The 70,356-nt window shown below is 46.6% G+C and overlaps 3 protein-coding genes across 4 annotated transcripts; 2 read left to right on the plus strand and 1 right to left on the minus strand.

Annotated features, from left to right (window-relative positions):
• Window positions 1–24,035: 24,035 nt before the first annotated feature.
• CYTH4 (cytohesin 4) lies at window positions 24,036–42,496 on the minus strand. Of its 2 annotated transcripts, XM_065743020.1 has the most exons (13): window positions 42,328–42,496; window positions 37,238–37,320; window positions 34,974–35,074; window positions 34,659–34,725; window positions 30,884–31,002; window positions 30,429–30,509; window positions 29,628–29,740; window positions 28,910–29,058; window positions 26,818–26,929; window positions 26,272–26,348; window positions 25,855–25,926; window positions 24,875–25,029; window positions 24,036–24,571 (listed from the first exon to the last, which is right to left on the minus strand). In XM_065743020.1, the coding sequence occupies exons 1-13, from the start codon at window positions 42,494–42,496 to the stop codon at window positions 24,499–24,501; spliced, it is 1,371 nt and encodes a 456-aa protein (XP_065599092.1). In that variant the 3' UTR covers window positions 24,036–24,498. The 2 variants fall into 2 exon arrangements, with proteins under 2 accessions (XP_065599092.1, XP_065599093.1); XM_065743021.1 differs by lacking the exon at window positions 42,328–42,496 and having other exon boundaries at window positions 34,961–35,074; window positions 37,238–37,317.
• A 10,459-nt stretch (window positions 42,497–52,955) lies between these two features.
• Window positions 52,956–62,100, plus strand: RAC2 (Rac family small GTPase 2). The gene is made up of 7 exons (XM_065743023.1): window positions 52,956–53,160; window positions 55,661–55,732; window positions 57,293–57,410; window positions 58,779–58,841; window positions 59,584–59,743; window positions 60,919–61,053; window positions 61,847–62,100. Exons 1-6 carry the CDS (start codon window positions 53,126–53,128, stop codon window positions 61,047–61,049), a joined length of 579 nt encoding a protein of 192 aa, XP_065599095.1. The 5' UTR covers window positions 52,956–53,125; the 3' UTR covers window positions 61,050–61,053; window positions 61,847–62,100.
• A 5,998-nt stretch (window positions 62,101–68,098) lies between these two features.
• Window positions 68,099–69,482, plus strand: SSTR3 (somatostatin receptor 3). Its single transcript, XM_065741308.1, has one exon. It carries the CDS (start codon window positions 68,141–68,143, stop codon window positions 69,344–69,346), a length of 1,206 nt encoding a protein of 401 aa, XP_065597380.1. The 5' UTR covers window positions 68,099–68,140; the 3' UTR covers window positions 69,347–69,482.
• The last annotated feature ends 874 nt before the right edge of the window (window positions 69,483–70,356 follow it).

A 70,356-nucleotide genomic window follows, 5' to 3' on the forward strand; every position in this document is an offset into this window, starting at 1 on the left:
ATAGCGTGAGGCTCATCAGTGCTGTCAGGAGCCCGGTGGGAAGCAGGGACCAAGCAGCTATTTGTGATAGCTGGCACACTGCCCAGATCAAGGTCTCCCAGAGAGGCTGGGACAGGGATGCTGAACAAAGTGAGGCAACAGCAGGGGAATCACTGCAGTCCTCTCTTAGAGATCTCTGCCAAATGGTAGCCAGAGGACCAGTCTGAGCCACACTGGAGGCTCTATCTGTGACAGTATGCTGGCTGAGTGCTCAGTGAAGCCATGGTACGTGGAAAAAGGCAAGATGGATGTGGTGGAGGCGGGGAGGAAGAAAAGAAACAGTAGAAGATGGAAGGGAAAAGGATCTTGGGAAAAGAAGCAAACATGAGAGAAAAGCAGTGTCTGTCAGTAGCTCATGCACTAGAAAATGTGCACTTCTTGAGTGCTTTGCTTTCCTGATGCTCTTCTGCTTAACACACTCTGTGCTTGTCCCATTAGATCCCTCTTCTGTTGGATTTAGCAGTGTCCCTCTTAGCCTCATGCTAGGTAACCAGTTTGCGGTGAAAATAAGAAGAAAGAAGCCCTGAGCTTCCTCTGGCAGAGCAGCTGTCACAGTGCATTGGCTTCCAGCCCCTTGCCAGCTGCCCCCAGCACCGGCTGTCTGTGCAAGTTAAGAGCCTCCTCCTGAGCTGCTGAGAACTGCCACAGCTCGCCTGTATCATTCACAGCATCCATGAGCACAGAGCTGCTGTCCGGACATCATATGCCCTGCAGTTCCACGGGCACTCAGCTGGTACAGAAGAAAAGCAGCATATATTTGCACACACACACATGTAGCTGCACAAGTGTGCAATGGCAACCTGGCAGGCACAAATCCAGTCTGCCACTTAGACTTCAACAGACTTACACTGAGCAACTGGGTACACAGGGTGGGTAAACACACACACATGCATGCAGCCTGAACACGTGGACAACGCAATCTGTATGTTCTGATTTGGTCTTCTGACATGAAAACTTCCCATGAGCTGAGTATGCCCACTCTCATGGCTCCATCTGCATTTTGTGATCCTCTATCCCTGTTCTCTTGTCAGCCAGGTGTTAAATCCATGAGTTCCAAGACCTGCAGTGGGATTGTTTGATGTGTGTCAAATAAAAGCCCGTGTGCTCCTTCTACTCCTTTTCCAATGACCCTATATCTCTCTATGGCCCTCATGAGGCCTGGCTGCCTCTCTTTGCTTTGAAGACACCATTAACATTACAAGAAAGGCTGTCTTTCACACCATACAGGAAAGAAACGTCTTCTTCCTGGAAGAGATGTTAAGGCTCATGTGAGATGAGGAAGTGGTCCAAGATTCACCAAGGGCTGATCGTGTCTGACCAATCTAGTGTCCTTCTCTGATGGAGTGATGGCATTGGTGGACCAAGGAAGGGCAACTGATGTCATCTACTTGGACATCTTCAAGGCCTGTGACATGTTCCCACACCACATCCTTATGTCTAAATTGGAGAAATAAGGATTTGAAGGCTGAACTATTTGGTGGATAAAGAATTGGTTGGGTGGTCACACAGAGAATTGTGGTCAATAATTTTATGCAGGTGGAATCCAGTGGGGTTGGAACTAGATGAACTTTAAGGTCCCTTCCAGCCTAAGCCATTATATGATTCTGTGAAAAAAAAAGTCACTGTTATTAGGGATTTAGAAAAAGCTGAGAAGCTGCAGCCCCCCTATGGTGATGGAGATGCCCTTACCTCCTTGCCTATTTTCTCCTGCCTTTTCCTCTTCTTCCACTTGTCTCTCTACATTCTCTTCTTCTTCCCAAACTGTTTGCCTTTCTGCTGATGTCCTGCCATGGCACTACCTGCCAACTCTTGACTTTCTTTTCTAAAGAATCCAGCCTTCTTCCCTCGCACTTTTTTTCCCAGGCCATTGTAATCTTCCACAATGACACAGAAGAGATGTGACTATGCTCTGCTGAAAGGTGAGAGCACTCCCAGTGTAAGCAGGAGGCAGAGGAAATTCTCATTGTTTCTAGATGAGAGATGCATATGGCAAGCTTCATACAGGATGAGACAAAAAAGGATCAGGAGCCTTTTCTGGCATCTCAGACACCCATAAACTTAGTGATATTCTACTCCTCTCTGGTCTTTCAGCCTGACAGCTGGTGGAGATAGTCAGCAGCAGGTTGACACTGTGGTTAGTGTCTGGGGGCTGCAGATGCAAATGATGCAAGGCCAATACCGTTTACTGGGAGAGGATTATCCAATATGGAGAAACAGCATTATTGGTACCGGAGAGAAAGAAGATGAGAAAAAGAGGAAACAATCTCCTCCTGAAAATAATTAGAACAGAACAGAACAGAACAGAACAGAATAGAATAGAATAGAATAGAATAGTTCAGCTGGAAGGGACCTACAAAGATCTTCAGGTCCTACTGCCTGACCACTTCAGGATCAGTTAAAGCGTATTAAGGGCGTTATCCAAATGCATCTTGAATACTGACCTGGCGAGTCAATCTCCTCACTAGGAAGCCTGCTCCAGTGTTTAACCATCCTCAAAGTAAAGGACTTTTTCTTAATGTCTAATTTGAATCTCCCATGCAGCAGCTTCATGCCTGTCCCACATCCTCTGCCATAGTCCTCCAGATTTTAGGACTGGGCAGCCCAAAATGCTAGCGTCATAGGATCACTGAATCATAGCATCATAAAATCACAGAATCATAGAATGGCTCGGATTGGAAGGGACCACAAAGATCATTTAGTTGCAACCCTCTGCAGTGGGCAGGGCTGCCACCCATTAAATCAGGTACTGGATGCAGAAAAAAAAGTGTTAAATGCCTTCACCTTTTCTTCACCTTCATTAAGTGACTGCTTCAAGTATCATTCCAGTGTTTTCCTTAAACCTCCTCCTGGTGCTGACATAGTTAAAAAGCCTTTTTTTGTTGTTATCTGACACCTCAGAGGCCACTGTTATCTCAAGTTGGGCTTTGGCTTTTCTTGTTGTCTACCTGCAGATGTGAACTGCTGCTTTGTACTCTCCCTGTGAAGCCAGATCTTGCTTGCAGAGATTGTATATTTTCTTTTTCTGCCCTAGTTTCAGTGTAGTGCATCATCTTCACCTTGACTGTCTTGTCTGTCCCTCCTGAACAGCTCATAACCCTCTGTCCCAATACTCCATTCACAGGACTTATTGCAAGTACCACTTACATCAATGATATCATAGTTCTTGGAAAGGAACAGTTTCCAGTTTTTCCTTTGTCCCTCATAGTGTGTCCCTTGGATTACAAGCATTTCAGAAGTGCTCCTAAGCCCACAGTTCTCCACAGTGTAGAACAGATGCCAGGGGTGCTTTATACTGCTCTGTATAATCCCTTAGCATAACTTCAGTATTCCTAATTGTATCCCCTGCAACCATGCATCCCAATTTAAAGCTCCCTCGGCCTATCTTTCCATGTTACCGACAAAGACATGATCTCTCCATCAAGTTAGTAGATCTCTCGTCTCAAATCTTCCATGATTATAAACCTCAAAATTCTTGCAGAGGCACCAACCTCACCACTGATAAGCCAGTTTCTCTTGTTTCCTTCTTTGCCTCTCCCCTTTACTACAAAGACTGAGAAAAATGCTGCTTGTGTTCCTGAATCCTTCAGTCATTTTTCCGTGGTCCTGAAGTCTCTTTTGATAAACTTCAGACTCCCTGTTGTAATATTGTTGGTACCCACATTAAAGAGAAGGATTGGGTAATAGCCTGAAGACTGTACTAAACTTGAAAGCTTTCTAGCAATGTCCCTTGTCATAGCTTTGGAGAGGCAGAAAACTTCTCTGTAAAGAAGGTCTGGTCTGCAGATGGGAGCCTCTGTTCCCTTGTTGAGGGAGTCACCTATGACTATAACTCAGCCTTGTTTCTTCACAGTGCCAGTCTAGATCATAGAATCATACAGTCATTGAGGTTGTAAAAGACCTATAAGGTAATCCAGTCCACCCATTAACTCATCACCACCATGCCCATCAAACCATGTCACTTGATGTTACATCTATTCTTTTCTTGAATACCTCCAGGGAATGCTGCACTTGCTACAAGGAGTTGGTTGCCCTAACTTTGTAAGAAGAACTTGCAGTGATGCCTTTTCTTCCTTCTTTTCAGATCCCTCAACATCCACACCTCAAGCTTCATATCTATTTAGCAGAGGAAGCTGAGTGGGCAGACAGGGTCTTCTCTTATGAATCTGTGCAGTAGATGTGGTTTTCTGTTGGGTGGTCCCAGGCCTGCCCATCAATCCCTTCAAGCCCCCCATCAGAGCTGGAAGTGACTCGTGGAGGGCTCCCTGGGCTGTAGTCTTCCCTCCCTGCCCTGCCTTCAGCTGCAGACCTCCAAAAGCTGCTGCAACCTAAAGAGAGGACAGGCAGAACTATCACAGTGTTCGGGTGCTGGCTGCTTGCTCTGCTCACAGGAGAGGTAGTCTGTAAGGAAAGCTTTCAGCTCTCCTTCTCCTGTCACTTCTCTTTGCCTGCCCTGTTTCGACGCGGATACATTACAGTATAACGAATCTGTGACCCTTCTGGGATTTCACAGTTGTTGCAGTTCTGCGTAGCACAACTGCTCACACAATTTCACGGTGGTGACAAGGCTGGCACTCATGTCCTCTTCCCTTGGAAAGGCCTCTGGGGATATAGGAAAAGATCTTTTAGGCTGAATTTGAGCGTTAGCACTCCAGAGCACTTCTCATCTGTGGACACTGTTCTGCAATGCAGTCTCATCCTCTGCTAAGCCAACGTGTGCTGAGACCACATCATTTGATGTGACGGGACAGGGATGCACAAACCCGCAGGGATGCACAAACATGCAGAACATGTTTGCAGGCAGAAAGGGTCCGCTTACTGCCTTCATACTAAAATCTTGTGTCCTGTAAGTTGGATACATCACAGATGACTTCATGTAGTGCAAATGGGGCTTTAAGTAAAATTCCCTAAGTCCAACAAAGATGGCTTATTTGGAGCTGGGCATGTCCTAGCAAAATTATGTGGGAGCAGAACTTTTCTTTAGAGTTAATAGATGTGCCTTTGTGTCCTTCACACTGTTTAGCCCCTGTTCATTTACCCAGAAGGGACCGCTTTTCTTTTCAAACTTTCCATCACTTCCTTGCCCAGCTCCCTGTCTCTTTCAACTCTTCCTACTCAGACCACGTTTCTGACATGGAACAAGCTGTGTTCTGGCACCCTGCCCTCCCTGCTGCCCTGGCTTGGACCATTCATTACTGGCTGAGGATACGAGTCTCCAGAGCATGGGAGTGCTTCCTCCTTGTGAAATATTGACACAACCCTTTGCCATTCCATCCCCATCCACCCCATCCCTCTCCCTCCCCTCCTCATGCTGGCTGTGTTTATCAATCACCTCTTCATCTTTTCAGAAATTCTTTTTCATCTCTCAGAGGCTTTTTATTTTTTCTTAACTTCCCGGCGAGGAGAGTACAGAGGGGTGGTATGCAGGGAGGGCACTACCCCAGCTGCTGCTAGGCAGACAAAGGCAGCCTGTGCACTGATCAGCTCTTAATTGTCTGCATTCTGGCATTTCAGCCCATCCTTACTGATGAAACAGAAATGCGCAGTTTCATCACAGCAGAAAATATTACAAGAGATTTCTGCTGAAGGGAGGAGGCTAGGTGGGAGACAACTTGCCAGGAGTGACCCCAGCTAAACCTATTCCCCCCTCCTGCTGCACAAGAGCCAGCTGTTAGCCTTTCTTGTGCTTTTCTCCTCCCACCCTGTGCATTCTGTGAGTTCTCCCATGAGGCATCATCATTAAATGCCAGTGTGGGAATGAAGACAGAGCTGTTAATTGGCTTGCTTGTATAAACAGCTCCATTTGAGCTGGCAAGGCAGTTTGGATGGTGCATCTTTAGTTACCTAGCACTGGTTCTGGGGAAGATGTGGGAGGCAGTGGGCCTGTGAATCCCCATTCCAGATGCATCACTAGAGGGAGGCAAAAACCTGCCTTCTGCGGCAGCTCAGCATGTCCCAGAAGCCTCCGCTTTTTCATAGAATCAGAGTATTATTTGAATTGGGCCTTTAAGGGCCTTCTAGACCAGCTCCCCTGCAATGAACAGGGACACTTACAACTAAATCAGGTGCTCAGAGCCCCTCCAGCCTGACCTTGGATGTCACCAGTGATGGGGCATCCACCACCTCTCTGGGCAACCTGTGCCAGGATGAGCAGTGATGGACAGGACCCCTCAATCGCAGGCATGGCAAGCATATGGAACTCCTGTCTCAGCTCTGAGCAGAGAGCTGTGGTGCTAAAGCTCCCCTGCCCTTGCCATAGGTCCTGGAGAAAGGAAGCCCTGATAATTAACCCGTGTGCTGGGGAGCAGATACAACTCCCACCTGTCTGTGAGGCAGGCATCAAAAGATGATGACAGCTTCCTTTCCACTTGTAAGAGCCAGTTACCCCTAACTCATATGGCTCCCACTTTGCTATCCCAAATTCCAGTCAGGAGATCATTGTATGGGATAATACAGTAGCAATATCTAAATTTCAGTGTCTAAAGGGGGGCTGTAAGAAAGAAGGGGACAGACTTTATCGGGATCTGTTGGGAGAGGACAAGGGGAAATGGCTTCAAAATAAAAGAGGGGAGATCTAGATTTGGTATGAAGGAGAAGACTTTTACAACAAGGGCAGTAAGGCACTGTAACAGGTTGCCCTGAGATGTGGTAGATGCTCCACCCCTGGAGACACCCAAGGTCAGGCTGGAGGGGTTCTGAGCACCTGATCGAGCTGTAGGCATCCCTGTTCATTGCAAAGGATTTGGACCAGATGGCCTTTAAGGGTCCCTTCTGACTCAAATAATTCTACCATTCTATGGTAAGAAGCTGCAACTTATCCTCAGTTCCCCAGCCCTTTAACAGCACATGACACATGATGGGTACTGTGTCCATGGCTGCAGATCTGGCAGTTGCTGCCAGATGCACCACGGAGCTTCCTCGGATCTTTAGCAAATGCTTTCCAGGCAGGTATCTACAACATCAAAGAGGAGACAGTGTGCTCCTATGGGTCAGATACAGACCTGAAGTCACCACTGCAAAGTGTAGAGAATGTTTGCCCTCCGGGGAAAAGAAAGAGGCAAGGTGTGGGGTATAGTCTCCCAGAGACCATAGAGTTAATATGTACTCCAAAGGAGAGGGATTTATGGGGGCAGAAGGGGATGCCTCATGAAGAATTATTTGGGATTTTTGAAAAAAAAAGGGTGCAAGAAGCAGGTGGGACTTCACACCTCATAGGATCGAGGCTGGGCTGTTGATATCAGCTCGCCTTGCCTGGATTTTATTCTGGCAATAAACGTGTTCTGAAAACAAACAGAACATCGAGAAGGAAACTTGTGGAGCGAGTGACTGTTTTTTTGGTTGCTAAGCCATCTGTTCTGCTCCAGCAGCTCACGGAGGGCTCTGCCATCACTCTGTGTCTGCCTGCCTGTGTTTGTGTGTGGGTGGCTGGCGCTAGCTGGCGTGGCAAGAGAGAGTCTTGGGGCGGAGGGGAGGATGTATATGTGTCGGGGAAGTCAGTTGTTTTCAGCAAATTTGCTCGGGAGGGGAGGAGGAAAGTTGGCTATGGCAGTGTATGCAAACAGAAGTGCCAGAGGGCAAGTCGGGGAGGGTGCATCTGGGGGGGCTGTGCTTTTCTGTGTGGCTGGAAAGGGTGGTGTGTGCATCCTGGGAGCTAGGATTGCAGGCACAAGGTTATATAAATACAAAGGGCCACATCTCTGCAGCTGCAGGGCTGGTCAGTGCATCGCAAAGCTGCCTGCAGGTGGGGGCAGAGGTGGATGTTTGTTCATGTCAAGGAGTGGCACTGTTGAAACACTGGTGGAGAAAGTATGTGGGTGGATATCACACACATTCCACCCTCTGGGCTGCGAGGGGCAAGGTGGAGTTGTGAGCTTGTGGGAGGGGGTGATGCATGGCACATGCTGTGAGTGATGTGAACAAAGCAGTCTCATCCTCTTCATATTCAGTTGAGCAGCCTCTACAGCCTTAACTGTGCTGTAATGATGAAGGATGGTGAAAGTTAATCATCTCTGCATATTTATTTTCAGGTTAAATATTAGGAAAATCTTCTCTGAAAGCATAGTGCTGCAGTGGCACAGGCTGGCCAGGAAGGTGGTGGAGTCACTGTCCCTGGAGGAGTTCTAGAACAATGAGGATGTGGCACTGAGGACGTGGTCAGTGGGCACAGTGGGGTTGGGCTGGTGGTTGGATCAGGTGATCTTAGCGGATTTTTCCTGCCTTAACTATTCCGTGATTCTATGATTTCCCCAAACCAGTTTGTGATCTGTTTCCATACCTTTCCTGTCCTGATTTCGTCCTTCCTTGTTCCTTGCGAGGCAAGACAGCTAAAGCAGCTGTCAGCTTACCCTGGCCTACCTCTCAGAGCTCAGAGCACTGAGGTACTGCACTGAGGGAGAACTGCTGGTGTATTGGGTATGCATAGTGCTCCTTACCCACACCCGGCATCTCAGCACTGCTCAGCTGCTGGATCACATTCAGTGGTGCCTCTTGAAAGCTGAGCAGTGCTATGTCAGAGTTAAATAATGGAAAGGACTGAGATTTGGGAAGGGGACCCTAGACCACTCCTAGCTAGCATGATAGCCCTGTGGGATTTGGGAGATCTTTGCTCTGCCGTAGACTTGTGGAGCATATTGCACCACTCTCCTTTATCTTTAGAATAAAAGCAGCAATGCTGCCTCTCCATCCACCACTCTCAGAAGCCTAAGTTCATAGATGGAGTATGACTACCTGCACTCAGTTTCTCCCTGTTTAATTTCAGTAGGGTTCCTTTAGTGCTGCTGGAGAAAAATAAAAACAAATGAATACGTGTAATGTCTAGTGATATAACACTGCTCAAGTCTGGGCAATCATTTGTCTCAGTGATCCTCAGTGACCAGAGACCCAAGAAGGTGAGTGAAAACTTTCAAGCCAAGGTGTTTGGCCAAGGGGACAAAATGCAATTGTTGGCCATGCAGGACAACATGCACTTGGACATCATCAAAAGCAGCCAGGCTAACAGCTGCAGCAGGAAATCCTACCACTCCTTTTTACAGTTGTCCTAGTAGTAAATACTCCCCTAGCTATGAATGACCACGTGAGTTCAGCTTTCAGTGTGGGGATATCTTTGGACAGTTTTATCACAAACACAGAATCACAGGATACCCTGAGTTGGAAGGGAGCCATAAGGACCATTGAGTCCAGCTCCTGGCTCCACAAAGGACAACCCAAAAATCAGACCATATGTCTGAGAAAGTTGTCTAGATGCCCCTTAAACTCCAGAAGGCCCAGTGCTGTGAGCACTGCCTTGAGGAGCCTATTCCATGCCCAACCACCCTCTGGTGAAGAACCTTTTCTTGATACCCAACCAGACCTCACCCTGGACAGCCTGTGTTGCAAACAGAGCACATGATAGGACGCTCTCACTAGAAGGTTAGCAGAATTTCCTCCTTTACATGTGTCAGGACCACAGAAGGAGGCCCTGGAGAGGGCATTTGCGGTAGATGTGAGCTGTGTCACTCTTGGGAATGTAGGCAGAATAATAGGAGTCTGCACAAATCAATACTGTTAAGGGGGAGTCGTATTGACTTCACCACCTGAGGTGGCCACATAGAAATAGATCTCGGAGAAAGCAGTGGGGGAAGAAAATAAGTGGGTTCTGCTGAGAAAGAGAGAGGAAGGAGAAGTAAAAGAGGAAGAATCCAGAAGAAGGAAAGTCATGTGAAACGGAGGGAGGTAAGGCAGCGTGTGTGATATGTACTTGGTTTAAATGGAAGGTGTGTAATCTCCCCATGTCTAGGAGGTGTTTGAGAGAAACTGTGAGGGATTTATTAGAAAATAAAAATGCTCTAATTGAAAGCGAGTAGAGACAATTTGTATTAATAACAGGAGAAATCATCAAATAATAGAATTGTTTAAAATCTATTAGTTTGCTCCACACAGTGAAAAGAAAGTGTTGATTATCTTGATATAGAACGTATTAAAATGAGAGCCCAGGCTGCTGGTCCCCTATGCAGATTAAAGACATAATTTATTGAAGCAATTTATTTTCTGGTGGGTAGAAGAGGGGAAAAATGGAAAAAAGTGTGATAAGAACTGCAATCAAGTCTTGGATTCTTAATCTGAAGACCTGCCTCTTATCTGCTGTCTTTCAGTCATTAGAAAATAATATTCATCCCTTCAATGGGTTTAAAGAAGCAGGAATAGACAGGATGGCTTGGTAAAGAAAAGATACTGTAAGGAGGCCTGCCATTCACCTTTTAAGGTTTAAGTTCTGACAACGTTTGCTTCAAATCCAAGGCAAATCAACCATGGGTTGCCAGGACTTGCAGTATCTGGAGTTCGCTGGTCAGCGTAGAGGTGACCTAGGTGTCTAATCTTCCCTGATGATTAAAGGGATATGTTACTAAACTGGTGCTGAATAATTCAGTCATGCATTCCTTGTCTCTGTGTTAATAAAACACGGAGGGGGGGAGGGGGAGGGGGAAGGTCCTGCAGGCTGGTGTGTATTGTTGTTCTGCATTTTTCTTGGATAAAGGCCTAGATCCCACCTTGCATATTTTCTCCTGACTTCACTGTGAACCACCTAAACTCATCCAGTATAATCACACTTCCCGCCTACTCCATCCTTGTGTCATCTGCTTACGCTCTCCACATTTTTGTAACCAGACATCTCTCACCCCACAGACAAAACTTCAATCTCAAAACTGAATTAGAAATAGAGTTAAGGTTTCAGAAAAGACACAGGCAAGAGGTGTTGTTGCAGGGCTGACACTGAGTGTCCAAAGCGAAGCGAGGGCAGCCAAGAGATCTGTGCTAAGAGCACTTCTGTGGTCTTGCTCACAGTAGGTGTTCTTTTTCTCAGCCCATTTTCTGAAGTCACTTTATTTTTGATCGCAGGAGAGAAGCTGGATGTGCCATTGAATTGGTTTTGTAATGGGCCTATCAAAGCGCTGTGTGTGCGCAATTGGGATGTCTTTGTGAGATAATGACTTTTCTTACACTTCCTTTGGATATGTACTTACACAGTAACACCTTCTTAAAGGACTTTTTCTGTTTATGTACTATTATGAATCCTGATGTTTATAATTCAAGCTTTCAGTCAATTCTTCCCTTTTCCACAGCAGTGCTGTTTCACTGCTCTTGGCATACTTTTTTCATTAACACTTGTTGATTTCTGTTCTTCCTTTCAGCTTCTTTCTCCTACCTTTGCTCAGCATAGGGAGAGTGTGATAATATCACTTTGCAGGGAGGAAACTTACTTTTCCCTTTATGCCACTTCAAGTAACGCTTTCCTTACTGTATCCTATTGCTATTGGACCCAGCAGGGAGTGTCTCCCCACCTTCTAAATAACCCAAGCAGTTTTTTCCCCCAATTTCTAGCATAGCTCCAGACTCTTGAACAATCTCCGAAGCATGTTTCAGACAGGGGTCATTCAAGCATACCCGTGTGGATCCTAGAACTGATTCACCACTTTTATTTAACTGAGATTGTTAATGGGTCTTACTGCCGTCACGAGCACAGCTCGTGTAATACTGTATTGCACCTCAGACTGTGAGGTTGCTGCTCTGCCCATGCTTGAGTCATCTTCAGCTCCTGAATCATCTTTTCTTTTTTTTTTTTTTTTCATGGAGCAAAAAGCTCCCTGAGAATTAGCATGCACCTCTTTCCAGCCACAGTAAATATATATTTGCCACTCTTACCTGTCCAGTGAGAATAATATCATCTGAAAATGAGACTGTAAATAAGGAGATAAATCTGTCAGTATTTCTGGGGGATCAGAAACGTGTCTATACTTGGTTTACTGCAAACAGGTGGGTATTTATATTTGAGAAACACAGGCATATATAAATACACAATATTGTACTCCCACCTAATCCTCCTTCTGTTATCAAACCCTGTGGGAATAAACACTCCCTCATTCTCAAATGCCCTCACCAATTAGTGTGACTGACCAGACTTGGGTTGCATCACTGCCTCCCTTTCTTATTATCCCCTATTGCCTCAGAAAAAGGTCCTGGAGCAGATACCATTAAGGGAGCAGATACTCTCCTTCTACATACCCAAACATTTTTCTTTTCTCTGAAGCTCTGCAGGTGATAGGGGAAAAGAATATGGATTCTGATACAAAAACTGGGAGACAGATAAAAAGAAAAATAAAAAATAAAAAAAAATGCTGGGAGCAAAGGCACACCAGTCTGCAGCATTTCAACTCCCAGCCTTCGCAATTTCTTATGTGTGCATGTACATAGGTACTCATAGCCACCAAGACGAAATCCAGACATAATTTTCCTTCTGTCACTGATATTTGGCATCATCACCCCAGACAAAACATGCACTGTTCCCCAGATCACTCCCTTGAGTGACATAAAATCATCTCCCCAGTGATATTTTTTGCTTGTTTGGGGAGTTTGGGAGGGATATCTCTTCCCTTCCCTTTTCCCCCAAACTCTGCAATTCCAAGAAGATCCTGAAAGCCCATGGACAGAGCCATACATCTGTAACTGAGCATACCTGGGACACTCTGAGCATCATTCTCAGACTTTCTGCACCACAACTATTAGCCCATTCTCACTCGTGGCTGTGGACTGTGCAAATCAACAATCTTCTGGATGACGTTCATGCCTGGTTTGAGGCATGAATGCCAAGGATCATTTATAAGGCCCATCTGTTCTAGTAGATGGGAGGAGAATTTAACCATCTGAGCATAAGCTCTTTCAGGCCACTTGGGTTCGGTAACGAGCACAGTGAGTCCATGACAGCTTGACCAACATCTATTTTCTGACATCATCACAGACTTCCAGAGCAAACCCTACCTGCACTTCTCACCTCTGTTCACCCCTTGAAGAGAAGAAGCAACCATCTTGTTTTTGGATTGCTCAGTAGCCCAAGCTGGAGGAGGGATGGCAGGAATGGCTTTGATAAGAAATTTGCACTGTGTCACAAAATCAGATCTTGGCAGCAGACTCCACTGACCCCTTGCATCCAAGAGAGAATACCAGAATCTGTGTTTCTAACTTTATCCTTTACTATCTCTACTTCTTATATGTTTCCTGGAGGCAGAACAAAGTAAGACTTCCCATTTATCCTTTGCTAGATACGTATCTGGATGTGGGTTTGTGTGCTTGGTGTAGAGAAATGCTTTCTTCAACAGACAGAAATCCTTGGGAAGGAGCTAGTGAAAGACGTCAATGACAGGTTTTTTGAAGGGGGAGTTGAAGAAAACCTGAAGTAACTGATAACATTGGTATTGGAAACAGGATCCAGGCTGGGCTGGGGAGACGAGAAGGGACAGTAGGGACTGAGGCTAGGGATCAGGAAGGAAGCAGTCCAACTAATGCTCTCTGGCAGGGTAGCAATGCTAATGGTTATTAAATGTGTCAGCTTCAAGATTTAGCAAAATGGTACCTCTCCTGATGCATCTCATCCTGGCGCAAAGAGCCCAAAGCAGAGAGAAATTAGGGCCTGCAGATTGTACATGCTGAGTATGGGGCTGCGCCTCCCTCTTGCCAGGGGGTTATATTCCCATGATTCTGCACCTCACCATGATAATCCTGTGCTGTGCTGTTTGCTAACTGCATGCCTGTTTCTAGCTGAGAAGACATTCACCATCATCCACGCAAACCTGCTCTCCCATTGCCTTTCCCTTGAGAGGGAAAGAGGGAAAGCTTGGGTATGGAGCTACCACTCCATGTCCTATGGAGTGAAGTAGAGATATGGCAGAAATGGATGGTTGCTGACAGGAACACTGTGGCTTGGGTCTTTCCAGCTTGTCCTGATGGTGGAAGGCCATACTCAGTCAGGTTTGACTTACCACTTTGCTGCTCAGCCACACAGGTGAAAAGCTGGTGGAAGAAAGAGACAGATCTGCCTCTAATCACTGGGCAGATGGGAGACCACAGTACATGAGGTACCAGAAACAAAATGGGAAAGAAATGTGCTTATAGGGAGAGGTGAAACAACACGCCCTTTGCAACTTATGTCCATGCCCTTCAGTCTGCCCTACCCTTTCCTTACACCTGTGGAGGGACCTTTTTGGCACAGCAATGGTGTCTGGTTTGGGTGACAGGAAGTTGGTTAATGAAGGAGAGTAGCTATGGGAACCTAACTCTCTCGTAGTGACTGGAATCCACCACCATCTATCCATACCCAGACCTTACACTTTAGAATTCCAAATTAAAACCCAGCTAAGGTTTTCCTTCAAGCAGCCACAGCCTGGCCCGACAGAGCTGGACTCTGTCTCCCTCCCAGGCTTTTCTTGGCTGTGTTATGATTTGATCCATCTTTTTGCCAAGTGGCTGAGTGCCACACTACCAGCACTGGAGATGGATGCTCTTATTACTCAGCCAGCTAGGGAGTACCGCCCCTGGGGCTCTGGCCACACAAGTTGTCAGTGACCCAAGCAGTGTGGTTTCCCTTTCAAACTCACTCACAGCTGAAGAGCAAACCTTCAAGTATACTCCTGGCTTTCTCTAGGCCACAAAGGAGAAAGAAGTAAGCACAGAAATGCCTCCCATCTTCCGTGTGCAAATGCCCACTGAGTCAGAATTTACCAGTGTAAATTAAGCTCCAAATTACTAATAAGTTCATAAGTTCATAAGTTCATAAGGTTGGAAAGGACCACACTAGCAAATAGTCCCACACCTCTCCCCCTTCCACTCAGGCTTATGTTTTGGGTTGAGAGTGCTGGAGAAGTCGAGAGACTACCTCTGACTCTGTGTTAGGGTGAGGTTATGTGGGCTTTTGAGGCATGCATCTTGATGGCAGATTACCCAAGCCAGTATTGCAGAGTGGTTCCCCAGTGGCACCTGAATAGTCCCTTTCCTCTCTACTCTTCCTGCCCTCTTCCTTATGGTGGTGAGGAGAAGCAATGCTTGCTGGGGGACAGTCAACCACAGTCATAGAATAACAGAATGGCTCGGGTTGGTATGGACCTCAAAGCCCACCCAGCCCCAACCTCTGCCATGGGCAGGGCAGCCATCCACCAGCTCAGGCTGCCCAGGGCCCCATCCTACCTGTCCTGGAACACCTCCAGGGATGGGGCACCCACAGCTTCTCTGGGCAGCCTGTGCCAGCTGCTCGTCACTCTCTGAGCTAAGAATTTCCTCTGAACATCTAATCTAAATCTCCCCTCATTTAGCCATTCCCCCTTGACCTATCATAATGAGACCATGTATAAAGTTAGTCCCTGTCCTGCTTATAAGCTCCCATTAAGTATTGGAAGGGTAAAATCCCACTGAAGAGCCTTGGAAAGAGGTAAGAAGTGGCCAAACCTTGACAGGGTGGAAATGAAACGGAGAAATAGAAAGTACACATAGATAGGAGTCAGGTTCTCCAGGCAGTGATTCAAATTAAAACTGTGCTCATGATTAAGAAGGTATCTGAGATTGCAGCCCAGACTGACATGGGAAGGTGGAGGAGGGTTAGGGCAGGATGACATAGCAGTGGTGGCTGAAAACCTGTAGGAAGCTCTTGCTGAACATGCTGTTAGACAGGGAGTGTCTTGGGTATGGGGGTCCTCTTACACCTTCATTCATAGCAGAAAAAGGAGAGGTTGGCTGCTCCTTACATCCCTCCTAGAGGCAGATTAGTTGCATGCTCTTCTGTGGCGCATGGGCAGTCTCATGGCTATCCTGACCACAGACTGCAAACCCAGCTCTGACCCAGTGCCTGCCTTCTCACAGTCCTGCTGACTCCATTTTGGACCCCTTACTCAAAAAAAGTAATGGAGACCCTGGAGTGTGTCCAGAGAAGAACAACAAACCTGTGAAGGGTCTGCAGCACAAGTTTGATGGGGAGGAGCAGCTGAGGGAACTGAGATTGTTCAGTCTGGAGAAGAGGAGCTCAGGGGAGACCTCATCATTCTCTACAGTGACCTGAAAAGAGTTTGTGGTGAGCTGGGGGTTGGCCTCTTCTCCCAGGTAACAGTGATAGGATGGCCTCAATTCTCACCAGGGTAGATTCAAGTTTGATATTAGGAAGAATTTATTCTCCAAAGGAGTGGTTCTGGACTGGCACAGGCTGCTCAGGGAGGTGGTGGATTCACCATCCCTGGAGGTGACCATCCCAAACCATGTGGATGTGGCACTGAGGGACATAGTTCGTGAGCATGGTGGGGATGGGCTGACAATTGGATTCAATAATCCACACCCTCTTTATTCTGAAGGTTTCCTTCCACCAAGTCATTAATGGATCTTTCCCTGGAGCATCCCTCCTCCCACTTTTCCTTCCTCTTGTCATTTGACTTGTCTCTTCCCAAGCCTTTTTGTCCACGTACTTCTGATCCAGCTTCTCAGAAACTCACTTTCTTGCTCCTCTTTTCCTAGGGAGCACTTCTGCCCTTTCCCCTTCACCACTGACATATCTCCACCTATATATGATGCTCATCACATTCCTAAAAGGAGCAGAGTAAAAGGAGGAAAGCCCTCCCCCCTTCCTGCTGTACAGAAGGCATTCTTTTAAAGCCGTAGGACTGGGACAAGCACTACAGGTAGGAAGAGAGTGATAGAGCTAGAAGGATGTACTGGAAGCACGTCTGATGAAGCGAGATGCTGAGCTGGTTTGAGCATTCTGATCGCAGCAGCATGCAAAATCCTATTATGGCTTTACTACAGCAAGTTTAATACACTGAACCCTTCATTGCTCCAGCTGCCCCTGCCAGGCATCTCTGAAATTCACACCAACAGGTTTTCAATCTCTTAGCAATCCCCAGCTCACAGAAGCAGCTCTCAAGAGGGGGGAGGAATTATGCAACAACTCCAAACCTGACTGCAGGACAGAGGCTTCCCTCTTCTTTCACTCCCACTGCAAAGCCCCATGCGTTTGCTAAGGGTTACCCCACCAGAATGGATGATTTTAAGGATCTTCTTGCAGCGTACCAAACACTTTCTGACACATTCTAAGTTTTTGATTTTCCTAAGGAAAAAAATGATATATTGCTGAATTTGTGAAAGGGATATGAGGAGGTATTACAGGTGAGTCTGTAAGAAAGAATTGTGGAGAAGTCTGTGGCAAAACTGGGAAGTAACGTTGTATCTTGCCCTGTGGAGCCATACGTCAAACGTGGGCATTTTCTAAAATAAAAGTTAGAAGAAATAAAGAATAAAAGGATTCTTCTGTGTGTGATTACAAAGGACTGAGCAGAGCTGCATGTGGTGCAGAGGTGTTTTGATCAGGGGCTGGGGAACAGAGGAGGGTAAGCATTTGGGAGAAGAAAGGAGTCTAAGAACACACTTTACAGCAGGAGTTGAGTTATCTGATGAAAGAACTGCATGGAAATGATGCAAGTCTCACTGCTTTGTCCTAAACATCATGATATTTAACATTTTCCTTAAAGCCTCAGCACCTGGAGTTGGGGGAATCAAATGACAATTTAAATTCTCGTGTCAAATACAAAAAAGGAAGGAGGGAAGCGAGGTTCCTTCTCTTCTCCAGAGAGAGAAAATAGCCTCAAAATATAACCAAACAAAGATCCCCTGGATATTCAAACAAAACATTGTGGGTTTTTTTTATAATGCAGTTTTACATTTGGCTAACCTGGGGATATTTAAGTCTAGCTTGGCACAGAGATGTGGTGAGATGGTAAATGGGCATAAGAAGGTACCATGCTGGAAAATAAATGTGTGTGTGTACCTGTGTTGCCCACCGTAACATCAGTTTTCACTGCAGCAGGGTAAAGATGTCACTGTATGGACATCAATCACTGAGAAGTGAATCTTTGTGTGACCAGGGTGTAGAGTCAGCTGGAATTTCTGGGAATTTCTGAGGCTTCATGGCCCTGAGCAGCCGGCACCCCCATCCCTTCATATTACCTCCTCTCCCCTCTCTGTGTGCAAAGCACGGTTCCCTGTTGAATGCCCTGTGGAGAGGAGGCCAAGCAGCACATTAACTCCTGGGTATTGAAATCACAGCTCCACAGCACAGGGCTGCAGCAAGGAAAACAATTGCCAGACACTTGCAGAACAGAGCCCTTTCACACTATGATAATGGCTTTGGGCTTGCCAGCCCTCTCTTCTGCCCTCCCCTGATACCTTGCTGTTTATTCTGAGTCTATTACTGGCTCCCATGTTGTATATCCCAGTCTTGTATAGGCTCAAGCATGAGAGGAAGGGGATAGCTGTGGTGCAAATTTGGAGGATCTTCTCCCATCCCTCCACTGAAATCACAGGATCTTGTCCATGCAGAAAATGCAAATGTAGCCCTCACTGTCCTCTCCCTCCACCGAGAGCTGGTACTGGAAGCCCTGCTGGAATTTTGGGTGTGTTTTTTTCCAGTCATAAGGCAGCAGGCAGCAGACAAATCACTGTTATCTGTGTTTCTTCCTTCTCCAGGAGGGCTGTGTATCTTTTTCATTTAGGTAATAACAGGCTTTTGGCAGAGCCTTCAGCACAAACCCAAGCTGCAGGTGAGTTGAGGAGTTTGGCTCATGTTTAGAAAGTCCCTGTGCACGGTTAATAGGGGGGTTCCCTAGAGCTCTGCCAAGGCAGGCTTGGAGCTCCCAAAGCAGAGTCTGGCTGAAGTGCTGGGAGAGTAGAAGAAGCAGCATTGGTGGTCAGGGAAAGAAGGAAAGAAGCAGATTCATAATTGATCAACCGCACAGTCATTAAGGTTGGAAAGGACCTCTAAGATCACCTGGTTCAACCGTCAGCCCATCCCCACCGTGCCCACTGACCGTGTCCTCAGTGCCACATCCACACGATTCTGGAGCACCTCCAGGGACGGTGACCCCACCACCTCCCTGGGATTTGCTAGAGTTGGGATGGTAGTGGAACACTTATGGAGAGGATCAAGCTGAAGGAGACACCATAGGAAGGAGAAGCCAGAGACAGGAGTGTGATGGAAGGATCAGTGCAGGAAGAAAATATGAGATTCTGAAAAAGAGCACAAATGTTGTAGAATCACAGAATAACTTAAGCTGGGAGGGACTCTTAGGGATCATAAAGCTCAACTCCTAGGTGAACATCAAAATTCTGATGATGGCAGGAAGCCCCAAATACAGTATTTCTTGAAGCAAAACAGTATCTTTCTGCAGACTTCATTCCATGTTGGGGGAAGGTCGATGACAAGCTTCAAGAAGCTCCTGACTGTTAGGTAACTTTTCAAACAGGTGCAGGAATTGATATTTCTCTCCCTTTTATTTTCTCTCCCACGTTGCAATGGAAAATAAATTAGCGCACACGCACGCACACAAAGAACAAACTCAAACTCAGTCATGAGTTAAGTTTCTTAATATATCAGAGTATTTCAAGGCGTCTCTTCCCAGCCAGATGAATTTTAAAAGTCAATTTTTTTCTCCTCCAAAAAAGATTGGAGTAAAATTTTCTAGTGGTTTCTATGTCTCCCACGAGCAATGGGATGGTTATACACTTTCACATCTGTGAACCCCACAGGAGTCTCTGGTTTAGCTGTGAATGTGATTCCGGTCAGATGGGGCTTCACTGTCATTCAGGAGCTTGCTGATGAGCAATAAATATTCATAGAACTGATTAGACATTAATTACACAAATCACCACCTCTTCAGCCATCCCCAGGAACCTTGCTTCCACTCATCATGGTTAAAGGAGCACAAGAAAACATTTCTTCCATGTAGGTACCTTAGGGTCAGCCTAGTACCTCAGAAGGAAAAGGGGCTGTTAAAACCCACACCTTGCAATGTCTCTTAACACAAGAGTCCTTTCCCAGGTTCTGTCCATGTTTCATGTTCTTGCACAGGTGTGCTTGGGTATGTATGACCGTGAGCATGCAGAATAGGACCTGTGTTTGGACACAATTTTTCCAGCAAGATAAGGAGTAAAGACATGCTGTGCAAGCAGGGCATATGCTCCTCTCCCTGCACATGTTCTGCACAGATGAGATATATTACTTGGTATTAACATTTGTGTCATCCCTGCTCCAGAGTTGTGTGCACTGATGGTCCAGAATGCCAACTGTATCCTAGTCTGCATCAATAGGGGTGGCCAGCAGGGAGGGGGAGGGGATTGTCCCTCTCTGCTGTGCCCTTCTGAGCTCTCAAATGGAGTACTGTGCCCAGGGCTGGGCCCCGCAACACAGGAGGGGGATGTGGAGCTCTTGGAGAAGGTCCAGAGGAGGGTCACAGAGAGGATCAGAGGGGTGGAACACCTCTCCTATGAGGAAAGGCTGAGGAATTTGGACTTGTTCAGTATAGAGAAGGGTCTGGGGAGACCTCATTCAGCCTTCCAGTACTTGAAGGGAGCTTATATACAGGAGGGACACTGGCTTTTTACATGGCCTGATAATGAAAGGATGAGAGGGAATGGCTTTGAACTAAACGAGGGGAGATTTAGGTTATATTTGAGGAGGAAATTATTTATTCAGAGGCAGTGTGGCACTGGCATAGGCTCCCCAGAGAAGTTGTGGATTCCCTATCCCCAGAGGTGCTCAAGGCCAAGTTGGATGGAGCCCTGGGCAGCCTGAGTTGGTGGGACTGGGAGGTTTTAAGATCCTTTCCAACCCAAGGCATTACGTATTATGATATGAAATACATGTTCTTGTCACTATTCATCAATGAGTCTCCTCCATGCTCCTTGTAATCCTCTCCATCTCACCATACATAGTTAGCCCACCAGCATCAACCTTCAGGCACAAACTGATGGCTGTACTCAGGCTTACACATGGGAATATGATAACCTGGGACAGGTCACATTCATCTTCATCTCAAGGAGGTTGTAGGATTGGAAATGGCACAATGAGATGAGACTGCTGCACACCCCTGTCGCAGGCACTTTAGAGCAGAGCCACTGCATATGTGACAGCAGTGACAGTTCAAGACAGTCTGGTCAGGTGTGGACCCTGATCTGCCTGGGCTTCCTCCAGCCTCCACCTTAAGGCAAGAAGGGATAGGAGGCAGGATGGAAGCTCCTGTGGTCCCCCACAGATCTGACTGCTTCATTCAAACCATCTCAGATATGGCAAGGCTGCGCTTCTTTCCATTAAAATGACCAATCCCAGAGGGTATGAAGTCTGGCTCTTGCCCCCTGAGGTCCTTGGAAGAGCCTTTTCTTCCTCCAGGGTTATGGTATGAGCTGGCAAACCTGTCAACCTCTCTCGGCTGCAACCTCTGCATTGCTGCAGATGGCATATCACAGAGCCAGAGAGATGAAAGGCTGCAGTCCTGCTCCAAAACCCCTGTTCAGCTGGCAAAAAAAGAGTTGCTTGAATTTCCTTTTGTGTTAAAGGATGCATGACACAGAGCTGAGCAGCTTCAGGCCAACCAGGAATGGACAGTGTCAAACAGACACTCCATTTACTTACAATCTCCCATCACCAAGGGCAGTACCCCCTGGGAAAAGACACGTTCTACCTTTTGATGGGCTATGAATCCAGAATTCTGCAGTTTACCAAGTACAGTGCCCTTCCCCTCCAAATCCCGGAGGTTTTCTCTACTCTTTGCTAGATTCCTTAGCAGTACAGAATGAGGCTGCTGGCTCTGCTCACAGCTTCTCCATCTATGTCACTTGCAAACAATTTCTAGAAAGGCTTTTTAAAATGTATTAGCCTTCCAAAAAGGAGCTGATAAACAGGGACAGGAGGAAGGAAAGAAGGGGGAGGAGGCAAGATGCAGTCAGTGATGTGCTCTATCGTACACTTGGGTGATATTCTCTTCCCAGCCCTTTTATGGAAACAGACATTTATTATGAAAATGAATTATTGGGTGTGCACTGCAATCCTTGGGCTGGCAGGGAGTAAGTGTCAGTTTTCTGCATGCGTGTCTGTGTGACCCACATACGCTGCCTACGAGCAGAAAAAGGAACGCGTCTACCAGAGAGCAGTCTGTCAGATTTAGTACCTGAAGGGCTCTGTGTGTGTGTGTGCATTTGTGCAGCGCCCTCAGAAAAGGGACTGTATGACAGTAGCCAGAAACTCATTGCCTGGTGGTGCCATTCCTCTTACACAAGTTGTTCCCATCACAAGTTTGTGACGGCTCCAAGCGCGGCTGCCAAAGCACACTTAATACAAGTGGACTGTCAAGTTTTATAGATGAAGCCAGAACATTCTGGCCAATTTTTATCATTTTTTTCCCCTCCTTGTACAAACATATTGGTATTCAGCAGGCATGAGGGCAGTCATAGTACTTGGAGAGTTCCTGCATTGCTGGTGGGCAACGTTGGGTACCACTGTGTTCATAACACTGAGGAGATTGAGCAAGGGGTCTGGGAATTAATTGTGCCTGGAAACTTACTGTGTTTCTCCCTGCCTTAGCCTCTAAGGGGAGAAAAAATTCACCTTTACCTCAGTCTTGTGGTCAGTTTGATCAAGAATCATCTAACGGTTTAGGTTGGAGGGGAACTGAAAGATATCTAGTTCCAACCCCCTGCTGTAAGTAGGGCTGCCACTCAGCAGACCAGGCTGCCCAGGGCCCCATCCAACATGTCCTTGAACCTCCAGGGATGGGGCAGCACAGCTTCTCTGGGCAGCTTCTGCCAGTGCACACCTTCCTTGGTGGTCTAAGGAAGAGCTTGGACAGACTCTGATGGCACAGAAACAATCCAGGTAAACGCCAGGAAGAGTTCAACCTGGATTATGTCACCCGAGACCAGACTGTGCTTAGAAGAGCTACATTTTGATGGCTTTTGGCATACAGAGCAAGAGCCTGAGAGGTGCTAGATTAGAAATTCCTCACCCAAAGACTATGCTCTGTGGCATCTTTTACTAGCCAAGTGCTTATTTGTATTTCCCTTATACACACTGGAGATGTCTCTGGGATGAGGGACCAGATTCTGTCTTCTCCTCCCACCTCCGGCCATGACCTTGCCTCCCTGCATTGCACCCACAGTAACAGTGGATGTGTGTGCAAGCACGTGCTGCAGAGCAACGGGCAGAAAACTCACTCTGTATCACATCATCGACAGAGAGATTCAATGCAGGAGACGTTCACAAGCGCAAGCAGAAGAAAACCTTCACGTTCCTTCTCCAGGGTGTGCGCGTGCTTCAACTCTGAGATACACTCCCTGCCTCCTGAAATTAATTCAACATTCCTGTGGCTCAGGCAAAAATAACCAGAATGAATAACAGGCGGTTCAGGCCCTGCTGCAGATTTCCTGGCGCATAGAGCCCTCTGCAGGAAGCGAGTAGGCAGATGCAGTGCACCATTATTTACTAGAATTGCTCTGAAAAGTATAACGGACGAAACAGCAATAGCTTATCAAGTTCTTTCATCTTGCAGGTGTAATTTTCTGTAGCAATTCTCTGGTGTTTATATCCTTGCTATTCCCCGCTTTCAGGCAGTGCTACCACTCCCTGTTCCTTTTCTCCTTTCACATTTACTCCTCCACTGCTGGTGCCACTGCTCAGCCTGCATCTTGGGTGCACTGCAGAGCTGTGCTGGAGCTCAGACAGCTTTGCTATGCACAGGAACACGACGCTCTTATCTCACATCCTCTGCTTTTATCACCATAACAATCATGTTGCCTTGAGGTTTCCGCTTGTTTCAGACACTTTTATTTCTTCACACAAGAGCCCAAAACAGCAGGTTTCAAGTGAAACCGAACTGTGAAGATGGGAATGCCTCTGTGTGCCTATGCCTGTGTGTGTATGTAAATGCATCTCTGATTTTTCATGCCTTCTGGCTGCAGACCTATCAGATACACATCCTGGGCCTCTTGGATCGTGCAAGGAAGCAATATTTGCAGGGTTAACATCGGCCAGGAGGAGAGAGAGTGTTTGGGGTTCTTTCCTAGGGAGACCTATAGCCAGTCCCAGAGTAGCAAAACAGAGACAGAGACCCAGAGCTGCTTCCTTTGCTCAGCAGCCTCTCTACAATCAGTGTACACCCTATCTCCATCTCACATCAATTACTTCCTAAAACCTGTGACTCAGCTGCCAAGCAGGGACTTCCCAGAATTACAGCCCTAATGGGTATAGGAAGAGGCAAAGAAAAGATCTGTGCAGAGGGATTCTTATCATCCTTTGTGCTCTGATTTCATCCTGGAGTCCTGGAACATTAGTGACACCTTGACACAACCACAACCCATCTGTTCATGGAAGAGAAACCAATGGAAGGAACCAGTGGATCTACTCAATGATCGACCAGACTATGCTTTGTTATCCTGAGAGCGTCCACACAGTTCCTCACAGGAAAAATAACCAGGCCTCACTTGCTGGCTGTAGGGATTGGCTGGGGGCTGGAGATGTGCTGGAGACATTCTTGTCTCGTCTCAAATCCCGTCCTTTATGCCTGGAGCAATATGGAGGATCCCAAAGGCCAGTTGCCGATTATCCTCTGAGCTATGACACAGGAAGTGCTGTGCCCACAGCTCTGACAGTTCTCAGTGGATTGCTCCCAGCTCCTCTGCATTTGAGTGGGAAGAGAAGCAGCAAATCTGGTAAGTTGTCCTGTCAGTCTTCTTCATGCCAAGTGGAAGGCAGAGGGAGCCAATCCTCCCAAATTTCTTCCCTGAAAGTGCCTAGCATGCAAGAGACACTGTCCAACAACTACACCTTCCTGCTGCCAGCGACCAGGTCAAGGCTCAGTTTTTGTTGGCAATCTTTTTCTTTCGGGCAGAGACGAGATCATAGAAAGGATTCTGTGTGATGCTAGTCCTGGAAATAGACAGAAATGAGAGGAAGAGCAGGAATTTAATGCTGGAGAACAACACAGACAACCTACTGAACCTGTACAGAGAAACGGCTCACCAAAAAGTAGGAGTGGAGATTCACAAATAGCAGAGAACAAAGCTGTGGCTAGAGGTTCTCCAGAAGGAACCATGAAACTCTTTGGCATCAAACGGTTGTTAAGTTACAAACATTTATTTTCATCCCCCTTTCCAGGCTGTATTTCCTGGCCGACAGATAAACCATGTGAATATTTTGTCAGGCTCAGGCTTCCAGTTTAGGTCTCCTCACCTTATTGCCTCAATCCACTCATCACGTTCTGCTGGTGTAGCTGCTGAGATCTTATAGGACTGGTGCTTGCCTTCAACCACCTTCCCATCCCCATCTGTTTTGCAGGCTTTGATCTTCTGCCCTTTGCAGTTGGGATTGAAGAGCTCAAAGCAGTTCTGTCAGAAAGGGAACAAAATGGAATTGCAGCAGATGACAGGAGGGATCAAGGAATCTATGTTGCTTTCAGCCATAGATGAAAGGCTCAGAGAGATTTCAAAAGGGACAAGAGCATTCTGTCTTTGAAATGCTACAGAGTCTCATCTTCCCTGCCCCAAGAATTGCCCCATGAGTTAGATTTTCCAGCTATCTCTTTTAGGTAAGCACGTGCCGCCTGCAAAGGGCTGGACATGAAAACAGGTTTTATGGAGAGGTGGAGTAGTAATAGTTATACCTTATGGGATCTGCCATCCTGCTCCATACATAAAATATCTTCCCTTTTTGGGTAGACACAGCATCCTCTCTTCTGTCTGCTACCACAAAGACAAACGGCACTTCTCCCAAACTCATGCCATAATGGAAGATGCACAGAGGAAAAATGTCACTTTCTGGGAATGTTTCCTAACCCTAAAGCACTGCCTGGAATTCACATAGTGTAAATCGTTATGGAGAGTTTTAGAGGAGGAGCTAAACCCACATCACCTGGTGCAAAATATGTAGAAGCCAACTCTGCATACTCATCTTTTCCAATATACACATGCACATGTACAATGAAGCCAGTAACAGGATGGCTCTCATACCAGTTGTTGTCTGTTGAAATACAGCTGTGTTTAGAGTGGGTTCCAAGACAGTTTGGCACCTTTGTTTTGAGAAGCACAGGCTTGGGAAACAGTTCTTCTCCACTACTCCCTTTTCCCAGAGCCACCTCAGCCTTCACCAGCATGTGAGCACCTTCTCTTCCCACTGACCAGATGTTGGCAGAATACTAAGCAATGGAGGCTTACTGGCTTTTTGGGGTCATCCACCTTCCGGACTGATAGGTTCTCCAAGGGGATAATGCCCAGAGGCTCTTTGTCCTGCAGCCAAAGAAACAGGAGTTAACATCAAACATGGTCCATACACCTCTGGCACAGCCCCTCTGATTTCTTCAGCATGTGTGCCTTCATAGAAGAGGAGCAGCGTGTGCCTGTGGAGACCCCTGCATTTACATTATGGGGTCCTTAGATAGCAAGAGATCTCAGCAACAGCTTCAGTGCTCAGACTCTCTCCAGACCAGAGCCAAGGGAATGGTCTAGGAGAGGAAGGACGCCTGAACTCAGACTGTCAGTATGGGGCAGACTTACCTACCCCCTATCCTCCCTGGCCCCTCAGAGGCTTGTAACCACCCAGGGCAAGTTCACAATCTAGAATTCAGCCTTTACCGTGGTATATTCAAAGTAGTACAGGCAGTTAGCAGTCAGAATGAACCAACGACGTTTCCAGGTTTTCACACGTCCTCCTAAAGGCAGTGAGGTTCAAAATCCGTTAGTCCCACTCTTTGCTGTCCTTCCCCCAACCCTACTCTACACACACACAGGCATGCTCTCCCTGTGGATCACTCCCCAGGAGAATACCATGGTAGCTACCATCAGAGTACCAGTGGTATTCACCACCATATGGTGGACACTGAGAGATTTTGCTGTGACGAGGCTAGGGATGGGGAGAGGGGAAGGATATCTTTTTTTCTTTTTATTTATTTATTTTATTAACAGAGAGACTCTGTAGGAATGGGGCTGAGAGGAGAGAGCAGGCAGCTGGTTTCAACAGCAGGTGTCAGCCTCAGCCCACCGCAACAGATGAAGGACACTGGAGATGCTGGTGCCAGGATGAGTTTTGGATGCCTGAGTGGATCTCTGGGGGAAATTTGTGCTGGGAGGGAGGTATGAAGGTGAGGAATCCCGAGGAGTTAGAGGGAGCCTTCCACTGACCTAATTTCAGGAGCCAGCCTTCACGGTTAGGGTTGAAGAAAGTATGTGTGAGATCATTCCCATCATCTTCTGGTATAGAGAATGGCTCGTTCTTTATGCTGTCAAATAGATTCTGCACCAGAGCATTGGATCAAGAAGAGAAAGAGAAAATAAAAAGAAAGAATGAAAAATTTCTGACGAAAGTTGTACACAACCATTTCATATCCATCTGGTTCATTACTCTACACAGAGGCAGGTGGGTGAATGGGGAGAGGAGGGAGCAGTGAGCATTAGTTCTCAACAGCCCCCAGTGTACACCCCAAAATGTTTCAAGGGTGACTGCAAGCTTTTTTTTTCTGCAGTCTGAGTCAAAAATAATAGAAACCCGTTTCTGAAACTCTGTAATACTATCAGGACTGGCAGCAGTGACTGACCATAGCATGTCACATGATGACAGATGTGGGTATAACGAGGCAGCAACAAGGAAGTTGGAGGGGTGGGAGGGGGGTGACAGTGACTGCAGCCCTATTTAGGCCCTGGGTTTGTGGTGCATCATCCAATAACCAAACATTCTGCTGTGCAAAGACCAATGCATGCATCTGCGTGACCTTAGGAAGACGTATTTCACACAGCCCAGACGTTTAGAGCTGATGATCTTGAAGGTGTTTTCCAACACCTTCCTTGAAGGTGCTGGATTCTATGTCCCTGTGCCTGCTGAGGCCCTGGGAAGCTGATAGCTCCAGCTTTGATAACAGCAGTGTCTCCTGCATCTATCTCCCTTCTGCATCTTCATCCTCTGGGATCAGAGATGGTATGGACTGCTGAGAGCTTTAAAGATGCTGGAAGAGGTGTTCTAAGAGCCTCTGGCACTCATTTTGGGTTTGGCGGTGCTACTTGCACAGATATATTGTGGTGCAAAAGAGGTCAGGCTCTGTTGTCTTGACTGATGAGAACAGTAGAGTAAGCTGGGACATGTAGTGGTTGTGGTTGTGTCTTCTCATACACAAACACTGTGGTCCTGTATGAGTCTCTCTTTCCATATGTCTTCTCACACAAAGTCAAAATATCTGTTTCTCTCACACACAGACACACTTAAAAACACAGAATCACGGAATTGTAAGGGTTGGAAGGGACCTCAGGGAATCACCTAGTTCAAGTCCCTGTTAAAGTATGTTCCCTAAAGTAGGTTGCATGGGAAAGTGTCCAGCCAAGTTTTGAATATCTTCAGAAGAGACTCCACCACCTCTCTGAGCAGATTGTTTCAGTGCATTGTCATGCTCAGAGCTTCTTCTGATGTTTGTATGGAACTTCCTGTGTTCCACTTTGTGCCCACTGCCCCTTGTGCTGTCACTGGGCACTGTTCATAAGAGCCTGGCCCCACCAATGAGATACATATAACCATTGATATGATCCCCCCTCAGCCTTCTCCTCCCCAGACAGAACAGTTCCAGGGCTCTCAGCCATTCCTCATGAGGGAGATGCTCCAGGTCCCATCATCTTGGTGGCCCTTCATTGGTCTCTCTCAAGAAGTTCCCAATCTTTCTTGAGCAGGGGAGCCCAGAACTGGACACATTAATCCAGATGTGGTCTCAGCAGGGCAGAGGAGAGGGAATGATCAATTCCCTCTACCTGTTGGGCATGCTTTTGTGTAATGTACCTTAATATACCATTGGCCTTCTGGCCCACAAGGGTACACTGCTGGCTCATGGCCGTCTTGTTGTCCACCTGGATGCCCAGGTCCTTCTTCTTGAGCTCCTTTCCATCAGGCCTGCCCCTGACCTGTACTGATGCATGTGGTTATTCCTCCTCAGGTGCAGGATTCTACACTTGACCCTGTGTAGAGGGCTACCACCATTCACTGCTCTTCCTTGAATGTCTCTCTTGCTACATAACCTCACCAACAAGCATGTCTGCAGCCACTCTCCAAAGCATTTTTCATGTTTTCCAGCTTCTTTTTTATACCATTTTCCTCAAGCAGCTCTCCCCCTTATAGGGCAGAAAGCCAATAGCCTTATATTACACTGAGATCAATGGACCTTAGGTTCACTTTGGACTGTGACCCAGAGATAAAATAGGGACTGATGATAAAATGGGAGATCAGAGCCTTTCTTACCTTTAAGAGCTCTTCTGGCAGGTCTGCTCCATCATTGATGCCTCGGTTGATGGACACAAACCTTTCAAAGGGGGGTTTGTCTTTCACATTAGGGTTGTGCAGGCTGGTGTTAAGCATGATAATAGAAAAGGAGAGTATATAACAGGTATCTGTCAATGAGAAAGAAAACCAGGACTGATGGCATTTTTCTTAGAGAGCAGATCAATCCACATGCTAACAGGTTACTTGGCTTCCAGTTACTAGTGAAGAGCTTCAACCTCTCAGATGTAGGAGGAACAGGGAGATTTCCCCTCTACCAGGTGTAAGAGAGTCAGACAGGGCTTGGGGAGAATTGATCTCCTATGGTGGAGGTGATTCCACAGTAGTCAGTTTGGGTAGGTCTGGTCAGGTATCAGCACTGCTAGCAAGGAAAGTTTCTACAGACCTGTGTCTGTAAGTGCTGTCCTTGCTGTAATGAGATGTATTTCATGTGGGGCTGGGAGCACTTCACACAGCCTACTCCCTGTTGGGGTGGGGTGAAGCACAGTAGGAGAAAGAAGGCCCTCAGCCTACTGGAAAGTTCTAGTCTGCCTCCTTTAACTTCAGGTATGGGAACATGAAAGACAGAATCCACACTTCCAGTTGTGGCTTTCTATGCACTGCGATTGGGAAAGGAAGGCTCTTCTCTCTAGCACAGAGTGGATCTTTGCTTTATAGGCTTTCTTTTCCCTATAAATACCTGTGGACTGGAATACTCCTGGGTTACACTTGCAGTACCAGTTGGCAAAGGCCTCCATCATGCGATCAATTTTCTGTGCTTCCCCAGGCAACCGGAAGCTCCACAGGAACTGTCTAGCAGGAGCAGCATGCCAGAGAGTTAGTCAGATTGTGTACAAGGAGTATTTATCCTTTCCCTCAGCCCACGAAACACCATGGAAATAAAGGAAATTACCTCACTGCAGCAGGGAAGCAATGCGGCACGTGAAGCAGAAGATCTGCTCCTTTCTCTAAAAATTCCCTAAGCTCACCCTCCAACATTCTAAAAAGAAGCAGAGCTAAGCATCATGTAAATCATGGCTTTGCTTCCCTAGAGAGGTGAGCGTTCTGCAAAGTATCAGGGACCTCAAGAGAAAAAGCCCTGCCCAAAGGCAGCCTAAAGAGAACAGGATGCTTTAAGATGGAGACACTTTGTTACAGACATAATGGACGCTGTGGGCTAATGTATTTCCTAGTAAAAAAAACACCAAAACAACAACAAAAAAACAGCAACAAAACTAACTTACCCTGTCCCCACCATCCATTGAAATCATGATGACCCACCTGACTTTCTCTGCACATGGCTAGTCCATTTATAAGACCATGAAAGAGGTCCATCAGGGAAAGTTGTGTTAACACTTCACAGACAAATAGCCTAGAGCCAACACACACAGCATGGCCTTGGGAAGCCTGATCCCATTTGGTGCTTTCATGCCCTCCCTGGGTGGTAAGACCCAGTGGCTGAATGGGCTCCTGCTCCATTTGTTACTTCTTGAACACTCACCTTAGTGCTTGCACCAGGTTGAGGTTGGCAAACTGGTGACAGGCCACAAAGGCTTGGAGAATCTGAATGTTTTTGGAGTCTCTGGGAGAGGAGAGATGGAAAAGGTCAGGAGAGAATTTTGTCCCTGCTCTGTTTGCTCCTTGGTGTGATCACATACATCTTGCTCCCTCCCAGATTCCCTTTCCTCTCAACCAGCAAGAAATCAAGGTGCATGGGTACCACTCTTGTCTGAGAAGACTGACTCCAGTATAGATGGAAAGACAGGTAGCCCATGCTGCCAGCCTTAGCTACACTCCAAAAGACATCTCCCTCTGTGCACTGCTCACCCAGCCCACAGTAGTGTGAGGTCATGTTCAGTCTCAGCATCTGCCAAGGGCCATCTAAAATGGTGGCTGAGAGGGACTAGGGAGAACAGGGAATCCAAAGGACCTCCTTATCTCAGCTAGGTTTCTTACCTCCCACCCAGGTAATCTCCAATGGCTGTCTTGTTCAAGCCTTCACCCTTGTGGAGAAATTTGGCAATTTCCTGCAGGTCTGAGGACAACAGCTGCTGCTCAATCAGGTACTGTATACCCTGGGGGAGGAGAAGCAAGACAACAAAGACTGATCTTTGTGTTGGTGTGAAATTAGAACTTTAATACCCTAATGTCAGACTTCGTTAGCTTTGTTGATATTGTCTCCTGTTACCCCTCAGCCCCTCCATGGAAGACCACAGTCATTTTCTCCACCTTACTGCCACCATTTTTATCTACTGTGTTGGGCTGGTATCATTCTCAGTTCATCTCAGTTGGACAAATGTTTCACTGAACTGGAAATTCAAGCAAACAGAAAAGGGCAGTGTAGGTCAAAAGTTCAAAAAGCCAGGTAGATTTTAAGTAAAGAGTTCATTTTAACATTCTTGATCAAAATACCTCAGAGTTACGTCCCTAGAAGTCATGTTTTACCATAGAAACATAAAGAAAAAAAAACTGTTTGAAAATAAGATGTTATCAAAAAAGATATTCAGACAAAATGTAGGCCTGAGATAATATAACTATTTTTTTTTAAATTTTTTTGTAAGCCACACAACACAAAAGTCAGCAATCTGGTAAACTCCACTCTCCCAAGCCAACAAGGGCAGAATGTGTTTTTTAAGGAAGATAGAGAGTCTGAACCAGGTTGTGCAAACAGCCAACATTTTATTTTAGAGAGGATTCCATCATTTTCAAAGTCACAAAAATTTGAGCTTTTATTCAGCTTAAGAGCAATATCTAGAAACACTGCAATTCTCCAGACCACATTGCAATTCTCCTCACAAAATACAGTAAAGGAATGAATATTGTTTTAGATATATCAAAATGTTCTACTTCAGCAGAATCAATTCACTTTGCCTTGTAATATATAAGAAGCTATTTCTAAAATGCCCCAAAGAAAAATCAGTCTCAAAAGAAGAAATTGAAATGTTTGGGAGATTTCTCCACACCATTTTCCTTCCTTTTCCCCAGATGAATTTTCAGTTAGATCAGTTTAATTTTGCAAATTATTGCAGTGATGGTGGAGCTCCATTTTCCAGAATGTTTCTCCCAGAAGATTTTGTTCAGCTGTATTACTGGTGTTTATCTCCTGTAGCCTCAGGAACTTACCCTGAGCGCTTGGAGATGGGAACTCATTTCATCAGCCTTGCCTAGATAAAACATAACCTTCAGCAGGGACAAAGAAAGTTCCCTGCATTGTGAGACCTACCAGACTCTAGTTATTTACCAAATCGGAAGCAATAAACAGATCTGTGTGTGCCTGTTCTAAACTAAAATCAATACAGGAACATAGTACAGCAGTTTGACCAGGCTGATCAGCACTGAACTAATAATGCTAAAATGGTTTGGGGTCAGGATTCGTTCAGGCATTTCTATATGGCATGGCAAAGTGCCATGGAAAGAGATGCCTCTGGGGCCTCAAACCAAGGTCAGACAGAAAGACAAAAAGGAAATCTTCTCTCACATGATCTGGATGTACTGTTATCAGTGCTCAAAGGCAGTTCCCACTGGCAGAGCAATGTCCAGGGGCTAACATGCACTCCAGGTGCAGTGAATGCTCTGGGGAAGGCATCTAGAAGGAAGGTCTCAGCAGGGAGGCATGTAAAGCTCTCACTCAGACCAGCAGCCATCCACAATGATAGCTGTGGTTAGCTAACAATCAGCAATTGTTCACTTCAGACTGTGGTTTTTCTTTACAGAGTTCAAAAAATGATCCACCAGTGAGGAGGAATGAAGAAGAAACTGTCTTTCTCATATCCTTTCTACTCAGTCTGATTTAGAGGTTTCTGCTGAAGGCTACAGAGTCTAGATCTCATTGGTAAGAGCCTCAGAAAAGTGGAAGATCTACGTTCACTAACCAGCACTAACAAAACCAAAACTACTTCCAGAACAGAGGCAACTTAGTGCTGGGGAAGGTGGAGGAGAAGGTTGCCAAGCTGCTTTCCATCATTTATCAGCAGTCCATCAACTGGGGAGATCCCAGACAACTGGAGATTTGCTAATGAGAGATGCTCATCTAAAAGGGTTGGAAGGAGGATCCAGAGAACTACAGGCCTGTCAGCCTGACCTTGGTATTGGAAAAGGTCATGAAGCAGATCAGCTTGAGCACAGTCACACAGTACATGTGGGACACTCAGGAGATGAGGCCTAGCCAGCATGAGTTCATGAAAAACAGGTCCTCATCTTCTTCCATGACCAGGTGACCCACCTAGAGGATGAGGGAAAGGCTGTGGTTGTATTCTACCTAGATTTTAATGAAGCCTTTGACTCAGCCTCCCACAGTATTCTCCTGGAGAAGATGGCAGCCTGTGGCTTGTACAGGTGTACTCTTCACTGGTTAAAAAGCTGGATAGATGGATGGTCCCAGAGTTTGGTGGTGAATGGAGTTAAATCCAGGTGGTGACCTGTTCCCCAGGGTCAGTACTGGAGCCTGCCCTATTTAATATCTTTACAGATGATCTGGATGAGAGGATTGAGGGCACTCTGAGTAAATTTGCAGATGACTCTGAGTTGGGCGGAAGTGTTGATCTGCCTGGGGGTAGGAAGTCCCTATAGAGGGATATGGATAATCTAGATTGATAAGCTGAGACCAACTATATGAGCTTCAACAAGACCAAATGCCAGGTCTTGTACTTCGGTCACAACAACCCCATGGAACATTACTGGACTGGGGCAAATTGGCTGGAAAGCCAAGTGGTGGAAAAGGATATGGAGGCATTAGTCAACAGCTCGTCAACCATGAGCCAGCAGTGTGCTTAAATGGCCAAGGCCAAGGGCATGCTGGTTTGTATCAGCAATAGTGCAGGAGCAGGGAGGTGACTGTCCCTCTGTACTCAGCACTGGTGAGGCTGCACCTCAAGTGCTGCCTGGCCCCTCACTACCAGAAAGACATGGAGGCCCTGGAGCGTGTCCAGAGAAAGGCAGCGGAGCTGTGAGGGGTCTGCAGCACAAATCTGATGGGGAGAGGCTGAGGGAGGCTGGAGAAAAGAGGCTGTTCAGTCTGGAGAAGAGGAGCTCAGGGGAGATCTTATTGCTCTCTAAAATGACCTGAGAGGAGGTTGTGTTAAGGTGGGGGTCCACCTTTTCTTTTTGGTAATAGGGATAGGACAAGAGGTAATGGCCTCAATTTGTGTCAGGGGAGATTCAGGTTGGATGTTAAGATGACTTTTTTTCTCAGAGAGCGGTGCTGCATTTGCACAGGCTGCCCAGGGAGCTGGTTGAGTCACCATCCCTGGAGGTATCTAAGGAAAAAGTAGATATGGTACTAAGGGACATGGTTTAGTAGGTAATATTGGTGATAGGTCGATGGTTGGAAAAGATTATCTTAGAGGTCTTTTCCAACCTTAATGATTCTACGATTATAGAAATTTTTACCCTCACACAGTCAAGAAGAGATGGGCTGAAGAATATTTAGCTCTTTTGACACATTGACAGTATTAAGCCACCCTCCCTTTATTTCTCTTAGTTTTAGGTCGCATCTGATGAAATTCTCTATAGACCCCTACAGACATATGATGTGGGGAGGCAACACAGATTGATCTTATCAAAATATGTAATTCAGAAATAGGAAAGAAGGTCTACTGACTGGAGCCTTAGTGAGATAGGAAACCAGCCCCACAGTCCATGGAAATAGCTCCTTCGGTATGGGTGGGATCAATACTCAACAGTAACTCTATCTCACAGCTGTATCCTCAAATTTGGATTGAGCAGATCCTACCTTTTCAGGATCCATGTTAAATTTCTTCCGACCCATGGACAGAAGTTTATCCCTCTGTGATAGTTTGCTACAAACATAAAGAAGAAAAGCCAAACTTAGAATACAGGGCCATGTTTCACTTAGAACACTCACATGGCAACTCAGATATCGGGTGGGTGTCTGTTCAGGAAGAAAGAGAAATCTCAGAGAGCAGAAGAGCATTCCTAGCCTCATTTTCCTGCCTTTGTTGTAATAAGAATTCCATTAGGGCTCCTGTTTTCCCAACACTAAGATGGAGATTTTGGAAATAAAGGAATACTTACTAGTCCCACTTACCCGGTCCTCTCACCAGGGTTCTGGTCTGCCTCTTGCCTTTCCTCTGCATTTTGGAAGCCCTCAATCTCTGCAAACACTTGTGCAATCTCTTCTTTTAGCTTCTGCAAAAGAAATATCAAGAGGGTGAATGCAGTGAAAGGTAAAACAGCAGATGTACAAAGCCTATCTTATTTCATCCCTCCATCATAGGGAAAAGGCCAGCTGTCCAGGACAAGCCAAGGATGTCTGTGAAATATGCACTGCTCTGAGGTGATCTTGCACATCAAAACTGGAATCCAGCTGAAAGAAGTAGGAGAGAAGTGCAGAGGATATTCTTGTATCTACTGTCATTGAGGGCTGGAAAATCAAGCTCAGTTAGCCTGGAGTTAGAGAATTCAACTCAACGTTCATTTCAATTCTTCAAACAATGTCAGATATGACACTCCACCATGCATATTTCCTTCTAGATTTTGCTTTACACAGCCTGGCTACACATCCAGGAAAGAGGAAGTGGTACCAGGGAGGTCAGTGTGGATCTGAAGTGGCCAAGCTGTGAAATACAGTTTCAAATGCTCCTATCACTCAATACCAGCTATCTGTCTTCCGATGGAGAAAGAACAGAGGAGGGCAAAAACAATTTTAAGAGCCAACTGTTTCCTTTAGGTCCATAAAAGATGGTAGCCTTCTTGGCTGGATGTTCTGTGTTACCAAGGAAACCAAGATTTGTGCACCTCCTTGTTTTCCTTCTGCAGTTTGGGTTCCCCTCAGAGCCAGAGTGCTTCTTCATGTCTCTTCCAGGAATCGCTCAAATTATTTCTTTAGCAAGCCAGAATAGGAAGGGGAAGAAGGGTTATGTGTCTAAACTAGTCTCATCTAGGAGTGAAGATGCAGCTGTGATATGAATCCTGGTAGAGAAACCATGAAATTCTCCAATATCCCACAGCTTTAAAGTTTTGCTCTTACTTTCATCCCATTTTGTTTCATCAGCCTGCCCGAGCTGAAAGTGTTCCTTAATAAGCTTTAGATATTGCATAAATGTCACACAAATGTCACTTTTTTCTCTCCATAATAGGTAAGATTTGATTCAGCCTGTTTCCTTCTCTCTTAACAGAACCACCTCTCAAGTCTTTATTTGATAAAGAGTATCACTAAATACTTTATGAAGAAATCTACCCGGTAAAAAATTTCTACTTCTAGGTGCACTTTTGCCTACACTCACTCTGTTCCAGTGGACAATGCATGCTCTATTAGTTAACAGCTTTGGGTTTTAGAATAAGGGTCAGTGTAGTCCAGTATCCTTTTTTTTTGTGCTCAGAGTAGGTTAAAAAAATATTGTATTTGTGTTCAAATATCCTGCCTCCCACAGTGCCCACTGCCCATCCTGAAAACTGAAAAGATGAAAACTGTGCACAAGCAAATCCCATGCATATGCATCCTTGAAAGAAGATACAAGACTCCTTTCTGTTTTTGCAGCAGGGATGCTAAGTCTGGAAGCGTGAGAATTCACAGATAATTCGGCTTAATTCTTTATGTAAAGAAATATTGCAGTCATTCCCCAGGTGTCTGGACCTCCTCATGTTGTGGAAAAAATCAGTGCAAGATGATAGTGCACATTTCGTGCTAATGGAAGCAGAAGAGAAAAAGCTGTCCAGCACCATGTATAATGTGGATACGATGCGATATTACTAAATGGTTTTCCATTTGTCATTTTCAGGCTCTTTAGGAATCAGTGAAGTGGTGTTTGAGTCTGCTACAGGAAAAGAAGAAAAGCAAGTTCAGCCACAGAAGTTTGTGCTGAAGGAGCATCCATCACAGCTTTCAAAAGTGATTTGGCCAGGTCTACAAACAAAACAAAAAATTAAAAATCACAGAGGGATGCAGCAGATGACTAGAACTGATATGTAATTATAAAGTAACTGATAATTTGGAATAGTTGTAAGTTCTGAGTCAAATCCCTGCCTGTATGATTTAGTAAAGTCATACTTGCTTCCTTTATCCCAAATATGCAATCCCAGCTCACCCCTGTTGATGAATTGCCATCCCCTTCTCAAATACCCCATTACGGTGGTTGATGAGTCCTGCAGCAGAGAGTACAACAGGTTTAATGAGTGCTGGTGGCAAATACGTCCGGGCAGCTGGAAGCTCAGAATTCAAGTTGGATCATGCTAGAGGAAATATCCCCTGTGCAGAAGCACTTCTGCATGGCCTAGATTGTTATTTGTAGAGACTCCTTGGTTGAAGACAAGGAAGGCGAAGAAGGATGGAAGGAACAGGATGGTCCTTACCTTAATGTCCTCCAAGAGTTCCTCTCTGTGCTGTCTTATTGTCTCTATTTCAGCCTCTTCAGCCTCACTCAGGTCAGATGACCCTGGAAGGGCAAACAGATGCCTGTGAGAATAGTTGATGCCAACGTATCACAGGAAGAGCCACCCCACAATCTCTCAGTGCCTCAGTAGCTTTGATATCTGTGCTTCAGCATCTATGCTCCCTGCTGCTGTAACCAGTGAACCTGAGCTTTGTCTTGCAAATGATTCTCAGTCCAGAGCCAGCAGCAGCCCCATATACCCCACCTCATAGCCATCCCCTCTGCTAGTAGCCCTCTGATCTAACCCTGAAGCAACCCACCTGCCTACACAAACCATTTTACTCATTGCAAGCGCAACAAAGAGGCTTTACCAAATGCTCTTTGGTGGTTTTTGTGTCAGTCACCTCAAGTACAAGACCTCTAGTACAAGAAAGCTGTGACCTAAGTAGTCCATCTACATCCAAACCTCCCATGAAGAAACACTAGCTTCATTGATTGATCCACCACAGCTAGAGTCAGAAACAGCTCAAGAAAGAGAATTGAGGACTTTCAAGTTTGAGGACAGGGTCTAGGGGATGAAAGCCTTGCTGAAGAAGAAGCATCTGTGGGAGGCTGTTGTTCTGCTCTCCTCCCCCCCGTGGATTACAGACAATACAGAAATGTGAACAGGCTTCCTTGTAATGCACAGGAAGTCAAACAGATAACAGAGTCAAAGAGACCACAACATGATTCATAAAAGGCCTAGAAGAATTGGGGTGACAGTACTGCTGCTAAATATAATCCTGCTGAAGTACAACCTCTTTAGCAAGGAGAATGAGGAGGCTGCAGACACAGAGAGGCACAGCAGATGGTAAGCCCCAGGAAAATACAGGGGACACACACAGGCTGAGGGCGACGTTGCTGCTGGGAGCTCACTGCACAACTTGCAGTTAGGATCCTAAATACTGAGAGACAAAGCTTTCCCAGGAAGTCACATCATTATTGGATGTCCTGCTGTGCTGTTTCATAAGCCAAAATCCCCTGGGCCTCTCATCTTCCTGGGAAAAGAGGAAGTGGCACCAAGTGTCTTGGAAATTGTCTTAGTGTGGCACTCACATGCAAAACAAATGCTATAAATATGAGTGGGGAAAAAGAGGAAGGAACAAGACAAGGCAGACAAAGGAAAAGAGGAGAAAGGTAGTCATCTTTGAGTCCGTGTGGTTCTTTCCTGCCACATCCACAATGGCTCAGATAGACCTACCATCCCCAAACCTGGTCTTCTCCCTATTCTTTTGTTAGTTTGGGTTTCCACGTGCTAAGTCACACAAGGCTGTGCCCCGTCCCTCCTGCAGCCACAGGGAGAGGCCACGGCAACTCTGAAAGGAAAGCACTGGGCCAGCAGCCACTATGAAGAGAGGGATGGGAACTGCCCATCTTCCCTCCCAGCTCTGCAAAGAGCCCTCATGAGGAGCTGAAAGAAGCTGACTGCTGCTTCAGCCAGTCAAGAGGAGAAGAAAACCCGTGGGACACAGCGGCAAACAACAGTCAAACCTGAATGTGAGAGGGGAAAAAAAAGTACACAATCCCCCATTCAGTGGCTTTGCTGCTTGTTAGGCAGGCTGCTGACTTCCCCTAGAATGTCAATCCTGCCTATGAGCAGAATTTGGACTTTCAGCTTATTTTATGTCTCCAATAGCTCTTCAGACTGCAGAAGATGATGCCAGACTCAACCTCTCCAGCTTTATCTCCCTCACCACTATAGAGTCTGATAATTATAGAGTCACTGGGGTGATTATTTGTCAAATTCTCACTCAGACCCTTTGTGCTGTATTACTGCAGCAGGATTTACCTGAGAAACCTCCCTTTCCCCCCACCCCACGCACAGAGGCTGTGGTGTCTGGTTGCTTTGCTTCAGTTGTTCCATGTCAACTGAAGCACCCTAACACATCTCGAAGCGACCTGAGCCTCCCAGAGGGCACCATCTCACTTGCATGACCCCCACGGAGACTGTAAATAACTTTGACCCCTTCCTCCTGGACACCTGAAAACCCTAAGTGATTCACCTGCCTGGTGAGTTAGAGTGAGAAATGTACAGGAAAGACCGTGTTGGGGGAGAAAATACAGGTAAGTCATGTAGAGGGTGAGGGAATCAAGTGACAGATAAATAAGACAGAGTGAAATATAAATGAAAATAACACATGAAGCAAAATTTCAGAGCAATTTAAACTAAAGTGTAGAAAAAGTCCTTGTAAGGTTTCTTAAGTTTCCTAAACTAAGTCTCTGATTTCTTCAGAAAAACATTCCTGTGTGCTACTCTGCTCCCCAACAGGAGGCCTAGCACTCTGCTCAAGGTTATTTTGAGGCTCTTTGTCAAGATTAGTGAAAGCATCGGGGTCTATAATTAGGGGAAGTGAATGCAAAAAACTCGTTTGGGGAACTGTCCACAGTAAGGCACAGAAAACTGCAGGGGCAGCTGGGCGAGAAGCAGAGAACAGGAGCAGACTGCTTTGCCTCTCCTTCCTTCTCCGCTTTCGAAATGAGCCACACCAGCAGGAGAGGGAAGTTCTGTGCAAATCGGGCTCACTCCCAAACTGTGCAATGCCGAGGGAATTCAGCCCTGCACTAGAACGCTGAGGAATGGCTTCAGAGTCGTCGAAGACCTCAGTACCAGCAAGTTCCACTTCTTTCTAGGACTAGATCAGGACAAAGGACATAGCCCTTTTTAGCGTTCTGTGCACAAGGGAAATTTCATGCTGGTGAACAACATGCACCGGTGCAAAGAAAAAACACCCACAGGTTTCAGGGGGATGCTGTTACCCCAACCAGCTCTGCAGTCTTCTGGCCCATGCCCAGCTCACAATATCAATACCAGCTGGCAACCTCCACTGAAAGGACCTGAAATTCCTGCTTGGAATTTATTTTCAGAGAGCCAGTGTTGAAAGGATAGCACACGAGCATAGCACATGTGGGACTCACACCCACTTTTTAGGTTCCTTCTCCCATCTCAGAGCATTCTCAGATACAAAGAGCTGATCATTCCTCAATTGCACAGCCTTGCATTTTTAGTGCTGTCTCTTGAAACAAAACACAGACTTCAAGTCCAGTTGTGGTGACCGATGCCCTCAGCCTCCCTATCTGGAGGGCAGGACAGAATTACCCTGAAGTCTAGGTGCTCATGTGGCCAGCAAAGAATACTGTGGTGCTGAATTCATTTTGCATTGACATGAGCTGTCCAGAGTGGCCCACATTCGAAGTGAGACCCTCAATCTCAGGTAAAAATATATGCAAGAGCATCTAGCATTTGGAGTGGGACATGAGCACATAGGAGGGCTGAAGGATAGGCTGCAGAAATAGCAGAGGAAGGTTATCACAGATGGCTCTGTCTGTAGAATGGATACTGAACATCTACATGCTACCCACACAGAGTATGACAGCACAGGCCGATTTACAAGGCAATGCAGGGCCCTGAATGTGATTGCTAAAGGGTTTAGGCACATCCACCCAAAACAACACATAAGCTGAGCATTCTGGTGGGCACCTTCTGCCTGAATGAGGTTGTCTGGTATGGGAATTTCACCTGAATTTCCATGACTTTTTTTTTTTAATATGGCTTTTGTGTCATCTCCACTGGAGGCTATCACCAATACTACTGCCAGGCTGGTAGCAGAAAGCCCTGCAGTTCCCCAGTTCCCTCCAGCACAACCTGTCTCCCTCCTGCAGCCAATCCTCAGTTCTCTGCCAGCCTGTGCCAGAAAAAAAATCAAGAAGGACCTCACACAGGTAGAATTTGCACATTCCAGCTAGAGGCAAAGATGTGGAGAGCAATTTCTGTTGTTCATCAGCCAGTGCTGAGCAAATCCACACTGTCCCTCAGCAGGATCCCATTGTACTAGCACAGTGTGTAATTTTTAAGACAAATAGCTTGTTAATACGTAACTTGAGCGAAAGACCATCTGTATAAAGTAATCCACCTTCTCCTGCCCAGTTGGTCCTGCAGTAACTTGGTCCACCATTTCTTTCAGATAGTGAGGGCCAGCTGCTCTCAAGAGAACTGCCTCCGCAAACACGCAAAGCCAGATGCCTGTAAAAACTCTGCTTCCACTGCTCCTACCAATTTCCCTGGCAAGCAAGGCTGGCATGCTGTTTTTTTCATGTGCTTTCCTTGTTTATCCAAGTAGGACCTCTCTCTTTTCTACATTGTGTACACAAGAGCAGCCAGGACAGAGGATGAGTCACAGAAGAGTCATCCCTTTTCTTCCTGGTGCTTATTGAGCCCATATCCAAACCTCTCCCTCTGTCCAATTCATTTGCTCAGACATACAGACACATGGAGCTTCCTCAGTCATGAGGCAGAAGAAGTTCTGCCTGGAAGCCTCCCTTTCTCTGCAGGATACGAACTCCTTTATCTACCATCTGCCAAACTAGGAAAATAAAACCCAAGATCTCTCAGTTCTTCAGATGCGGCTTATCTTCCCCAGCCACAGCTGCCTTTGAGATTGTTTTGGGACCCTGCAAGCCCACTTGGAGGTGGTGGAACCCTAGTATAATCACTTATCTTTAACAAGTGCATATGCAAGAGGGGTTACTAACACCAAAAGCCTAGCAATCTGGTTGCACTGGGGCACCCAACTGTATGAGAAGTTCTGCAAACCATCTTCTGCAGGCCACAGGGAACCACTGCTGAGGAGCCTGTGAGCTGTGCCAGAGCTGTAGGAAGGGAAGCCAGACCTTATAGGTGATCATCCAGGTGCCACATAAAACCCTTGATACGCCTGTGCTGTTTCTGCAGCTCAGGTCATGATCACCAGCACAAGGCACCACAGCAATAGATATCCCCAGCACAAAGAGCATTCGCAGTGGGAAAATTTCTCCTATGTGAATGGAATTGGCTTATTAGAGAACAAGTAAAAATATGCAGCTCAAGGCTAACAAGCAATTAGCTGTACCACCAGGGATCTTCCAACATCTCCTTCCTCCTGACTCCGGCTCCAGCATCCACTCCAACTACTGGGATTTCAGGGTGTGCTCTACCCCATTAAAATGGATGCACAGCCCCCACAGAAAACAAGACAAAAGATGGTGAAGTCTTACCAGCAGGACAAAAGTCCATCCTGAATGGCCTAATGTATTTTCCACAAATGCTGTGCTCCTCCTTGCCTTCAGCTTGATCAGATGCTTCACAGAACTGAAACAACTTGGAGCTAGCAACCAAAATTGCAGCAGCATGAGGCGGGCGGGTTGCCCTGTGGCTCCGCCTCATCCCTCCGACCACATTGCATGAGCTCACATCACTGAAGGAAACTACTCGCAAACTGATCTGGCCTAGCAGAGGCTCCTTGGCTACTCATGCAAATCCACGAATATATTTCCATCCTAGCAGGTTTAGAGGGAATGTCTGAGCCCACATTTGTGCCTGGGGGGACTGACATTAGCAGAGACAGTACTGCAGCATTTCATCTGCAGTATTCCTATGAGAGTGGAGAAAAAAAGGAAGTTCCTGATTCAGAAAACCCTTTCAATTCAGGAAATGGTTTTATTTGAAAGGAAAGATTCTTTCTGTGTTAATTCTGCAGCAGAGTGTGTGTGAATGAACACTCCAAAACTAGAGGGTGGTTGATGGAGAATGGCCGTTTTTTCTCCTTTTCCTTTCCTCACTACTCACTGTAAATTTTGTGCTTTTTTTCCACCAACAAGCTTTGAACTGAGGAGGAAAGAAGTCCTCCCCTCATCCTCTTCCATTGGAAGAGCTGGCATTAGAGGCAAAGAGATGATTTATTTTCCCCCATCTCTTCCACAAGTTCCTCTTACTATGTTCCTCTCACTTCCTCTTGAGTTAGTTGTATTTGGTTACTACAAACACCAACATTCTTGCTGGATGTTAGATTTCTGACAAAAGTAATGGGGGAAGGGGGGTGTGGGGTGGGGAGGGGGAGGAAAGAGAGAGAAGAGTAGAAAAGTGTAGGAGAGAACCACAAAGGAAAGAACTGGTGAATACATAGGTCAAGCTGAAAATCAAACTAGGTGTGGTTTGATGTGTCTCACCTCCTGTATTGGGACTGAAGCTACTGAAGGACACCTTCTCTCTGTGCACTCCATGTCTTTAGCACTCCTAGCTGTTGCTGTACTCCCAGAGGACTTTAAGCAGTAAAGAGAAATGGTCCAGACTTGTACATATCATCTTTCCATGAGACAACAGGGTACAGTTTTCAAGAGCCTCTTATGTGTAGAAAAATAAGAAATGACCTTCAGATGTGTTACACTCTGGGAGCTGACATCTATTCACACTTGCCATCACTTCAAATGGATTTATGTGAGATCAAAAATCTACGACTCATTAGAAATACAACCTTCCCATGTTCCTGTTAATTCACTCTTGTCTGAGATCCTCTGTAAAGAATAACTGGCTCTGTAGAAAGCTTGAGGTGAAAAATAGGATCTTCCAGAACTCGCTGGCTGAGGTCCGTTGCACTAGGGCCATTCAACCTCATAGAGAAAAAACACAGGTTGCCCTCCTTTCCTTTCAGTCTTTTGTATTTGCTGTTTGTTATCCATGGTTGTGCTATAGGTTCATTGCTGTTATTGAAGAGGACAAGTGTTTTAACAAATCTTCAATGACAAGTGGGAGATATCCAAACATTGAAGTCATTGTGTCAAGAAGCAAAATAAATTCAGAGTGGCTTCACATAGGCAGCTGTAAACAAAGTCACAAATAATCTTCAATCATTAGGAAGGGTTGGTGACAAAGATTCACCACTCAGTTGCTGTGGTCAGAGTCAATATTTTAAGAGGAGAAGCTAGGAGCTTATTTGGAAGAGACAAAAAACAGAAGAAAGAAAGAAAGCCTTATTATGCAAACAGTTTTTGAATTATCATACCCATGTCTGCCTTGACCTTCAGCCTACACAGCTTATTGAAGTTTATCAGAAGCCCACATTTGGATCACAAATTGCCAAGAGCCCAGACTTAAGAGTTTTTACTGTCTTGGGATTTCAGGATGCATCAGAAAAGAATTCACTGCCCCACAGCTGATGTTCTAATTCCTGCACTGGGTTTGGGTCCAGCATTTCACCTCCAGTATTGCCATTACTTTTTTTTCCATTAAAAAAGTATTTAAACAGTATTTCAGTCAGACAAGCCAACCTATCCCACTGTCTTGAAACAGCTAATTTAACAGCCTCATGCATATGTGACTTATGTAGGCAGCTTGGCCAGAGCTGTTCATATACATGTGTTTGTGGTAGGTGAAACCACAAGCAGCTTGCAAACACCAAAATGGATGCCTCTATATGCTACTGAAACACTCTAAGCCTCTCCAACAGAGACCAATGTAAAGCCTGTGCCTGTGTCTCTAATTCACATATGTTTCACATCTTAACTCCTTGATGTTTTGTTCTTCCCACAGCTTTGCCTATCTTCTGTTTGGAATTCACTGACTACCCTATTTTGGGACCTTACTTTCTCACTCTGGGCTACAAAATATGAAAAGGATTTTAAGGTACTTGGAAGGGTCCAACAAAGCTGGTTAAAGGGTTGAAAGGCATGTCCTGTGAGGAGAGGCTGAGGATATTTTGTTCTCTGTTTTGGAGTAAAGGAGGCTAAGATGGAACCTCATTTCTCTCCACAGATTCTTGAGGAGTTGAAATGGAAAGAGAAATACTGGTCTCTGCTCCCTGGTCATCAATGAGAGAATGGCATAAAGCTGCACAAGGAGAGGTTCAGACCAGATATTATGAAATATTTTTGTACCATGAGGGTGGACAAACACTGGAACACACCTCCTAGGGCGTTTTATACCTTATGCCTGCAAATGTTCTAAAGGTGTTTGGATAATGCCCTCAGTAATATACTTTAACATTTGGTTAGCCCTGAAGTGGCAAAGCAGTTGGACTAGATGATCTTTGAAGATTGCTTCTAAAAGTACACTCCCCTTCCCTTCCCTTCCCTTCCCTTCCCTTCCCTTCCCTTCCCTTCCCTTCCCTTCCCTTCCCTTCCCTTCCCTTCCCTTCCCTTCCCTTCCCTTCCCTTCCCTTCCCTTCCCTTCCCTTCCCTTCCCTTCCCTTCCCTTCCCTTCCCTTCCCTTCCCTTCCCTTCCCTTCCCTCCCCTCCCCTCCCCTCCCCTCCCCTCCCCTCCCCTCCCCTCCCCTCCCCTCCCCTCCCCTCCCCTCCCCTCCCCTCCCCTCCCCTCCCCTTCCCTTCCCTTCCCTTCCCTTCCCTTCCCTTCCCTTCCCTTCCCTTCCCTTCCCTTCCCTTCCCTTCCCTTCCCTTCCCTTCCCTTCCCTTCCCTTCCCTTCCCTTCCCTTCCCTTCCCTTCCCTTCCCTTCCCCTCAGAATGAGGCACACACTATTAGCAAACTGCATAATTTGATTCCATGTAATAATGAAATATGCACAAGAGACATTTTTTGTAAGGTGACACAAGAAGAGAGACAGCATTGTGCTACTGAACTAAACCTAAAGCATCCCCTGTTCTTTCCAAAGTGCAGGTAGTTCTGTCTCCCTCTCCACTCCTTTATTACCCTGCTTATTCAAATCTTACACAAAACAATTTAGTTCTAGATTTACCCTCAACCACACAACCAGTTTCTCTCTTTGGGAAACAGACACAGATGATAGGCCAATAAACTTGAGTATCCCAGACAGACAACACAGATTTATAGCGAAGTCAGATGGATAGCAAAATTATCCCAGCCAGCAATCTGGAAATGCCTTTAATATACATAACACAGCTTCTGTGATCATGACCTGAAAATATCACGAAAGACCTACAATACAACTCTGTCTTTATTTCAAGTTTAAAAACAATAACAACAACAACATACCCAGTGAGGAGATAAAGTAAAAAACAGACAAGCAAAGAAAAAAACAACAACAAAAAGGCAGAAAGAATGAGAGATGAAGAAGGAATGAAGGAAGCAGATAAAAGAATGAGAAAGAAAGAAACAGAAAAAAAATAGTTATATCTCAAAGCCATAGAAGCTTCATATGTACCCAAGGGAAAGTGAGAGAGTTTTACAGTGTAGTGAAAGCTGGCTCAGATTAAGAGGCTCAGAGCACATGGGTTCTCCCACTGGTATCAACAAGGTCAGAATAGATACAGCCTAGCTCAAGCACAGACTATACAAGGAAAATTAGACATGCAGCAAAAATCAGCCTATGCTGAAAGATACCTGCATTCAAGATATGGGCTCTTTGTACACTGATTCTGGAATATTTCTCCTTCTGGAGAAAGTTGTGTTCTATACATTAAAAAAAGACCACTATGATGATTACTGCAACATCTGGGAAAAGAGTAACTGGGATCAGATCAAGGGCAAGTCTCAAAAAGGAATGCACTTCTTGGAAAAACAGGAGACTGAAGGAAGAGCCAGAAAACATTTTCCAGGTGACTTCTTTTAACAAGGGAAGGAATTGAGATGTGAACGGTGACTCTTGACACAGAGTTGTAAGCAAAGTTCACTCAACTGTGAGGGAAGTGGTGTCAGTAAGAGAAGTCTAGAAGGGAATGGGGATGTTGTGGAGCCTGCACAAAATCAAGGTAACTGAAGGGGACTAGGACAGGCCAGGTATGTCTTGGGTTGGACTGATGTCAGATTTGGCCCTTTTTGTGACTTTCTATCATTCACCTTCATACTTACCAGCTCACGTGTAAAGCAGTTCCTCTCTTGTGCCCCCAGAGCCACTGGGAACAGGGAGAGGAAGAGACATATCCCTGGAAAGTAGCACTTTGGATAGTGGACTGGGGTTAGATAGTAATTTAGTAATTGATACTGACACTGCACATCCTTCCCAGCTGTGGTTATACATAAATGTATAAAGTTGGGACTGTACAGGCAAGAGGTGGGATAGTTTGTAACGGGAACATCCAGGTTGTCCCAGCAGTTCTCATCTCAGCAAGCATGGCACATTAGGCAGTCTAGTCATATAGACTTAAATTATGTAAATAGAAAGGAAATACAAATATTTCCTATTACTTTCAAGGCAGTAAAAATAGTGATAAAGCTAATGCTGAATATTTCTCAGTTCTGACCATGTCAACTGCATTGCAAACACAGTACACAAAGAGACAGTACAGGCTTGTATAGCTTCAATAGCTCCTTCAGGGGGTTTAGACTGCCATTCCATTTGGACTGAGGTATTGCAGTATGTCAGGATAGAGAACAACAGTTATCACTTATAATGCTTATTGCTGTGGGGATTTTGACCTGCACACACATAATTTTGATGCACAGCAAAACAGCACTTAGCAAAGACAATAACGTGTTTTATTTTTCATCCAACAATTGGAACAAAATGATCCTTGTCCAGTGAGAGGAGCAATGCAGTCTGTGATAGGCAGAGTAATAGCTCAGCACGGGAATGTGCAGGTAGTAGGTAAAGATACTAGTGCAGAGTATCTGACTAAACCTATTCTCAAAAGCTTTTACTAATTCAACAATCCGGAATTAATTTTAGAAGTAGAGATATGGTAATTGTGAAAGGCCACAGGAGGAAAAGAACAACAAACTGTTACAAAGGCTGCAGGAGGATTGCTTATTCTCTGATAAACTCAAATAAAGAGCTTTAAATATTTTTTATGCACTCAGACCTGTGGCAAGCTTAAAGTTTTATGGCATCTATATTTCCACAAAGGCAAGGAATGTTTTATTTTGATACTTCAGGAAATACTAGTGCTGTAAAAGAGTAGCTATAGACCTCCTTAGTGCTCTAAACAACTCTTTTCACTTCCCTCAGCTTTCCAAGAAGATACTATAGCTTATAGTGCAAAGACATGCATGATCTGGCTTTACAAAGCACAGTCTGTCTAACATTTGATAATGTGTAAAGACTGCTAGCATGCAAGGTAGTCAAGTCAAGCAGTTTACACTAAATTGGAATTTACACATGTAATCTACAGTACCAGTTACCTCTCCACTACAGCAGACACATGAAAAAATGCTACTGAACCACTTGAGCAGCCAGTGAGAAAGGATGCACAGTCAGATATTGATCTGTATTTACCAGAATTAAGTAAGAGAGTAGTATCTGTGAAGTGAGAGCTGTCACTGACTGAGAACAAAATAACTGTAAGAATGGAAACTGATATCCAAATCACCAGGGACTTGCAGAAATAGAGAAGCAAGTAGGAGCAAACCACAAAATAAATAAATAAATAAATAAATAAAATCAGTATGATTTAGGAATCCACCACCAACTTCTCAAGTGAGGGAAATACAGGTGTAAATCAGCCCTCACAAGGACCTCAATGCTCAAGGGACTTCACAATGATCTTCTGCTTATCCTGGCATTTCATGGAGAAGAGACGAAGGAGATGAACTCTTCTTGGTGCTCCAGACAAAGGATGACAGTGGAGCAGCTATTTTGTCCCAAACCAGCCAAGATGACAGCAACCCCTTTTGAAAACTAAACCAGTCTCCATGACATACTATGGACCATCTGCCCCATGGCTGAAGTAGAGCTTGTCCCCAGGAAAGTCTAGAAGCAATACAGGTCCAAAACTAAGTGAATACCATCTGCAACTTGAGATGCTTTTGAATTTGAGTTACTTTTCAGTTATGTTTTAAACGTAGGTCACTTGCGTTCAGTGAAAGTGGATTAGAAACTTGTTTTTTGTTTTAATTAGCTTTTGCTTGACAGGTTAGATTTGGGGTAGATAACCCTCAGTATAGCCATATTGGAAAGAGTATTATGGCCTGAGGTACATCACCCCTTCCAGTTATGATCTCACCTCTAAGTTTATTGCTTCCAAGAAGCAAATAAAGAACTAAAGGTAGCAAGCAGACAGATGCTATGAAGTTGTGTGAAAGGGGAAGTGAGAAAAGGTAAAAGGGAAATACATCAAGTTTGCTGGGACAGTTTACAGTGAACAAATGTCTTCGGTGGTGGAGGCCCAGCACACACAGAAAACATCTTATGGCCACACAGGATTGCTTGAGCAATAGCTCGTATAGCATAAATTATATAAGGACCTAGGGGTATAAGAATACAAGCTGAGGCCTGCCCTGTGTGTGCAACGAAATGAGACCCATGTTCCACTCAGGAGAGGATTCATCTTAGAGGCATAGAATGGCTTAGGTTCCTCTGCCACCTCCTTCTGTGCACAAGGCTCCTGCTTGGCTTCTGCCCTTGTGTGTGGGGCTGTGCTGTGTGAACATCTCTGGAAGATCCCCCTTATCCTTATCCTATCCTACAGCAGAATATCATAGAAAAAAGAGGGAGAGATGGAGTTAACCCAAATTTCCCACTCATTTTTAGAGGAAAAAGTGGTAACGCTATGCATCCCTTTGCTTGCCCACTGTCCCATATGGGTGCTATGCAAACCCAGTGTGGATGGATCATTCAGAAGAGACCCAACCCAGAGCCCTGGAAGTCTCTCAGATCAGAGCTATCCCACTGAGCAATTCTTCCCCATTAGTGTCTTCCTCAAACTCAGAAAAGGGAACAAGAAAACCCAGATGACTGCCTTTCCTCGACCTTGCTGCACATGAAGAAGGAAACTCATGTCAAGAGCACCTCTTGGTGGTGTGAGAGCACATCAAAGCAGCAAAAGCTCTGTATGTGCTCAGTTAGTGGTTTAGGAGGCAATTTCCTGCAGTTTCCTTCCCTTCACATTCCTTCAGCATACACACATACACAGTAGAGATATTTCAATGTAGCAGGCACCAGTTGTTCTCAGAGCTGTTATAATGTGTGTTATTTGAATTTAATATCCTGTTTTTAATAATTTAAATATGATAGAAAGAAAGCCATTAAAATTCTGCATGTTAGCCCTACCATTACTCTGCAGAACGATTGGCAGAGGAAAGATGTTAATAAATTCACAACACAGATCTCTGACTTGGAAGAAAACTGGCTATCCATACCAGTAGCATGCAATTATCTTCCAAAAGCAATTTGCCCAGAGGAGGATGGAGATATTCCAGCTTGCCAGGACTTCTACAGCTCAGTTTTGGCCATACAAAACTGCAGTGTCTTTGAAATGGAGCTTACCTGGTCATGGTTCTCAACAGTCTCTCTTCCCTAAACGCTTTTATCTAGTCAGCAGGTGAGTGGTCCTTGTTCATCTCTGCCTGCAGGTCCTACTCTATCACTGGGCAGTTTCTCATCCAGTATCCCTTAGCCTGAATCCCATCCCAAGTATCTTCATGTGACCATCACTCTGTCCCAGGTAACACTCAGTATCTTCTCCAGCTCTCTCCAGCTCTTTTGCCCCCAGCCTTTCCACCCCAGGTGACTTCTCTCTGTTCTTGCCACCTTGAATCTCCCCAGGCACCCTGAGCTATTTGAAAACTTCAGACAAAAGCTCTAGTAGAAACAGAAATGTTCTTCTGGATATGACAATTCCAAATGCAGTTTCAAAAATGTCCAGGAAAGAGTTTCCTGCTTGCCTGTCCCAGGCTGACTGCCCCTGAATCATTATGGACCCTGAGTTGTCACCCAGAAATCTGCCACAGAGAGCTCCCAATGTGTCCATTTGGCAGCATAGCCTTGAGTGTCTCCAGAGATGGAGCACCCACAGCTTCTCTGGGCAGCTGTGTCAGTGCCTCACTACTCCCTAAGTGAGGGGGGCTGATCCCCCTGAAATATCATCTAAATCTCCCCTCCTTTAGTTTTGAAACCATTCCCCCTTTTCCTATCACTATCTGCCCACATAAAAAGTTGTTTTCCCTTCTGTTTATAATCTTCCTTTATAACTTTCCAGCACATATGCGACACAGCTTTTCAAACCTTTTGAATCTCAGAATTTCTCTTGGGTTGTTGTGTCCCTTTTGCCAACAAACTGCCCGTGGGGGGCTTTACAGGGTAGCTACAGCCACCATGGTCTGTAGATATATCTTAACCCTTGCTAGGCTAGGATTTGAGGTTCGGATGTGGCACACTACCAGCTCTACCTGCAATGCTTCATTTGAGTATTGCTGGCCTCATTCAAGCTGTAAATGTTGGGCATTTTTCTTCCACCAGTATCAGTCTCTAGAACCACATACAGCCACTTTCCATTCCCACTGAGTCTCTACCTCCTGATAGACCATACTTCTGCAGCTGCCTGCGCTTTCCAGTTCCTACTGCAGCTGCTCCTATAGCAGCCTTTGTGACTCTCCTTCTGTCCTTCTCTGACCTGTATTCCCTGCATTTCCACAGCCCATTCCTGCTCTTGCAGAGGAGTCAGTGGCTTTCCTCCCTCCCCAACTCCCCCTCCCTCTTCCCCCCGTTCCCTACCACCCACAGAGGGAACACCTAGTAGAGCTGGTAGTTTTGTGCTTCTGACACAGCCGCAAGGCTTGGAAACTTTCCACGGCTGAATGTTTTTGGGTTGCAGCCAGCACTGAGTGACGGATAGGAAAGTGCTACACACCTGAATGGGTCGACTGCAAAAACCTCCCGTGGCTGCAGCAGCACAAAGGTCACCAACCTTTGGAAAAACAGTTTCCCTCAGTATTCCTTCTTTCAAGAACATGCCGGCTTAACACCCACTGTTTCTCAATCTAACAGGCCTCCTGACAAACCTGGAAATTCTACTTAATTCTGTGTCACCGCAACCCTTCCTCTCTCTCAAGTGTGCCTCCGTCTATCTACCCATCAATTCAGGCTGAAGACATGAACACATGCACTCTTTTCCAGGTTTAGCATTGCAAGCTGGGGGAAGGAAGGAGGAGCTTCAGACTCACATTTTGAGGAGTAGAGCTCCACATCTCTTATTTCTGAAGGTGGTTGCGTCCCTCTCCTTGTTGCTTAGCTCTAAAACTCTTCAAAATTCTGAGGACAAGATGAAGGTAATGTATCAGCAGCTCTCGTGGGCTGCTTTAGCACAGAGTGGACAGGGAGAAAATTGTTTGTGGGAACTCTTGCACAAGACTTATCTCTTCTAGTAGCAGCAGGAGAAGGAAAATTCATTACATCCTCTGATATATTTGCTCCACTTCATGACAAACACATGGATACACCCAAGCTTCTTTGTAGTAGTAATTCAGGAGCAGATGAGGAGGAGGGACAGGACCTGACTGTCCCAGGAGTTGTGGAACAAGCAGCCACAAGGTGGATGCTGCTTCCAAGAGACTGCTTAAGTTCCTAGTTTAGACTTTGCAGAAAACACTATTCCTCTTGTTATTTCACCATTGACACTGAGGGAAAGAGTCATAGAATCACAGAATCATTAAAAGATGGAAAGACCAAGATCATCTAATACAACCATCAGCCCATCCCCACCATGCCCTATAGCCATGTCCCTCAGTGCCACATCCACACGGTTCAGGAACACCTTCGGGGATGGTGACCCCACCACCTCCCTGTGCAGCCTGTGCCACTGCAGCACTGCTATTTCTGAGAAGAAATCTTTCCTAATATCCAACCTAAACCTCCCCCAGCACAACATAGGCCATTACTTCTTTTCCTTTTGATACAGGGACTACCTAAGACATCTTCATTGCCTCACGTCCTCCACTACTTTCCCTGCAGATTCCCTTGCCTGTTTGTACCTCCTTCAAACACTGGATGCTAAAGATAGGAAGGGAAAGCCCACTCCTCAACTTCTTACCCTTCTCTAACATTGCCTCATCTCTCATGCAAAAGCAGTTTGGTGCCCCCAGCTGTTCGCTTGGATGGGGCAGGAAGGCAGTGGGTTGAGACACGTGAAAAAAAATTACAGCAATAATCTCCCAAACCACAGTCATGCACGCTCCGCCTTCAGCTAACGGCCTCGCTGCAGAGCTGCGGTGGGAGGGGAGGAGGGACCAGAGGGCGATTGAGTGAAGTTCCCTCTTCCACTTCCTCCCTCCCTGCAACCTGACCCCTTGCTTCAGCTCGAGGTCTGATACCCAAATTTGCCCGTGTCTACCGGCTGTTTGCCTTGACCTGAGTTTACCCCAGCACTGTCCTCCAATACAGGCCTAAGGACATGCAAGCCATCAAGTGTGTCGTGGTGGGAGATGGGTACGTATCTCCTTTTTCTGTGGTAGGGAGGGGTGGTGATGAGGGATGAGGAAGAAGGTCAGTGCTTTCTGAGACTTCTCCAGCTTCATGTCCGATCTTATGCAGCTCTGCATTGCATTTTATGCTATTCTTTCTTCATCGTGGCAAAGAACATGGCTCTGAAGAGGCTGGGGAGGGAGGAGAGGGTGCTTTGAAGGGCATTTGCAAAAGTGGAACTGTCACTCACTGGCCTGGCAGATCTGGCTCACACGCAGGAGGCAGTGGCATCACTGCCAGATTCAACCCGTGGGCAGGAGTAAAATGGAAAACCCGAGAGGGGCAAGTGCTCTGCTGCAGGGGAATGGCTCCTTGAAGGCCATCTTCTCACCAGGGCTGGCCAAAGGAGGACACAGAGCTATGGTCCTGCTGAGATGTCCTCCGGTATATGCATGTTCAGCCTTTCTCAATGTGTTGTCCCCTCTTCAGTGTGTGGGGAGAGTGTCTGGGGTCAAGTTTCTGTGGGCACAAGGAGGTGGAGATTGCTGTATACCCCTTGGGGGCATGCACTGTCCATGTCCCATGATCTTTGGAGATTGATCTAAGCTGACAAAAAGTGAGGCACTGCTAGGGACCTGGGGGACCAGGTCTCTATCCACTGCCCTATAAGGTGAGTGGATGAAGGGAGCAGAGTCCACCAGTGAGCAGGTCATCTGGCTTGGAGTTGGTTAATTCATTTCCCAGCTGGGAGCTGGCCAAAATGTTATCTGGGGCAGCTATCAGGCAACAGATGAAGAGACATTTGCAGCAGCCTTGCTCCCCACAGTCACTTCCTCCTTCAAATCTACCCCAGGGAGGAAGAAGTCTGAAAACAATAGATATTAGACACATTCTCAGGGGCTGGGACAGCAGGGTGGGAGGAAGAAACAGAAGGAGAGAGCCCTGCATAAACATCATTACATCTTGGAAGAGTCCCTGAAGGGTGCAGGCTATTGCTGGAAGAGCAGCAACTCTGGACATTTATACATTGCCCTGTTAACTCAGTTTCCCCTTCACATATTATGCTGACTCTTGTAACCACCCCTCAGGGCAGCATTCCCCTTGTAGCATCACTAACTCCACTACACACCCTCTTCCCAATCGTTCTGAAATCAAATCTTCGTAAATCTGCTGTCTGCCCCATAATTTTGTTTCTCTGTACACCTCTCCACCCTGCACATAGTTGTCTAGTCACCACCCAAAACTCCGTGGTTTCATTCACTCCCTTCACCTCCCTCCCAGCCATACCAGCCTTGTCATTCTCCACCAGCTCAACCCTACTAACCACAGAACCTTCTGCCATCACTTAACTAAGCCTGTCATGTTCCCCCATAGCTGTTCTGGCCTCATAGCCATCCCCATCACATATCACCTGCCTCTCAGCTCCCCCTGAGTTCAATCACAGGAACCTGCTTTGCCATAACCTTCACCCCCTCAGTGACCCTTTGTGCTCCTTTCAATCCAACCACGCTAATTCAGAACTGTCCCTCCCTTCCATGACTAACTCATCCTCTTGGCACCATAGGTCTTCTGAGCCATTCTGCATAGAGGGAGCCTCCGTGGCCATCTACAAGAGCTAAGAGGGGAACTGGGGAAAGAGAGGGGTCTCAGTGAGGAGGATATAAGAATGGGAGGTGGCAGAGGGGGAAAAGTGTCAAAGCATGCTGAAGAGCTGTCTCCTCCTCAGCTGCTCCACACTGTGATGACTGAGGCAGGTGCTTCACCACCAGAGCAAAGATGCCAACAGTGCATGTCAAGGGCACACCAGCACTCAGAGCCACAGGTCTGCAAAAGGGCACGTTGCAGGCTCAGATGAAAAGCTTGGATGTTGATTCATGGCCAGCTGGAGCATCTCCACCAGTGCTCTTGCCCATTCTGTCTTGTGCTGCTACACTGGCTTATTTCTCTCCACCTTGCTGCAGCATGTGGGTGGGGAAGGCTGAGGAAGGAGGAAGCAGCAGCTACATGTGCAGAAACAGTGTGAGCAGCTTCAGTCAGCCACATGGAGAGGCTTGTTGGTGGCTTGCAGCTCTTGATAAGGGTGATATTGCAGCTTTCAGTGGCTCATAGATGGTGCAAATTTTCAAGGCTGCAGTCAGCTGATAAGTTTAGTTCTGCCAATTCTGCACCAGGTCACTGTGTGCATATCCTGGCTATGAGTGTTCAGCACTGTGCACACACTGGAAAGTGGGCTCTTATCACCACCTTGAAGTGGATGCATTCTGACTGAGTGATGTCTGTACCAGATCATAAAAATAAGCCTTCGTGCTCAGACAACAAACTGCTCTGGGTGACATCATGTCTTCCCTCCGTCTATAATCAAACCTATGGCTATGTGCTATCTAGTCCTGTGAATGTGTTTATCCTTCCAGGGTTCTCCTAACAAACTCATAGCTTTGAGTCACGGGAGATTTTCACCATCTTACCCCTGGAAGACTGCCTGTACTACCATGATTCCCAGATATGTTTTTTCTTTCTCTTCCAGGGCTGTGGGGAAAACCTGTCTCCTTATCAGCTATACCACCAATGCCTTCCCAGGAGAATACATCCCCACTGTGTGAGTGACACATCTGCAGTCTGGGGGTGGGTGGGAGGCAGGGAAAGCAGGTTACAAAGGGGTGCAGAAAGCCCCAGTAATGACCCCTGTGCTGGCAGAGGAAGAGCTGCCAAACCAATAAAGGTTCCTCATCCCTTCAGGTTGTCATTCACCTTTCACCAGAAGCACAAGTGCCCTTATAAAACCAAAGTATAAATGGAACACTCAGAAAACATAAACAAACCCAAGGGTCTGCATGGCTGCTAAGTTTACAAGTAGTAGATGGATTCTTGCTGCCAGGCTTCCAGAAATTGAGCAGACCCCAGAGAAGGTGGTTTTCTGCATGTGGGCCCACACACTTGTTCAAGGTACCTGCAGTCACTGAAGCAGGTACTGATAACCCTGGTGGTAAGAGTGCAGGATTCAGCTAAATGCCTGAGCAGAAGCTCTATGCAATTCAGGGGATGTATGGAAAGAGCAACAATATTAGGGTTGCCTTACTACAAAGAGGACATAGGGACCATGGGGCATGTCCAGAGAAGGGCATCAGAACTGTGAAGGATCAGCAACACAAGACTGATGGGGAGCAGCTGTAGGAACTGGGTTTGTTCAGTCTGGAGAAGAGGAGCTCCACAGAGATCTCATTGCTCTCTGCAATGACTACAATGACAGGAGGTTGTGTTGAGATGGGGGTTGGCCTCTTCTCCAAGGAAACAGTGATAGGATTAGACATAATAGCCTCAAGCTGCACAAGGGGAGGTTCAGGTTGGATATTAGGGTAATTTCTTCTAAGGAAGAGTGGTGCTGCAGTGGCACAGGCTGCCCAGGGAGGTGGTGGAGTCACTATCCCTGAAGGTGCTCAAGAACCATGTAGATGGGACACTGAGGGACATGGTTAGTGAGCATGGTGGGGATGGGATGGCATTTGGTCTAGATGATCTTAGAGGTCTTTTCAATCCTTAGTGATCCTATGATTCTTAGTCTGAGTAGCTGGATGCATTTTTCTCCCCACACTGTGTGGGGTATGTTTGGAGATGCACACCATGCATCCTCATACAGCACCACTGGGATATAACTACATGCTCTGTAAAATGGGAAAATGAGTGTGTCAGACTGTTATCTCCGATACAAGAAAACCTGAGGGCCTCACTTTTTACTCTGGACCAATTTGCAACAGAGGCAGCAGTAGCGATTGTGGCAGCAAGAACCCATTCTTCTTGGAAGCCAGTTTTTGTGAAAACACCATACCTCCCTGGGAGTGGCTGTGAAATGGCCATGTGTTTTTGGGCTGCACACCATTTATCCTCATGCCTGAGACTTGTGGTTGGAGGTGATGAAAGGAAGCCATTTTGTGGTCCTTGCAGTAAGGCTTATCTCACAATGGCAGCGTGTCTCATGAGCATGGTGAAAACGTCTTCTCATTGCTTCCTTCCTGTCACTGGTTTCCCTTATGAAACACGAAAAAACATACTAGAAACAACAGAGAAGAATCTACCCTTTGCCCTGAGATGTACAGAGTAAAATTTTTTGCCCCTTCCCTCTTCTACTTTTTCAGTCACAACGTATGTCTCTGCATTTCAGGTTTGATAACTATTCTGCCAATGTGATGGTTGACAGCAAACCTGTAAATCTGGGGCTATGGGATACTGCTGGACAAGAGGATTATGACAGGCTGAGGCCACTCTCTTACCCACAGACGGTGGGTCACACTCCATGCTCCTCCTACCTTGGCTCTCCTTCAGATATATTTCCTTACCCTGCTGCAAAATCAACATTTGCCATACAGCAGTGATAGGATTGTTCCCTTCTCTCTTTGCTCTCTTCTGAAAATCCCTATGTTGATACAAAATACCTGGAAATCCTAAAGGTAAAAGATATCAAAGGGTGTTTTGGAGCCCACATCTAATCTTCGTTACTGAGATAACTTAGCAAGAAAACTGAGATCCTCAAAGACACTTACGAGTCCAGCTGACACTGGTTTTAATGTGGGATAGATGCTTTACACAGCCCTGGGAAACAAAAGCCCTTCTTAAGAAGTTAAAGTGGATGAAGGAATTTAGGAGCAGGGGGAGAAGCTTTTCACATTCCTGTGAATTCCTGTTCTGGCTTCTGACCTTTAAAACAGTTGAGATTTATAAACATGTATTTGATTTGCTGATGCCTCAGCTAACTCCAATATTGTAGCAGAACAGATGGATGATCCTCTTCACCTTCCCTGGAGGATATTTTTCCTAGAAGTCTCTTGGAAAGCACAAAAAGAACCTGCTGCCTCAAGCATTGGTATGAAGGTTGCCATTGCAACCCAAAGGGCTTGAATTGAGGCACTGTTTGTTCCAGCTATGTCTGGCCACATGAGACTTAAATGCTTTATGTATACTGGCTGCCTAGGCTCCTTTTGCAGTCAGTGCAAGCATGCCTATTTCTCAACATACTTGTAGCTACCATAAGATGTGTGCCAAGCACAGGTGGGTAAAACTTTTCTGAGGCACTTGTCTCTGGTGGCTGTAGAAATATGGCAGTGGGCAGGTTGGGCCTGACATTCTTGATTGAGATAGGTGAAGTTGAGTGGAATAAATAGGACTCTGAAGAACTGCTTGAAGTCTATATTCTGCTATGCCCAGAAGTGCTTATCCGTTTACTCTGCCTCATTTGCCTCCTACCTGTCTGCTTTTGGGGTACAATGTCATTTTGTCTCAACAGCAGGCAGTGACAGCTGTCTGGTATTCTCTGAGAAATGAACTGGACACTGTCAGAATGCTTCCCATGAGAATGAATGTGCTTACCACAAAAAACCCCTTCCTCATAGCTAAACGTTTGTCTCTTCTGATAGTGGTGGTTATGGTTAACTATGGTAACTATGGTTACCATGAGTCAGGAGATTAAATATTCTTCCCTCCCCTAGAGGCAATCAACAGCTGTCTGGTCAGTGTCAGATGGTGTGAGACAGCTTTCCCCAACATTGCCCATTTTGGTGCCCATCCAGTGCGCCCATTTTGGTGCTTTCCCCTCCCTGCCTTGCAATCCCATACACTCATTCTAACTCTGTACCATGGTTGCATGCCTACAGGATGTCTTCTTGATCTGCTTCTCCCTTGTCAGCCCAGCATCTTATGAAAACGTCCGTGCTAAGGTGAGACAGAGCATCCTGGTCCATCACTGAGTGTGGCAAGTCAGTTTGGTGCTGGTTTTGCAAAGAGAATGACTGTGTATGGAGACTACTAAGGGGATGTCTTGAGCTATAGGGGTAATATTGTTTTCTGCATATGTTAGAAGGAATTTGAATGTCAGTCTGCTTTTCTCTGTCATTTCTGAGTCACCTTGAAGAAGGTGGCCAACCCTATTGAAGAGTTATTATTCTTCTTGGTGGGCTGCTCTGTGTAAGACCACAGTCTTATGTTCTGATGGCACCTTTCATCCAAGACTGTCCATTGGATATAACAAGCTGGTACCCACATCCTTTGTGCAGGAAGTGAAGGAGGAAGAAGAGATGGAGAAAAACATAGTATTTCCTTCCTACAGCTTCTAACATACCCAAGTTCCTCCTTGGGTTTCAGAAAGCTGTGAAAGATGGTCAACAGCTTATGCTTTCCCTAGTGTACTGTATTTAGCACTGCCTCTCCTTTCACCCCTCACTATTTCCCTGCACTGGTGTCTAAGTTCCTGAGGGATTCAACTCATGCTTTGAGCCCCATGTCGAGGATTTTTTCTTTAGACCCAACAACGGGGGCTGGTCTGGGCCAGGCTGTAGTGCCCAACACTGAATGGAAGGGCATCATGGAAGGACAGAGTGTCCTGTTAACATTTTTAAGGGTGCCTCTTTATTTTGCTCATGCATGTCCTCTCTCATCTCTGCCATTTTGCTCCCTCACTAGTGGTTCCCTGAAGTGCGGCACCATTGCCCCAGCACTCCCATCATTCTTGTGGGCACAAAGCTGGATCTTCGTGATGACAAAGACACCATTGAAAAGCTGAAAGAGAAGAAGCTTTCCCCTATTACATATCCTCAGGGTCTTGCCTTGGCCAAGGAAATTGGTAAGTACTTGCAGGCAACATTGAGAAAAAGAGAGGCAGAAGATAAGGGCTTCCTCTCAACTGTATGGGGCTCCCTTAGAAATGTATCCGAAGAACAAGGGGATTCATCAAGGGTCATGGGACAAAACACACTTCATGAGGCTCAGGAAGAAGATCTGCCCCTTGAGGAAATATAAACAACTCAAGCCTCTGTCTTCTGCCTTTCTCTCAGTGCCATCCTCAACACACATACATATGCATTCGCACCGTCTGCTCCCCTTTTACTCTGCTATTTCTATCTGGGCCAATATTTTTCTGTAAAAGCCACAGCTGCTGTGTGGGCAGAGGCCTTCCGGAAATAGGCAAAAGACTGAGTTTTCTAACATCTCTCAGGAAGAGATGCAACAACAATTTCCTCAGATATCTGTGTCTCACCCCCTCTCTGGGAGTCAGCCTCCTCCTGTATTTTGGGACATTGCACGAGTGTTTGTGCCAGGTAACTCCTTGTCTCAGCTGTAGAAAAGAGGGTGAGGAACACAAACTGAAGGACAAGTTTTCAACTAACTGTTCAGAAGAGAGTGTGGGAAGCCAGGATAGCATAGCCAGTGTCTCATAGCCTTAGAACTGACAATAGAAGTGAGGAATAGGCAAATCCTGGTCTTGTGCAGCTGAAACAGCTCTGCCCTGAGGTCAGGACTGCCTGAGTCAGAGAAGTATGCCCTAACTGTGCTTTATTTTTGGTCACATGAGTTATGTTTATTCAGTTTGGGCAAGAGCCAAGTGCCTTGCTCTGCAGCGCAGGATTTCTGAGAATTGGGACTGCAGAGTTCCAGAAGTGAGGTGTTAATATGATTTAAGATGCCACCAAAGGTACTTGTGATTAGTCTGAATGACACTCGAAGCACGAGGAAGCTTGAGACCTCATTCAAGAGGAGATTTGGGTGATGTTTAGGTATATACGTCAGGCAAAACAGGCACTGAGGGAGGAGAGTGCTGTAACTATGAGGTGATTGGAGCAAGCATTGTACCGCTGACACAGACACATGTATCTCTCTCAGCTTGACAGCAGTGTGTGGTATTCCTCCTCCTCTTGCATGGTTCTGAGTCAGCATCATTCACGGCGAACTCCTACATACCCAACCTGACTACCCCTATTTCCTCCCTCCCCATTACAGCATCTTTTTTCCTCCCAACAGACTCTGTGAAATACCTTGAATGTTCGGCGTTGACGCAGCGTGGCCTGAAGACGGTGTTTGATGAGGCCATCCGAGCGGTCCTCTGCCCACAGCCCACTCGAACAAAGAAACGAGCATGCAGCCTCCTCTAGGACAGTAAGTGTGGAAATGTGATCCCTGGGAAGGACAGCAGTGGCCGTGTCCCTGGAGGTTCAAGGACAGGTTGGATGGGGTCCTGGGCAGCCTGAAGGTGGCAGCTCTGCCCAACATTCAGTTGGAGCTGAATGATCTTTAAGGTCCACTCCAAGCTAAGTCATTCTACAATTCTACGATTCCTGCTCCTGAACCCAGATAGTTAGGACCTGCTCCATGTAGTGGAATAGGCCATCCTGCTTAGGGACAGGACAGAATGTGGTAGGATGGACACTGTGGGCTCCTTGTCCATTGCCTGCCCATGTGCAGGTTTGCACCCATCTCCTGGTGCAGGGAGGCCCAGGATTTCCTGTATCTGCCCTCACAGAAACTGTCACTTTCTGCCATAGAAGGAGTAGCATCCATCTTGCCTTGAGGATGACCTGCTGTGACCTGTGTAAAGCCACAGCCTTTACGTACAAAGTGGGGGAAAAAAGCTCTTCCTTATTTATGGGAAATTGCCCAAGTAGCTCTTCCTCCTGCAAGTCCTTGCTCAGCTCAGGGGATGTTCTGTACTGCTGTACATTGGCAGACTGCAGCTGGGCCTCCAGGTCACTTTTGCTCCTTACATTATCCCTCTTTGTCCTTCCCTTTCAACTCAGGGATGCAAGGCAAAGCTGGTCAGAGTCAGAGGACAGAGAGGAGTGAGGAAGGAGGACCTGGCTCCTTCCTTCTTCCCCACTAGCAGGGCAAAGGGAGGGAGAGCAGGAGTGTGACTGGGCTGGTTTCACAAGGCCTCTTTTTGTTTTGGCTGCAGGTCCTGGTCCCATCCTGATGCCAGGTTCTGCACAACATGCAGGAGAGTGATGCCTCCACCATCCCAGAGCTCAGTACCTTCTGGTGGTCACTGTGCTTTTTTACTTCTGCTGGCTTGAAAGACTGTCGTGGGTCTTTGGCACTGGTTTGTCCATTTGCACAAGTCCCCCATGCCCCAGCTGCCCCATCCTCACCACCCCTCAGATCACAACGCAGTGAGTGAGACCCAATAAACAGACCAGTTCATACTTCTTTGCTATGCCTATGGTGCAAATGTTGTGTTAGTCAAGACACTTTGTGGTCACACTTTGCCTTATTCCGCACGTGTTCACAGGAAAAAGTGTCCTTTTCCCCTAGCAAGGCTTTCCCTCCTCTACAGGCTTTGGGAGGGAACACCCAGCCCCAGACTGCTCTCAGTTTGCAGGGTGCTGGGGACACCCTTTTACCACAAGTCATCTGCACGAAAGCTGCTGGTCGGGTGTCACAGGTGGTCATATCAGTACCTGCACTCGGTCACACTGCCAGGCACAGGCAGTGCGAGAACAGGAAGAGGGAGGGCAGAAAAGATAAAAAATACAACAGAGATGAGTCACCAGCCCAGACAAATCGCCTCCAAGTCACTAAAATTAAGCTGGAGAGAGTGGTCCCAGCGGTACAATGGATCTGGCAGCTGTGAGCATCTGCCTTGCTGATGCATTGCAGGGACTTGAGAAGCAGAAGCGCTATAGGGTGGCTGCCACTGCCATCACTCGTGGGTGAGAGGAGGGCTCTGGGTGAGATGATTGGCAGTGCAAAATCCTGCAGTCCTGGGAGGGCACAGGGATCTGTGGCATCAAGCCAGCTCGCCTCTCCTCGATGCAGCACTGCTGCTGACTTCCAAAGACTGTGTCCTGCACAAGTGGGTGGTGTGGGTTGTGTCAGCAGCACCATGGCAAAGCCCCTAGGGTACTCTGCTGTCAGGGAAATTTCTGCAAGTTCAGAGCATGGCCATGTCTGGGTACAGCAGCTCGATGCAGTGATATGATCCAGGCATGCACGCATCCAGGCATCCAGGCATCCAGGCATCCAGGCATCCAGGCATCTAGGCATCCAGGCAAGGGGCAGCCTTTGAGACTGGGACCCAGCCTCCCTTAAACACTGTAAACATTACTCAGACCACTGAATTCCCACTCTCTCTCTGGTTTCCAGGCTTTTACCTTCATAGTTTATTGAATGCTCTGTCCCCTATTACATGCAGCAATGCAGAGAGAAGGAGAGACTTGTTATATGCATGGAAAAAAAACCTGATGTATCTGCCTGTCAGTGGAGGGGCACAAGCTGAGCTCTCCTTCCAGCAAAGCCCAGGCAGCTTGCAGAGCCCCACTTGGAGCTGGCTCCGGGCTTGTAGTCAGGTAGAGATTGGCGTCTTCTCCCAGGTAACCGCGATCGGATGAGAGAGAATGGTCTCAAGTTGTGCTAGGGGAGGCTCAGGTTGGATATTAGGATATTCTCCCAAAGAGTGGTGCTGCAGTGGCACGGGCTGCACAGGGAGGTGGTAGAATCACCGTCCCTGGAGGTGTTCCAGAACTGCATGTATGTGGTACAGAGGACATGGTCAGTGGGCATGGTGTGGGTGGGCTGGTGGTTGGACTAGGTGATCTTAGAGGTCTTCTCCAGCCTTAATGATTCTGTTATTCCATGCTGACAAGCTCTGGTGGGTGGACCTCTTCCATTATGGCTTTTTTTCTTCTAAGGCACGATTTTGTGGGCTGTCTGTGCAGTGCTGCAGCTACCTGCCCTGCCATGACAAAGACAGCCACTGGGTGCTGCCCATGCCATTCCTTCCCCAGTGAGGTCTCACATCCTCGGCGTCTCCAGACAACAGTGTTGCCAAGACTTCAGTTATCCTGACAGCTTTGTAACTTGCCTTCACCTGTTCACATTTGAGGAGCACTGGCTGGACATAAAACTATTCAAACAGTTTTAGAAGCCCAGTTTTTCGGCCACAGATAAGTTCTGCTCACAGAGAGGCTCTCTGCTTGTGTTGAGGCTTGAACCAGCCCAAACGCCCATAAAACTTGTGTCAAGTGTCAAGAGCTGGATGACTACACAGCACAAGGAGTCACAGCCATGGGATGCAGCATAGAGAAGTATAGGGAAGTATTCAGAGCAGAGAATGAGATGGGGAAATCCTAATTTCCTTCTGCCAACGGAGAAGTGCTGTCACAAAAGAACTTAATTTTTTACCCTGCCTCTTATCTTGGAACTGCCCCTTGCAGTACAGATGATAACTAGTAGGAGAGTTTGGGGCTGTCATGTTATTTTTAATCCTATTGAAGGTGTAAAATACCTGGGATTCTACATGGAGCCAAGGGAGAGAGAGGGCTAAGACAAACATCCCTCACTTTGCCCATCCACCTCCCACCTGTGGGGTAGAGCAGAAGCATTTGCATGCTCAACACCACCCCTGTTCCTGAGCATCTCACCGGCCAGAGAGGTTTGCTGTGTCTGTCCCTGCAGCAATGAGCAGCACTGGTCCTGCCTGCAAGACGCTGGCAGCAGGTTGCTCCTCTGAAGAGGGAGGGGGGAGGGGGGCTGGAATTTCAGAGCGCTTTGCTCTGCCTCCCCCATCTCACAGATCAGAACCTGGCAGAGCCGAGCCACCCCCCAGCTACACCATCTCACACCACACAGATGCTCTCTGCATCCCTCTCATCTCCCCTCCACCCCCTCCTTCCACCGTGCTCCTCCGTCACTGCACCCGCTATCTCCTCTGCGCTCTCCTCCTCTCTCCTCACTCCCCTCCTGTATCTCTCCCCTTTTTTTTCTCTCCATTCCCCTGCTTTCTCCCTCTTCTCTTTTTCATCCTTTTCTCCCATCGCTCAGCCCCTCATTCTCGTTCACTGCCGCTGCTCCTGCGCCGGGTGCCCATTGGTTGTCAGGATCCGTCCCCCACCAGCTGCCACCCCTCTCCATCTGCCGCCCCCGGTCGCCAAGCCCCCCTCTCTGCAGATGGACGGTGGACCAGGGGACTTGTCGGGGTCCTCTGAGCCACCAACGCGGGGCTGAGGGGCCTGGCACCCCCGCATGGCCACGGCAACGGGTGGGCCCTGGGGGTGAGGAAGAGACGTCCCGCAGCAGTCAGGGATGGAGCGATGGGCAGGTCCAAGGAAGAAGGACTTGTGGCTGTGCTGATAGGACATTTTAGACTCCCTCCCTTCTGGGACTGCTTTCCTTTAAAAGGGGGAAGGGGAAAACTATGGCACGGATTCTCACGGTGAAGCAGAGGAAAGTGTGCATTCCAACGACACGTAAGTACCCCGCAGCTCTGTCTGCTCTTCCCAGCTGTCTCCCGCGGGCATGAGTCCATACAGAAGTTAACTCTGCCATCCCACAGAGGAAGCATTCTGACCCCCCAGCTGTGCCAGCTCCATGCCACCTTGCTCACCCTGGAGTGAGGCAGGGGATGTCCTGAGCTGGAACAGGACCATGGGAAACAAGGTGGGCAGGTGGGGAGGGTGGCAAAAAGGTAGCAAGTTACTGGGCTCAGTGGTCACTCCTGGCTTTTAGCCCTGCTTTGTAGACAGGCTTTAGCATCCTCCTCCTCTCAGTCAATGCAGAAATGTAGGAAAAAAAAAAAAATATATATATATATATTTAAATTGGTTGCATCAACTCCCAGCCTCCTCCTACCTGTCTGCCCACACCTGCTTTCCAGCTGTATGGACCAGATGTATTCCAGCAGCACCCGTTTGGAAATCTCAAGCCTCCTGCAACAGATGCTGTCCACATCATTAGGGACAGACCATTAGGGATTGCCAACACACTTGCAGTCTGAGGCCAGTTTTCCCCACAAGTTTCTACCAATGTGGGTGCTGCCAAAGCAGTGTGGATCCAGCCCAAATGAGGTGTTGATGTCCTGTGATTGTTCCGTCAATCTAGCCAGAGCATGCAATGTGGAGTTTGAGCTGGTAGATGGTGCCTGACAAAGTTCGGGGAGCACACACACTGACCACCCCTGCTTAAAGACAAAGTTTGCCCACCACGGTTGCATGAGCAAGAGAAGTAATTTTCTGTTCCTTCTAGTGAATATTGCATGCTTTAGCATTTTTACAGGGTTTTTGAACCACTGAAGCTTGCTTTAGTGAATTGCCAAACAACAACCCGAACATTCGGCTTTTAAGTCTGGACCCCAGACATTTCCCCATAAGCTTTTCAAACCATCACAGGTGTCTGCATCTGTATTTGTCATTTGTGGGGCTTTATCTCCAAATGCCTTTTTGGAAAATACTGTGCATGCAGAAGGAACATCCACAGGGATTTGCAACAATGTCCACACATTTTAGAGCATCATCTTTTTATGCACATATTGTTCTGTTCTTTGCCAGTGTTCACAGGGATATTTTGCTCCAGAGTATATGTTGTTCATCTCTTTCCTCCAGCAAGGAGGGCACACGTGTCACTGGAACAGCAGTGGGGAAAAAAATCTCAGAGAAATTATTTTAGAGCTTAGAAACAAGAGTGTCAAATTGCTTCCTACTCTGTCTTCCTACTTTATTGCAGCCGCTTGTGATGTATGGAACAGCCCAGTACTGCAGCACCCCAAGATGTGGGCTTCCATCAAGACAGCCCAAGGCACCTTCAGATAAAGAAATGCAAACAATTCCAGTCTTTCAAAGCTCACTCAAGTGTAGCAGGAAACATTTATGCAATAGCCAGTGGTATTGGGCTTAAGACACAGTTACCCAGTTACCTTTTCTTGTGTCCCATCAGCTGAGGTTCTTTCAACATAGGATTTGGCACACTTGTGAAGTCTGTTGGGTTTTGCCTATCTGATACCCAAGGAATCCATCCAAAACTCAGGTCTGCCCTGCGGTTTCCAAAAAGCTGGAATTACATCAACAAAAAAAGACAAAAAGTGGTACTGTCAAGACATATTTGAACAACATAGGGATCCTCTGTAGAACCCTACTGGGAGTAAGGTTTCCACAGTGCTTCTGGCTTCCTGAAGGTATTTAATAACTGGAGTTCTTTCCTTTGAGATCTCCAGTTTCATTTCAAGAGTAAATGATCTTCATAACCATGAGAGATCTCCATAAAGGGGAACCTCAGGACCCTGTACTCCTCTACCAGGCCATCAAAATTTCCAAGGACCTGATTTGTAAGGATAGTGACCCTGACAGAAAATTTTGCTAGAGCTGGAGTGACCCTGACAACATCACACATCTGCCCCGAGTAATTTATGCTAGGATGTCTCTGATTTGGGTTCTGTTATATTTCTAGAGCCCTGATTACAGACAAAAGGCATGCCCACCCCTTCTCTGTCTCTCCTCTCCCTGCAACTTCAAGCCAGTGTCAGCAGAGAGCTGGTAGAGGACAGAGGTTGTTTATTCAAAGCTGTCTCTGAGTGAGCTGAGAGTGCGGTTTCCATGCCAAACCCTGATGTGATGGGCAATTGGGCAACACAGATTAGGAAGCTTGGGACACTGCTTTGGTGTTGTGAACAGCTGGGGCAGACAGAGCCTCTTCAATTAACAGTGTTTTCCAGGGTGCAAGAGGAGAGAGAGAAAACAAGCCAAAGAGACAAAGGAGACATCTGTGTTTATCCCTCCTGAAGTATCCAAAGTAATGTAGCTCTTATTTTACTTTCAAACTAACACAACACAAAATGGCATTTCTCCAGCTCAGGTGCTGAGTTCAGCTTCAGGGCTTGAAATAAGAGTGGAGATGATTTAATTTCTGCTGATGAGGGTAACAATCCCATGGTGACCTCACAAGTCCAAAATGGGCTTCAGCAAGCAAGAAAAATACTTGGTGAATGGGGGATCCAAAGATGCCACAGGCACTTTGTCGCTGGATACCTCTCACTCTTTTGTTCATAAGGCACCTGCCCCTTGTAAATGAGAATCAGGTCAGTGGCAACTGTTCTCCGAGTGCTGTAGCCATCAGCAGAAAACAAGAAATTTCCCTGTACCTAACCTTCTCCGTGGTTCCTTCTAGAGGATCTTTTCCTAGAAGAGAAGATCCACCGGTCCCACACCAAGCCATGTCCCTGTTAATCCCTCTGTGCCCTCTGCACTTCCCAGATCTGGATGGGTTCAATACGGTTTGACACGTTTCAGTGACTGCCAGTACGCACTAACTCACCTCAACTTCCCACACCTGTTCATACCCACGGACCATTAATGTGGAGATTCTAACTGTGGCTTGTTCAGCTGTCATGTCCCTGGTGTAAATGCCTTTCTTCTCCTCTCATCTCCAGGTTGCTAACTGATCCTGCAGGGAGACTGCCCTCACCCTCTTTCCTGCCTCTGCTATGGACACTTCTGCTTTTAGCCTCCCCACACCAGCAGTGTCAGAGGAGGGGAATGCCTCTGGTAGCTGGGCAGGCTTCATCATCCCCAACAGCTCCACCACCACCAGCCCTGGTGTGGCTGTCAGTGGTGTCCTCATTCCCGTGGTCTACCTCATTGTCTGTGTGGTGGGGCTAATTGGGAATTCTCTGGTCATTTATGTGGTCTTGCGACACTCCGTGAGTGAATCAGTGACCAACGTCTACATCTTGAACCTGGCCCTAGCTGATGAACTCTTCATGCTGGGTCTGCCATTTTTGGCAGCACAAAATGCCCTGTCCTACTGGCCATTTGGGTCCTTCATGTGCCGCTTGGTGATGGCTGTGGATGCCATCAACCAGTTCACCAGCATCTTCTGCCTGACAGTGATGAGCGTTGACCGCTACCTGGCAGTGGTTCACCCTGGGAAGTCCTCCAAATGGCGAACAGCTCGAGTGGCCAAGGCTGTGAGTGCCACTGTGTGGATGTTGTCATCCATAGTGGTGCTGCCCGTGGTGGTCTTCTCAGACGTCCCCTTAGGTATGAGCACATGCCACATCCAGTGGCCAGAACCTGCCTCAGTTTGGCGAGCTGGCTTCATCATCTACACTGCCACCTTGGGCTTCTTTGGGCCACTCTTAGTCATTTGCCTCTGCTATCTTCTCATTGTTGTGAAGGTCCGTTCCTCTGGCAGGCGGGTGAGGGCTCTGTCCTCTAAACACAAACTTTCAGAGCGCAGGGTGACTCGTATGGTGGTGGTTGTTGTGGCTGTCTTCATTCTCTGCTGGCTCCCCTTCTACGTCCTCAACATAATCAATGTTGTTTGTCCACTGCCAGAGGAGCCGTCCCTCTTCGGTGTCTATTTCCTTGTGGTGGTGCTGCCATATGCCAATAGCTGTGCCAATCCTATCATCTATGGCTTCCTCTCCTACCGCTTCAAGCAGGGCTTCCGAAGGGCCATCTTCAGGCCATCCCGCCGTGTCCAGAGCCAGGAAGTGCCAGAATGTGCCCCAGAGAAGTCTGATGATGGAGGGGAAGAGAAGGAGATCAGCAAGATCACCCAGAACGGCAATGACAGACAGGAACGCCCTCTAAGCAGCAGGGCAGGAGAAAGCAATGAGCAAAAACCACTCCCTGAAGAGCCTGTAGGCTGTGAGAAGAACAGCAAGTTGCATGTCAGCTATTTATGATGAAATGGATGGTGCAGGGGAAAGAGACACTGGGACACGGGATCCCGTTCACCCTCTGTGCTACCCCATCTCAGAGACATTGGGAGAGATTGATACAAGGCAATATTAAAGGCCAAGATTATGCTTAAAGATGAAGAGGGCTCTGTGAGCTTGTGGAAAAAAAAAAACAAAACAAAAAAAACAACAACAAAGCATTGTACTTGGCTTTGGAAGGGACACCTAAGTTTTGTGTGCCAAGAAGTAAAGGAAGGGCTGGATCTAAGCAGAGCTGAACAGGTGATGGGAACAGGCAGTTTGGAGCGAGCAAGGTCTGTCCCATGCTGCATGATCCAACCTTCATTCACTCACCAGTGAAGAGCATCAGCTACCATGTGACTGGCACTTCAAGGGAGTTCTCAAATAGGGATATGTGATGTGTGCCTCTGAAGATCTAGAACAGGCATCCTGGTGCCTTGATTGTCTTCCTTATGGACATGAGAAGCAGTATACCCTGAAGGAAGAACAGGAAGGACAAAACTCTGCATCTAAGGCCCACCACCAGCCTGTTGCACGAATGGCTGACATTTCTCTAGATCTTCAGGAAGTCTTAGGGACAACTTACCTTCTCATTGGTCCTGTCTGGAGACCACCTGGTGATAAGAATTACCTGGCAGAGCAAATGGGACATTTCTTTCCCGAACTTCAAGCTTTCCTGGTGACTGCGCCCTGATGGAAGGTGTAAAAAGATTAGAAAAGAAGACTGTGAAGGGTGGTTTGGAGGCAGGGTTTGTCATGCCTTTTCCCTTTTTCTCTCCTTTGGCCTGGCTGTAAATAAACAAAATGCCTTTGGACTTAAAAGCCAACTGAGCAGAACAATTCTGTGTGTTTAGGAGAAGGGAGATGCTATAGATTTGTCTCTCCTGAGAATACAGTCTCTCTGATCTCTGTATAAAGGAATGTTTGGCTGGTAGAGGAGATCAAAGTATATGTCATAGAGAATGGGGGCAGGAAGCAGAGGGGCCCAGGGGGAT

The sequence above is a fragment of the Cyrtonyx montezumae genome, unplaced genomic scaffold, assembly GCF_038088225.1.
Source record: "Cyrtonyx montezumae isolate F1298 unplaced genomic scaffold, pur_monq_1.0 scaffold_3, whole genome shotgun sequence".
Taxonomy (NCBI): Eukaryota; Metazoa; Chordata; class Aves; order Galliformes; family Odontophoridae; genus Cyrtonyx; species Cyrtonyx montezumae.

Excerpts from the sequence above, each read along its gene's own strand:
- CYTH4 (XM_065743020.1), bottom strand. The coding sequence starts at position 42,496 with ATGAGGCGGAGCCACAGGGCAACCCGCCCGCCTCATGCTGCTGCAATT. Across the intron at positions 29,741-30,428 it reads AACCTGGTGCAAGCACTAAG|ACAGTTCCTGTGGAGCTTCC; the intron begins GTGAGTGTTCAA and ends TGCTCCTGCTAG. Across the intron at positions 26,930-28,909 it reads TGCCAGAAGAGCTCTTAAAG|AATCTATTTGACAGCATAAA; the intron begins GTAAGAAAGGCT and ends GCTCTGGTGCAG.
- RAC2 (XM_065743023.1), top strand. The coding sequence starts at position 53,126 with ATGCAAGCCATCAAGTGTGTCGTGGTGGGAGATGG. Across the intron at positions 53,161-55,660 it reads TGTGTCGTGGTGGGAGATGG|GGCTGTGGGGAAAACCTGTC; the intron begins GTACGTATCTCC and ends TTTCTCTTCCAG. Across the intron at positions 58,842-59,583 it reads ATGAAAACGTCCGTGCTAAG|TGGTTCCCTGAAGTGCGGCA; the intron begins GTGAGACAGAGC and ends CTCCCTCACTAG.
- SSTR3 (XM_065741308.1), top strand. The coding sequence starts at position 68,141 with ATGGACACTTCTGCTTTTAGCCTCCCCACACCAGCAGTGTCAGAGGAG.